Here is a 72,089-nt window from a genome sequence, read left to right on the forward strand (position 1 = left end):
AAGTTCGAACATGGGTCATCTTGGATGAAAAACTAGGTCACCGCGCCCAAATATGGAAAAACCTTGTTAACATTTTAGTGGTCACATTTTCGACTCAATTATCATCAAACTTGGTCAGGATGCTTGTCTAGGTAATTGCTCGGATGAGTTCGAAATCGCATGTGAAACTACGTCACCGGAGCTAAAAATAGTAAAATCTTGTTAACACTCTAGTTGCTACTGTTTTGATCCAAGTATCCTGGAAATTGTTCTGAAAGTTTGTTTTGATGATTTCTAGGTGAAGTTTGAATATTGGTCACCTGGGTAAAAAACTAGATCACACTGCTCAAATATGGATAATCCTTGTTAACACTGTAGTGGTCACATTTTTGACTCACCTGTCTTGAGACTTGGTCAGAATGCTTGTCTCGTTAATTGTTTGGATGAGTTTGATGGGTCAGGTGAGCGATCTAGGGCCATCATGGCCCTCTTGTTTGATTACGTCTGGTGGTCTTTATGGACAGTTCTTCAAGCCATTTGGGGCTGAATTGTCTTAATGCTCGTCTTCTGCCTTGCTTTGTCTAACTCTATTAGGTGATTTTCTTGCTTCCTTTACGACAAAGAGTACTTTGGTTATGGTCATTGGGTTTAATTTTATATGCATCTACACGATCATTTCTGTGTTTCAATTGTTCACCTTTTGTAACTATAGCAACTGTTAGGATTTAACTTGGCAGGGATTAATTTTTACACTTGTCTCGCTTAAAAAGAACATGTTGAGACTAAGAGTGAAATTTGGTGTACTATTAACCTGTTTAAATTCCCTAGCACTGTTTAGGATCCTAACCGTACGGTATTCCATAAACGACAGCCTACTGTTTACTGTCAATTACCTACTGTCGACTGCTTACTGCCTACTGTCAACTGCTTACTTTCAACTGCTTAATGCTTACAGCGACTGTTTATTGCTTATACTGTTCATTGATAAATGCCAACTGTTACACCTGTCAAATACCCGAGTAATTGCCTGAAAGTAAATGTTGGCTTTTATGTTCTTCTTACAATGTGTTAATATGTTACAATGAAGCCGTTTGAAACAGTATTGGTCAAGGAATTACGCTGTAACATTTATGAAGACTTTGACTGAAACCTTGGAACTCGTTACATTTATACATGTGCATGTATAATTCTCGTTTAACTAAGCAGAAAATTAAATATATATCTTTGCAGGCATCTGGAACTTTTCCTAATCATAGACCTGTAACTTTTATAAAAATGTTATCAAACCAAATATTACAAGTTTTTTCTGTCATAAAATCTTGTTCGTTAATTTAGAGCTACCAAATATAACTGCTTGCTTAATTATTTATACATGTTTATCCCTGTTCAAGCTTGTAAAAGACAGTCATTTAGATACGTCTACCATATAACATGTATATTAGGGGCGTCCGTGGCCGAGTGGTTAAGGTCGTTGACTTCAAACCACTAGCCCCTCACCGCTTTGGGTTCGAATTCCGACAGGGACTATGGATTCTTTCATGTCAGGAAGCTATCCAGCTAGCTTACGTAACGTCGGTGGTTCTACTCAGGTGCCCGTTCGTGCCTGAAATAATTCACGGAAGGACACCTGAGGTCTTCCTTTACCAGTATAGCTGGAACGTCGCGATATGACCTGTACTCTGTCGATGTGACGTAAAACCCAAAAACAAACTAACATGTAAATTACAATATTTGTTCATTAAATGATATTGACCCTACCCTATAACTATAGAGCTTAATGCTATTTTTTAAACGGAGGCCTTGTAATGTCATGAATGTCGTTGTTTTTACATTTAAATTACCACGGTCGGTGTTTTATGTTCGCATTTTGAAAATAATGCTATAATGTTTTGTTAAAAAATGATCTAGACAATGGTGCCCAAAACATAGATCTATAGAATTACAGACAAAATATACTAGTCACGTCTCGGAAATCCAGTAGTTTATTCTGATGAATCTTATATGTACTGTAAGAGTATACACACATGATAGTCCAAATCATACATGGAACCGTTTAGTTCGATCTAAAAGGTTAATACTTGTTCTGGTGATTGTAGAATGTACATTTATACCATAATTCCTAAAAGCCTTATAGATTTCACTCAAGAAAATGTTACTTTAGTTGATGTTAAAAAATATTCGACAGAAGCGTGTTGACTAATTTGTCAATAATTGTGTTATAATTGGACAGTGGATGCATTACGTGGGCAATATTTTTTAATATAAAGGAATGTTAGAATTTGTTTAAAGATATAATGAACTGCGATATCCTAAATTTGAGTCAATGTAATGCCTTCCGCATGTAATTTCTTAGATTTTGCAGTAACTTATGATAAAGGCATTAAAACCACAGGATAGAAAACAGATTAATCAATATATTGCTGTACTGACGTCTTTTTATTTCATTGTCTTAAGAAAACAGTGTTTAGGTTAACTTGCAAAGCTGTTTTGAAGAAAAATATTCTGTAAACTTGCAAGATATTGGAGCTATAGATGTATTTCTTATAGAACTAATAATATAACGTAATCTTCATCTTCCTAATACATACTTGTGGCGATCCTATGCTTTTAAAATTGATGGACTAAGACACTATTTAAATGTGGACAATGTTGAATATTGTTTTTTTCCAACTTGGTCATGTTACAACATTCAGCAAACCAACATTTCTTTATGGTTAACATATTTATAACCAATTTCAATTCATTTTGGCATAATTTTGTTTTTCCGGGAAGCTAAACACAAACAAAATTACAAGAAAATTATGATATTTTATTTTTAAAAAACTTTTTTATTTACAATTAAAACAAAAACAAAACACTTATTGATTATAACACCACATTAAAAGTATGTTTATTTCTCAATAATGAGACCAGTAAGCTAATTTTTTCTTGTATACACCGTTATTTAAAAAATAAAAATTATGACACGCTTGTAAAAAATCAACATCTATATAGAATACTTGTAAAATTTCGGGGAAAGTAATTAGTATAAAAGCAGAATTATAATTAAAAGTTCTGTTATGAATTGTATTTAATTTATTGTTATGAGATTATATTAATGTAAAATTAATATGTTTTGCAATATACAGTGATATACAAGTTGTAAGAAAGGTAACTTAAAACTGCTTCATAATATACCGTAGAAGCTCTACACTATCACGATGTAACCTTAGTTGTCAAACCTCTAGAACCCAGATAGAAATAGTAATGACTTTCATTAGATGATTCTGGCAAATACGAAGGCAGATTTGCTCATTGGTTTTGCTTGCGGTAATTGCAAAAAGAAATTGAAAAAATAACCAACCTTAAAGTTCACTTTTAAGTGTGTTTGTTAACAAGATAATTACAAAATTATATAAAAGATGGATTTTTAACAAAAACATCAAAAATATATTGTAACATTAACATGATCATTTTGTTTATCAGAAATTTTAAAGTAAATTTAAATAGTTAAGAATCAACTATTTTTCAATAGTTTTTCAATAGCACAACTGAATTTTAACAAGAGAATAACAATGGCTTTTCATAAAAGTAAATTAAGCTGATCCAAATTGTAATTTATCACTTCATGTTTGCACTCTTTATGTCATTGAAAATTGAACGTTTGTCTTTGTTTATGCTTTCAGAAGGAACCCGAGTTAAACTCGTCTATAAGAACCAATACATTTATGTAGTCCTTTTCTTCTTCCATTGTAATTTCAATATTTTCATACAGCTGTATTGGTTGTGTTACTTGTCTGTTAAGTCAATGAAAGTATAGGCTGTACCTCCATTGAAATGTTTCTGTCAGATTCATCATCCTCTGTACTAGGATAAAATTGATTCTTTAATTAACCTTCAAAGCACATATCTTTGCAACATAAACTATCAAGAGTGCAATCAACTTATCAAAAATGCATTACATAACATCTAATAAGGAATAGTATTACACATTTATAAGCTATTACTAACAGCCAATGAAAACTGAACCAAAATGATCTCGTAAATGAACTCACACATTTTATGAGAAAATGTTTAGCCTAAATTTCACCAGTATATTACAGATATTCTTCTAGAAATGTATTAATAAACTATGAAATTAAATAAAATAAGGGAGTGTTGACATAATGGTCCAGATCTCCGCCTCTCAACCGAGGAATAGTGGGCTCAAGCCCGTCAATGTTGATTGTTGAATACTTTATTATTAAGTTGATTTACCCTAAAATGAGTCCTATATTTGACAATTTATCAATCACCTGTGCAAGAGGCACATGGAACCATTTCATAACAGAATCAAAGCAGTGTGCAATGGTGAGACGTACACAAGTCATTGTAATGAATTTCTAAATTCAAATTATTACGCTTAATTATAAAATAATCTTTTTTAATTTACTTACCATTGTTTTCCGCAAATTTTACTTCAGCATATTTTTTTCAACAAAACGGCGGGCGCACATGTGTGTACATTCGGATTACTTCTATTCGATCCATACATAAATTTAGACTTAAATAAGCAGTTAGCCGTAGGCAGTGAGCAGCAGGCTGTCCAGTTAGCTGTAGGCAGTGAGCAGTAGGCTGTCGTTTATGGAATTCCGTATTACTGTTCCAATACAGCGCCCCTCCTTAAGATGTATGTCTTGTTTGTTGGTTCATACTTTTATCATGGTGATCTCTGGTGTAATGGTTATTTTCCTGATTGAGCATTTATAATCATTACAGAAACGTCGTCGCCGTTCATAACATGTATGCCTGTTGCACGTGCTTTGAGACAGATTCTTTTTACGCGTCACTTCGCATTACATGCATGACAAAAGGCATTCGTTAAACGGCATTACAAATGAAATGACATACAGATGAACGTTTACTGGACAATCTGAAATCAACTTATAAAACTTATAAATGAAAATTTAAATGTTCTTGATAACGAAACATTTTAACAATATTGTAAAACAAGCAAACATATTGATAATAAGTAACAAATAAATTAATTAATTAATTAATTAATTAATTAATGTAATAAATCTGGAGAAAGTGAATGTCAGTAACATTTATAATTGCGTGTTTAAACAGGATTGTTCAAATCCTGGAGAAATAAATAGAGTCTTTTCGTAAAGCATACTGTTATTTCATATCTTTTGATAAGCGATGAAATCAATGTTACTGAGACACAAACTATGCACATACATCTATACTTAAAACATGGAAGTTATACCTAAATTCAGAAATAAACTACACTCTGACACAACAACTCATGGATGTTATTCACTCGTTCTGGATTCGTTATTTTTTCTGTTAATCTCTTGCACTCAAGGATTTCATTTGTTAAGTGCCGGGAAAATGTAAATGATTTTTATATTTATCAAAATTACTGATCATGAGACAAATATATTTATGAATGGTAGTACAATTTCAACATTTTGTAAAGTTTTAACCATATTTTCAGGTTGTTATTTATCTTTCAACAAAATGGGTACATCCAGAAGTAAGCATATGCCGCAAGCTTTGAAAGACATCGACGAATTTGACCAAAAAACAGCTGCTGAGTACGAAGAAGCTTTTAAAAGTGGCGGAATGTCACAATTAAATAAAAAAATTGATGCAGATATTGACAAGTGGAGGAATATACCTGTAAACATTGCTGTCACAGGAAATTCAGGGGTTGGTAAGTCGTCGTTTATAAACAGTTTTAGAGGACTGAAAGCAATGTCTAAAGACGCAGCTGCGGTAGGCGTAAATGAAACGACTTTGGAACCAACTAAATACATGCACCCAAACAATAACAATATTGCACTTTGGGATCTTCCGGGGATAGGTACAGAGAAATTTCCGAAAGAAACATATTTAGAAAAAGTCGATTTTGAGAAGTATGATTGTTTTCTAATAATAACAGCGAACCGTTTTACCGAAAACGATATTTGGTTAGCAAAAGAAGTCCAAAATCTTAAGAAAAAATTCTTTTTTATCCGAACAAAAATGAATACAGAGGTAGAGAATAACCAAAACGATTACGGAAAAAGTAAATCTGAAACAGTTAAAGAAATACAAGAAGATATGACACAACAAGTTACAGAGAAACGTTTTGAAAATGTCAAGGTTTACCTTATCGACAACCGCTCAGATCAGGATTATGATTTTCCAAAACTCATAGAAGACATGATTAAAGAAGCGCCAAAATGGAAACAGGAAGCAATGGCATTAACAATGACAACTCTCACAGAAGATCTTATAAATCGAAAAAGACGTGCACTTAGAAAAAGAATACTGATAGTAGCACTAGGTTCAGCAGCTGGCGGAACCGTCCCTATGCCAGGAGCGAGTCTTGCTGTAGATACAGCAATTATTATGAAAGAAGTCGATATTTACAAACAACAGTTTGGTATTAATGATGAATCATTGAAGAAAACGGCAAGCTCACTTAAACAAGCTTTCGACAATGTAAAAGGAGGTTTGAGAACAGGAGGCGCGACTGTAGCAATGATTTCTCATTTTGCGACAACACTTGCTGCTTCAGAATGTGCAGAGAAAGTTACAGCTTTTGTTCTTCCTGTACTTGGAAGTATTATTGCGGCAGGGATATCTTACGGTAGCACTGTTTCCATTTTAAGGTCCCTATTAGACGAATGCGTTTCCGATGCAAGAGATATCAACAAACAGCTGAAGATAAAGATGTCTGAATCAAATCCTTCATAACCGAGTTTCATTGTTAGGTTCAGAAAATATCTTTAATACAACAGACAAATACATTTGAATGTATGATGTTTGACATTCTTTTGCGTGTTGTTGTCTGCAATACTTCATATCATCTTATGTTATTTATAAACGCTGTCTTTTTGCTATTATTACAAGTTGTAATCTTCAATTCGCTGGCTTGCTGTTATGTTAAATATTATAACTGGTAATATCTACGTAGTACAGAAGCTGAACGTTAGAACTTTGGTGTAATTAATATAATATAGTTATTTATGTCCTGGTAGACTACGACATTGCATCTTCTGTAAGTTGACACACTATATTGATATGATCATCTTGACATGAATTACCACGCCCAGATGTAAAATATGCGTATAACAAAAAATCAATGTTTATGTTATCAAGTGATTGTAATTTATAACAACAGAGACAAATGTTATAACTAGGTGACGCAGGATACATCGCATTAACCAGATGAATATCATCACGATATGGCTTTATGGTCGTTAATCTGCCACATACATCTAAAAGATTGCCATCCCATTAAACCTGTGACACCAGCAATGTAATTGCCAATGAGCGAATCGTTATGTTAATCAAAGCACTGAAAGTGATGTATACGTTGAGCCGGAGATAATTCTAAAGCTTATATTTAGGAAGTTGTTGAGGAAATGAAAACTGTTCAATGAATTCATAAATATTTAAGAAGTTTGTTTTAGAAAGTAGTTCGTAAATGTAGATAGAACATGTGATAATCAACATGTATATACATAAATTTAAATATGAAAGTGTGCTGGTTTTACTAATTGGGAAAAGGATAATAAATGATTTACAAAATGTTCCAAGTTTTAAAGTTTTTATTAGACATTGTCTCTTAAAGAGAGATTCTTTTTGAAATACCCTGATGCAAACTAATAAAATGTACCATACAAAGATGAAAATGAAATGACCATACGATTTAACCGATGTAATCATATTGAACATAGAAAGAATATAAAAATGGACTAACAAAAGGAAGGTATAAAACATGACATAATAGAAATACATAAGAAATAAATATATACTCGTACAAAACAATTAGAGATGCACCACAACCTATTGATTTAAGAAAGTCGCCTTTGATGATTGTTTACCGTAATAAAAATTTTCAAAAATAAAAAATCTATTATTGCTAAACTTCTTAGAATATTAAATTATGAAACAATCAATATCAAAAATTGTAACCAGTGTCCTAACTGACAGCAGAAAACAAACAGAGAGAAATCGCATGAAAGCTGTGTTGGTGTGAGACCAAGACAAAAGAAAGCCACCGCCGCCCAAGGCAACACTCGAAATTTTACTTTGTCTAAAAGCAGACATTCAATTATTTTACAAATCATTAAAAAAGAATAAATAAATAAATAAATGAGAAGGAAATTGTCACGATTTCGAGAATAAACTTGCCGTGGTTCATATAGCTAACAGGTAAATTGGCATAACAATCTTGTCAATTAAAGATTGACACTATTATTTTAAGTTAATTTATTAAAAATAACTTCAAACATATTTTTTCTTAAAAAAAACAAACAAACAATTTAACTCCCGTGGATAACGGTTTTTGGATACTTTTTCTAATGCCTATGTAAAAACCTGTTTAATTGCATGCCTAAAAAAAGTTTTCGCGAGATATCCGAATTATCAAGAAGGCGAAACATCTGAACTTTAGTCAGATTGGGCCACATCAGTGTTATTTGTGCCGTGTGGCGGCTGTAAAAGGTCTCCCCGTAAATTTAATCAAAGATGGTATATTTTCGATCCTTGAAGATTGTTCAGTACGACATAATCGTTGTGTTTACATGTTATGTGGTATTTTAAAATAACAAGAATAAAGATCAACAAGGTAAAGGCAACGTTCACAGGACGCTGCCCCCAGACAAATCCAAGTAGGACACCAAGAAGGCACTTTAAGTTTCTTCTATTTGGCCTTTTTAAACTTGGGTGGTTCCAGTTATTCTACTTTGAAACTGTATAATTACCCTTAGGATATGCTGTAAGCTTTTTAACTTTGTCTTTTGACGTCTTTGATCTGTGATATGTAGGCTTCATAACCTCAGATCCCTTTCAAAGTTCCATTTTATTTAGTTCCACCCATTATCTTCTCGTTTAGGGCACACACATTCTTTTACTTTGTGACCATACGCCGCTTTTCATAAAATGGCACTACTGTGTCACATTGAAGGTTCCATAATAACCGACGTTTGAACATATCTGCGGATTTTCTAAATTCAAATTTCAACATTTTTGTGTCAAAATGTTGAATTCTGCTTAAGCTGGTGCTTAGGGGCTTAGACGGTAACAACTTGCACTTTCTAGTACCGTTTATGAACAGGCTCAATCAAACAGAGGCTGCAATATTTTCAATTTTGCTATTTTGGACTTTCTAAAGGGACTTTAGGTATTCTGTTTTTCTCTAATTTTTAATGTTTTAATTTTTCCTTTTGTATATTATCAAGATTTTCTGATGATCTATGATATAACTCTTTAAAAAGACTGATCCATTTAGTGATATCACATTTATTTCACAAATTGCCGATAATTTGTCGTCATTTAATTCACATTCTCTTTCAATAATCTTCTTAATGTAATTCATGCAAATTTCCTAATAATGACCAATTGCTCAATTTCACATTTCTATCAGAGGTATGTACTATCTAATGAGAATTTAATTATCTTGAACTTGATACTAGCACACTTCTCATGAAAAACTTTATTTGCTAGAAAGAGCGACGATGCCTAATGATAATGTCGTATAGTGGTTTAAGTCAATTAATAACACAAAAGAAAGTTTCCTAAGTCTTTAATATTTATGTTACAATTGTAGTACTTCGCGTTTACGTATTTATCTAAACAATGTTACAATGTTCGAAAGTCGAAAGCTTTAATTACAGTGAGAAGTGTACTGATCGAAATAAAGAGTCGGACTGCCGTTGCAGGCTTGTGACATCATATATATACGTATCGAAAATGAACACGGGGAGTTTGGATCTCTTCCCTTACAAAAGCTTCAATCAATTATTATAAGAAATGATTTAAAAAGATGAGGAACCAGTCTGTCACGTGGGCGAGTCAAAGTTGCATGACTATGATGAGCCTTCACTTTTGAAGTTTTGCCAAAACTTGACCGGCCAGAATTTTTAATTACTAAGACATAAAATTTGGACAATTGAAGATAAGAACTCAAAATGGGTTTGTAAGAGCTTGACCTAGTCACTAATTATGGGATGGTAACTTTGATTAGTTCCATTAGACAGACATATCATTGTACTATGTCCTAATGAGGTGACCTGTCTGTGTTCACTCTAGCTTGCAAAATAATAAACATGTTACTATATGATGACCTTGATATTGTGACATACCCCTCATACTAACTGGAAATTATCTATGAAAACCAAGTTTGAATATAATTTCCTACAATAAAAGCACTTCGCCGTTTGAAATCACCTAAGCATTATGAAACAAGTAATTACATAATAAATATCATACAGGTGAAACTTAACAATTAATCATATACTAGTAAAAGTGAAACAAAGTAATGAATTTGAAAACTTCATTAATGAAATATTTACTTTCAGTAATGAACATCTTAATTAATACATAATTATCTACATTTATGAAGTAAGAGTCACTTTTTATTATAATCTTATCTTTAAAATAGTCAATGTCACTATTTAATAATGATCCATCGATAATGTTAAAAATATATTAGTGTCCATCACTCGCGGTCTTCATCTGTAACGAACGCCTATCCATAGAATGAGTGTTGACCTGTCCCTTCCAGGCCTGACGAGTTATGACCAGGCTGGCCTGAGGAGTTATGACCAGATAAAGCCTAAGTTTCACGATAACGATAAATCATCTGGAGGTCCACATATCCATCTAAACAAACATATCATAATTTTAGTTTACTCGAAGTTCCTTTATTTTAAGGTTTTTGAGTGATTAGCAAAGAAATTATACTAACATCACTGGGTATCAATTCAGAAAGTTCATAACGTAACATAATTTCAGCTGGTATCGTAAGTTTAAGTGAAATACATGAATAATTTACAAAGTAGTTGTTATATCGCCTTTTTTATTACAGTAACTGAAGCTTCTTTTTCACAATGGAATTGTTTTTGTTCGGCACAAGGTATACTGGATACACCTTTTTACTATTGTTATTGTTATTATTGTTCATCGATGAGTAATTGTCTTTCATTACGATGACATTATTGATTGGATTTGGTATGTTCTGATTGTTTTCGGATTTTCTCGACATTATTTCCTTTACGCTTCAAATGTTCTACTGTTTTGAATCTAACACGTTGAACTTCTTCTTTATGACGTTTGAAACAGATGGTATCGTAGGACTGATTTCGTTCGCTGGAACAAAATACGTAGTTGTTTCTGGTTCGTTTCCTTTTACAGAGTTCATTGTCATTGGTAATGCCTGTATGCTTTCTCTCGTTTTAGGCTTTTCATTAGAAATGTAGAGAATTTTTTGTATAAATTTTAATTGAAATCTGTTATAACAACACAACAAGACAACTAATGCAAACAGTGATGAGACTATCACAATTACTCAAGTCAGTGTCTTATTATGATTGATGTCTATGGGTTCTAAATTGTCTCTACTACCTAAATCATTAACGAGATTGTTCAATGGAAAATCTTCTAGATTCGACAGTTTCTTTGGAATTTTGATTGAATTATTATTCGATATAATAACCCCATTTATATCGTCCCAAACTCGAATGTCAGTAAAGTTATAGTCTTTTAACATTAATGCTGCCGGATTGTCAATTGTTTTTTCCGTTTTATTTTCAAAATAACCAATTAAAGTAAAGTCGTTTGAAGTCGCTTGACATGACCTTCTCAATGTTATAAAACTGAAAGGTGGATCAACTGAAATTCGACTACTTTGTCTCTGATCCTTGCAAGTCAAGTGAAACATAGTTGGCTGATTAGTAATTACTAAATAGACGTCATTTGACAAGTAATAAGCAGTAGGTAAGCGCGTCTGATGAATCCATACATCGCATACCTTGTTAACTTTTTCTTTATCCTGATTGAAATTGCTAATTAAACAATTGTGACCAACGTTCACATTCCTAATTGGGTTTCGGATATTGCATATTTTTAAACCTGCTTCATTACATTCGCTTACTTGCGATCTACTTAAGAGAATGTATTTTGACCTGTCGGAATTAATTGCGACAAATTCACTCTCTAATTTATAATAAGCTAACAGATCTTTGTTATTATTCTCAACTTCCTGTCTATTAACCAATGGAACTGGAAGTGAATATGCTTGAAAAATATCGAACTGATAAGAATATTCGACTAATGGGATAAAGGTTAAAAGATTGTGACATTTTTTAGAAATTTATAATATTCAAATAGATGTGTCCTTAGATCGTGAGGAAGACCTACAGTTTTTGGGTAATTCTTCGCGTATACTCAGTAAAACATTTCTCATATTCATTGCTAGAATAGTATTTGATGATATCTTTTGCATCGCTATTGCTTGAACTTGTATTTGAAAATGCGTATAGAAATACATAGATCTTGTGAGCGCGTTCTTAATTTCTTCAAGGACCATGTTTACTTTCGCGAATAACATGATAAGTGTTCTTACGTCACGAATTTCTTGTTCTAGATGATTTGCGATATTAATGATCGAGTCTTCTACATTCGATACTGTATCAATTAACTTATTTATTTGTTGACGATTTTCCGAAATTTCTAATCGACTTACATTGAGTACTGATATTGATTCTTGTACAACATGTGCTAATGCGTTTTGATTTCTAGATAAAATCTTTACATTCTTTTGAATCTTCGATAAATCAGCATCAGTCAGCGTTCCAAATAAGCTGTATATTATATCACCTATAAAACCAAAGACTGCATGTTTATTTCGGCGGTATCCATGAGATTCACGCAGAAGTTTATAATCATAAAACTAACAACAACATCTTTGTGCATACTACGGATAACTCCTATTATGTTCTTTAATCCCTTGAAAATACCTTCATAAGAAACGTAAGGCGAAGTATCAATGGGTACTCCATATTTTATAATTATCAAGTTGGTAAGATTTTCAGCATTATTTATATCAAAAGAAAGTTTATCTAAGAAGTTTTCATATGTGTTTAGATCAATCACAAAAGAAACTAACCATTTTGATCTCGACATTGAAAAATCTCCTATTTTATGAAAGAATACGTTTTCATGCATAAGCGGCTCTGCATTGTCTAATAAGAAAGCTAAACGAATGCATTTTGCCAATATCATCTCTATCTTACGTCTTAACTACCTGAAATTATAATTAACTTTACCTCATTTCTCTAGATAAAAACAAATAATGAAACTTTTACCTCAATACACTAGGTTACGTACTATTATATACAATATGATAGGTTAACTAAGGCTACCACTACACTGGTAATTACATTAGTCAAGTAATGCTATCTTTCGACCTTAACTACCTATTCAACACATGATTAACTTTTATGGTATGTCTCTGTCCAGCCACCATAAAATAACACCGATCAACATATCATTAAAAACATGACCTCCATACAAGTGAATGTCATATACCATTCAACATCCGACAACAGCGGTGCTTGCAATTATTGCAACTTGTAAAGTCATAAAAACATGAAACATGACCTCTTCAATAAGCAGATTACAACAGAATCTGACGTAAACAACCGTTACGCTTGTGTTAAGCACAACTTATAAGTCATAACTTCTAGTAAAGAATCGAGATTTTCAATGGGTCTGATAAAACAAATCAGTAAGTAAAAACTATTACACCAGATACACGATCTGCCCATTATCTCCTTTACTATCTTTTAAATCTACTCATCAACTTTAATTTCAATTTGTTAACACTGTAACATAATTATCAAACATTAAATGACACCTTGTTCGCCAAGCAAGGTGAACACAATAAACACAATATTAATATGTACAACTATATACACAAAGAACATAAACTTCTCGCCACCAGTTCATATCCTTTGTTGAAGCCTTAACTATGTACCTACATAGTTTATATTTACTCATCCAATAAACTTGAGAGAGCATTAAAGGGACTCCACTGAAGTTTTTTGACATGATGGGACTGAAAATATTTTTTTCCAGATAAATGTACCATTTGATGTAGGTTTAGACCACTAATCTTTGTGCAAAATTTCAGGTCATTCGTGCACTTCGTTTTTCAAGAATAATTATTCAAATTGTTAAAACATGACACAAAATGAAAAGCGTTTAAACGCTTTTCACTCAAATCAGGCTAAGAAAATCATAAAAATACAATTTTCAATTTATTTCAAAGTATATTTCTTAACTATCTTTGCATATACTTCTGTTTGAAGTGCCCCAGGTCATTTATGTAAGAAATTTAAAGGTTATGTTTTTAGGCTTTATGTTTTGTTGCCTTTGCCTTGTTGATCTTTATTCTTGTTGTTTCAAACCTCAGTGGAGTCCCTTTAAGAAAACTCTTAACTTTATGACCTTTCCTTTTTATGAGGGTTTTTCGTCTTACATGCACTATCTCCATACGTTCATGATTTCCCGGATTCAAACAAATTTTTTGAGAAGGAAGAGATGTAATTTTCTGTGTCAGAATTAGAACTACTCCTAACATTACTTTTCCTTTTACCTTCATTATTATCAACAATCATAGATGCTTCTTACTCACTATCTGTTTCTGAACTACTAGAACTTATCGAAGTTGAACTAAACTTAGTGCTATCTGAACTGCTATCTGAACTACTTTTGTCGTTAGCCTGTTTATCATCACTACGTTTCTTAGCCTTTAAACGTTTTTTCAATTCTAAGAGAGGAATGTCATCTTCGCTTGAGGAACCAGATCGATGACCTTTGTTTTTATTTATTAGATGTTTTAATGGATTTTTTGAAGATTTTGTATTTAATTCTGATTCTGAGTCGCTACTATCAGGAGATATTATTAATCTTGCTTTTCTTTTTTGTCTCTCATAATCTTTCTTTGTAGGATGCCATTCATCAACGTTAGCTAACCTAATATGTCTAGCATGGGTTTCTCTGATTGTTCCATCTAACTGATTTCTTATAACATATGTAAGTGGGCTTTTCTGTTCAATTATTCTCCAGAATGGTACCCATTTCCTATCTAACTTTGATTTGCGAACGTGTTGTTTTAAAAATACTGGATCCCCTACTTTAAATTCTATATTTTGTGCATTTGAGTCATGGTATTTTGCAGTGCGTTTTCTAGATGCTTTTATATTCTTATGTACTAACATAAATGATTCATGCATTTTCTCTAATGCTAATTTATGAGAGTCTTCACCTTTGTAAGGTTCTCGAACTGATAATATTGAGTCGATTGGGAGAATTGGATCTCTTTTGTATAATACAAAGAATGGAGAGAATTTAGTAGATTCGTGCACAGAGAAATTAACTGCTGCACAGCTTTGTTGAACATATAAGTCCCAAATTTCTGGTGACCCATTTATTTTTTTAGAAAGAACATTTAATAGTACCTGATGTGACCTTTCACAAACACCATTACTATTTGGAGAATAAAATGAAGTAGTGATGTGTTTTATATTTAAAGCTGCTAGGGTTTCCTTCATTTTTGTACTAGTAAATTCCTTGCCATTGTCACTAAGTAATACAAGAGGACAGCTATGATGACCAATGACGTCATCAATTAAGATCGAGCATATCGTATCAGAACTTTTGTCAGGAATAGGGAAACACATTATCCATCCACTATATAAATCTACAAATGAGAGTAGGAAGCGATTATTACTTAAAGTAACCGGAAATGGTCCCTGAATATCACATGCAACTTTTTGAAAAGGGAATCTTGGAATATCCATTTCACCCATAGGTGGTTTGATAGCTTTTAAATTTCGTTCTTGACATGTAATGCATTTTGAAACAAAATCATAGACACGTTTGTACATGTTTGGAAAGTAATAACGTCTTTTCATATTTTCATAAGTTTTATCTATACCAAGATGACCAAAATTGTGATGACCTGTTACAAGTGTGTCCACTTAATGTTCTAGGAGCCATAAGCGAAGCTTTGGAGAACCATCAACATCGAAAATATAATATAAGATGCCATTTGTAACAATTAATGATTTTTCATGCGTCTTATTCAAGGTTTCTTTTTTCACGAGTAAAGATATTTTTGTGCCCCCACTTTAGTGGCGGGCATTTAGATTTACCCTTGTCTGTCCGTCCGTCTTTCCTCCCTTCCGTCCGTCCGTCCTTCCGTCTGTCCGTCCGTCCGTTCTATTTTGTGTCGCACGTAACTCAAAAATTATTTTACCTAGAGTCATGAAACTTTACAGGAATGTTCATCAGCATGTTTAGTTGTGCACCTGGGTATTTTGTGTGGATAGTTTTAGTATTTTTAGAGTTATTGCCCTTGACTTAGTAAAATTTTGCAATTTTCAACTTGTGTCGCATGTAACTCAAAAAGGATTTGACCTAGAGTCATGAAACTTTACATGAATGTTGATCGGGCTGTGTAGTTGTGCACCTGGGTATTTTTGTGTGGATATTCGTAGTATTTTTAGAGTTATTGCCCTTGACTTAGTAAAATTTTGCAATTTTCAACTTGTGTCGCATGTAACTCAAAAAGTATTTGACCTAGAGTCATGAAACTTTACAGGAATGTTGATCGGGCTGTGAAGTTGTGCACCTGGGTATTTTTGTGTGGATATTTGTAGTATTTTTAGAGTTATTGCACTTGACTTAGTAAAATTTTGCAATTTTAAACTTGTGTAGCATGTAACTCAAAACGTATTTCACCTAGAGTCATGAAACTTTACAGAAATGTTGATAAGCATGTGTAGTTGTGCACTTGGGTTTTTTTGTGTGGATATTTTTAGTATTTTTAGAGTTATTGCCCTTGACTTAGTAAAATTTTGCAATTTTCAACTTGTGTCGCATGTAACTCAAAAAGTATTTGACCTAGAGTCATGAAACTTTTTCAGGAATTTTGATCGGGCTGGGTAGTTGTGCACCTGGGTATTTTTGTGTGGATATTTTTAGTACTTTTAGAGTAATTGCCCTTGACTTAGTAAAATTTTGCAATTTACAACTTGTGTCGCATGTAACTCAAAACGTATTTGACCTAGAGTCATGAACTTGCAAAAATGTTTATCAGCATAAGTAGTTGTGTACCTGGTTATTTTCGTCTGGATTTATTTAGCATTTTTAGAGTTATTGCCTTTGACTTAGTAATATTTTGCAATGTTTAACTTGTGTCGCATGTAACTCAAAAAGTATTTGACCTAGAGTCATGAAACTTTTTCAGGAAAGTTGATCGGGCTGTGTAGTTGTGCACCTGGGTATTTTTGTGTAGATATTTTTAGTACTTTTAGAGTTATTGCCCTTGATTTAGTAAAATTTTGTAATTTTCAACTTGTGTCGCATGTGACTTAAAAATGATTTGACCTAGAGTCATGAAACTTTACAGGAATGTTGATCGGGCTGTGAAGTTGTGCACCTGGGTATTTTTGTGTGGATATTTGTAGTATTTTTAGAGTTATTGCCCTTGACTTAGTAAAATTTTGTAATTTTCAACTTGTGTCGCATGTGACTTAAAAAGGATTTGACCTAGGGTCATGAAACTTTACAGGAATGTTGTTCAGCATATGTAGTTGTGCATCTGGGTATTTTCGTCTGGATTTATTTAGCATTTTTAGAGTTATTGCCTTTGACTTAGTAATATTTTGCAATTTTCAACTTGTGTCGCATGTAACTCACAAAGGATTTGACATAGAGTCATGACACTTTACAGGGATATTGATCACCATATGTAGTTTAACACCTCGGTATTTTCGTCTGGATTTATTTTGTATGTTTAGAGTTATTGCCCCTGACTTAGTAAATTTTGCAATTTTAAACTTGTGTCGCATGTAATTCAAACAGTATTTGACCTAGAGTCATGAAACTTTTCAGAAATGTTGATCAGCATGTGTAGTGGGGCACCTGTTTTTTTTGTCTGGATATTTTAAGTATTTTTAGAGTGATTGCCCTTGACTAAGTAAAATTTTGCAATTTTCAACTTGTGTCGCATGTAACTCAACAAGGATTTGACCTAGAGTCATGAAACTTTACAGGAATGTTGATCGGGCTGTGAAGTTGTGCACCTGGGTATTTTTGTGTGGATATTTTTAGAACTTTTAGAGTTATTGGCCTTGACTTAGTAAAATTTTGCAATTTTAAACTTGTGTCGCATGTAACTCAAAACGTATTTGACCTAGAGTCATGAAACCTTGCAGAAATGTTTATCAGCATATGTTGTTGTGTACCTGGGTATTTTCGTCTGGATATCTTTAGTATTTTAAGAGTTGTTGCCCTTGACTTAGTAAAATTTTGCAATTTTCAACTTGTGTCGCATGTGACTTAAAAAGGATTTGACTTAGGGTCATGAAACTTTACAGGAATGTTGATCAGCATATGTAGTTGTGCACCTGGGTATTTTCGTCTGGATTTATTTAGCATTTTTATAGTTATTGCCCTTGAGTTAGTGAAATTTTGCAATTTTCAACTTGTGTCGCATGTAACTCAAAAAGGATTTGACATAGAGTCATGAAACTTTACAGGAATATTGATCAGCATGTGTAGTTTTACACCTGGGTATTTTCGTCTGGATTTATTTTGTATGTTTAAAGTAATTGCCCTTGACTTAGAAAATTTTGCAATTTTCAACTTGTGTCGCATGTTACTCAAAAAGGATTTGACATAGAATCATTAAAGGGAAAGACAAGGTTAGAATAAAAACTTGATTTCAGAAAAAGAATACTATAAATAATAAATCTGCAAATTTTCTGCCGCCAAATAATAATATTAAACGAATGATAACAAAATTTAAATCGCTAAATCACCGATTTCTACAAATCAGTAAGCGCAGCCATGTTTGTGTATTGGCCGTATAAAAACAGGTGCGCGTGATGTCATTTCCCAACAATTTTAGATTCGTGATAAATCTAGTTGAATCGTAAGGAAATATTGATATAATAAAGTATTGACCAGACAATTTAATTTTCACAAGAGGTGTAGAGGAGATTTTCTATGGTTCAAAATACGTAACAATAAAAAAAAAAAAATAAAGAAACGTTCGGCTAGCCAAAAGTTCTAGCCGTACTTGAGTCACTTCGACTAGCCAGGACGCACTGTATTGTCTAGCCGTACGGCACTTTTCAAAATTATTATTATTTTATTTGTATGAAAGATGAATTATTAATTCATTTTTGTTAATTTTAAGCACATGGATCGAATAAAAAATGATCGGAGTGGAATAAATAAATAAAAAGAACATTGAAAAAAAACGGTGAAATGCAAAAACACAGATATACATACACTATTCAACTCCATGGCAAAAATAATTATATAATTTTCAAAAAAGTAGATAAATATCGAACATATAAGCACAGTCAATCAATTAATTAGCCTTAATTAAAACCTATCCAGGGACTGACAATATAATTTTAGAATGCCTTTCACGGAACATGCAATCGTTCCTTGATGGACAAACTTCTATACAGTAACGTCGGTAATTGTCGCAATTATCAAGAGCCTAACAACAATCATTTTCAGTGTTTGTTGTTGTTTTTTTTTTCATATTAAAGGTGTCGAAAATTAAACTTAATGAAACAAAAAAGGATTATGATCAAAATTTTGTAAACTATTTCAATTGGTGTAAATGCAACCAAAGGCTATTTTTTCTCGACATCTTGCGATGACAAAGATCGATATATATAGCGATCAAGGCGATGAATCTCTAAAAAGTTAACATCCGAAGACAATTAATGCTGTTTCTTGGTTAAAATCCTCGCTTAAAGTCATAAAATAACATATGCATTTTCGACTTCCATAAAATTTTGAAAAGTGCCGTACGGCTAGCCAATACAGTGTGTCCTTGCTAGTCGTACGTGACTCACGTACGGCTAAAACTTTTGGCTAGCCGTACGGGCCCGTACGCTAGCCACTTCCATTATAAAAACCCTACTAAAACGTGTTCTTAATAGTACATATAATTAAATTTTTGCAGTTCGATTCTGACTTTCAAATTTAAAGGTGTGAACATATGTTATAATTGATGTACACATTTCAAAAATATAAGCAACTCTTTTGAAAAGTAAATTGTTAACATGCCTGTCAACATATGATGCTGCGCATCGTAATCGTAGCCTAATATTAACTGCAGGCAAAACATTTTTATTGGTTGCTCAAAATCTAATTTGCATAATTTATTCACACAATTGCTGGTTCTAACTACTTATGTCTAATACTGCGCATTGTCCATTTTAATTGTTCCTAATTTGCACCAAATGTTCCTGTCACACTGTTTACTGACGATTTTTATTGCTCCTTGTATGCATCTGTGCCGACAGACCTTTTGATCATGCACAATGTTGCCCCGATTGGTTAATCACCCTTGTCAAATATTCTAATGACGAAATAGACATCTATTTTTTTACGCTTCATCAGTGAACTGAATGACCTTAGGGGGAATTAGGTTCCACACTTGTCATTTTATACTGTAAATTACAGCACGTCATAAAATAGCAACACTTTTTTTTCAGTTACCAATAATCATTTTAAATATTAAGTAGATTTATGATTTTTTGTTTTCTTGGATTAAATTTACGGTAGTAGAAATGCGTTTCTGTCGGGGAAAGGAATTTGGTAAGTAGATAACGTGGAAAAAAGCTTTAGGGAACTGGATAAACCCGAGAATATGCGTTATTATAGGGGAATTGGCAACCTGTTGCTGTTGGTACCAGTTTTGACTGGGTGCCTAAATAACCTAGCGGACAGTTTTGTTTTCATACTGCCGATTTTCCTGCGCCATTCTCATTTTTAGCGTCAATGGCGGAAAATCGCGTCCTCAGCAGATCTCTGCATATTGGATTTAGTTAATATTTTACCTGAAAAAAAGATACATGACCGGCGATGTCTAGCGAAAATTAAGTACAAAATAAAAAGATTTATCGTCAATTTGAAGAAGTTTCTCATAGTACCCAAATTAAATTTATGGTTTATCTTTGAAAATTAAGCAGTCATTGCTTAAATCATGTGGTGGGATCATCAGCAAGCTTGAATATCGGACAAATGATAATTAATGTCGCGGCGTCTTCAATTAATTAATTAAAGCAATTCAGTTCCATATGATGTTTTCATAAATAATATATAATGTACGCAATAAAATTAATAAGTTCTTCATCAAGATATATTTCAGTTGTACCAGCGTGTACACCTATACCGGAAGTGGGTGTAACACGTCACAATCTCGGTCTCGTCTGTCTCGCGAGAATGACAGAACGCCAAAATGGCGGCGCCCATGAACTTATTTCTCAAGTAAAAAATAGTGTCTTAAAACACGAATTTCTCTCTTATAGGGATGATGTCAATAGGAAAACTGTCATGGTTCCTCTTTTTAAATGATGAATATTTATATTAGACAGACATCAATCCATCCATTCCTATTCCTTTAAACCTTACGGGAAGGTTGCTCAGTATATTTAGTTTTGCACCTGGGGTTTCGCTTGTGGCTTTATCCAGTATTTGTAGAGTTATTTCCCTTGACTTAGTTAAAACGTTTCATTTTGTTGTTATTTGTTTCTTGAGTGCTTGAGTTAGAATCAACAAACTTTACAGGAATAATTTTTAACATCATTAAATTACAGGAATAATGATTCACATCACAGTGAAACTATGCACCTAGGAGTTTGCATATGGATTTTTTTCAGTTTTGTTAGAGTTATTGCCCTTGACTTACAGTAATATAAATTTGCAATTTTCAACTTGTTTATGCATAGCTCAAAAAGTATTTCACTTGTAGACCTGAAAGTTTACAAGAATGTTGGTCAGCATGTGTACTTATGCACCTTGGGGTTTGCTTGTGGATTAAATCAGTATTTGTAAAGTTCTTGCCCTTTACTTAGTAAAGGATTTTTAGTTTTTAAAAAATATTTGACCTAGAGTCATAAGATTGACATAACAGTGGCGCGGTGGGGGCAGCCGTGTCCTATGTACACATTTCTAGTTTCATCTCGCGATTGCTCTTGTTTTGTGTCAAGCTCAGTTAAGGTAGGTTTTTCTTCAAGATCAACTAAAGGAAGTTCACAATTGAATTTGAAAAAGCTTTTAAAAGTGGGGGAATGTCATGTTTTCAAAAAAAAGTTGAGGCAGACATTGGCAAGTGGAGAAAAGTTCCTGAAACATTGCTGTCACAGGAAATTCAGGGGCTGGTAAGTCGTCGTTTATAAAAAGTTATAGAGGTTTTAAAGCAATGTCTGAAGGCGCAGCTGCGGTTGACGTAAATGAAACGACTGAAGAACCAACTAAATGCATGCATAAAAAAACAATGTTGCACATTGGGATCTTCCTGGAATGGGTACATTTTTCAATATGTTCAATATACCTGATTTATTCCTTCATCACATGTCACGTGATCAAGTGAGAAAGTCGATAAAAAATCTGGTTTGAAAACAATGGATTTATTTGCATTAAATTATTATAAAGTTCTTATTTGATCTGGAATTTATAAAGTGTTGAACTTGTGAATTTGTGATAAAAAAATTTCATGGGGTATAAAAAACGGAATTAGACTGAAAAGGTAAAATAGAAACGTGACATATTTACAATGTGCGTATTTATATTGCAGTGATGATGTACTATGTACAAATCCAAAATAAAATTATGTTCTTTTCTGTTCTATATCCTTTATCCGATTTACCTGTGATGCAAACAGAAACAAATTATGTCACATAAATTGATTTTAATTTTTTTTTTTCAAAATCTTGAGAAGTTAAGATGGGTTGTTTGGAAGAGATATAACACACATTTTATCCGCTTCTTCGTAATACATGATATTTTAATAATGCACGTCACACAATTTTTCTCTTCTCAAAATCCATTAACATTGGTCGGTATATTTAAAAGTTACATAAATTACCATTTAATAAGCATAACTGATTAACTATATCATGGTATTTAAAAGTCCCGGTAGAATGAACAACCGTTCGCGTGCCAATCTGTTTGACACTTGCCGCCTGACCAATCCATGTATTCAAAGGACAATACAAATTATGTAATATTATGTAATACGGGGGTAATAAAGTTTTATCTATAACACCCTGCTGTTTTAATTTAAATTACTGATGGAAAAGTTGTCTAATGATACTTTAATCAAACGACATGCGTGTTCCCTTCTTGACCATTGAATTATTAGTCCCGCACATTTTCATAGATCTGTTAAAAAATAATTTCACGTTTTCGGTTTCAGTTCTTACCGCCTTTAGTCATCCCAAAATTAATGGGTTTTTTTATGACATAACATAAAATCGCATCCATTAAAGCCTTAAAGTATGATAGACTGTAGACATCGTTATTGCGTTTTGCCCTACGCAGAATGCGCATGCGCGAAATGCAACATTCGCTATGGAAAATCGTATTGTAAAAAGGTCTATTTAGAAAAAGTCAATTTTAAGAAGTATGATTTTTTTTCTTATAATTACAGCGTATCGTTTTACCGAAAACGATATTTGGTTAGCAAAGGAAGTCCAAACACTTCAGAAAAAGTTTTTTCTTTATTCATACTAAAATGAATTTAGACGTAGTGGATGACTAAGATGATTACCCGGAACTAGTAAATCTGACACAGTTAATAAAGTACGGGAGGAAATGACACAACAAATCGCCGAAGAACATTTTAAAAACGTCAAGATTTACCTTATCGACAACCGCTTTATTCAGGATTACGATTTTCCAATCCTCGTAGAAACAATGATTAATGGTGCACCACATTGGAAACAACAGGAAGCAATGGCATTAACAATTAATATTCTCACTGAAAATATTATTAATCAGAAGTGCACTTAAAAAAAGAATAATGGTAGTAGCACTAGGTTCAGCAGCTGGTGGGGCAGTCCCTTTGCCAGGAGCGAGTCTTGCTGTAGATACTGCAATTGTAATGTGAGAAGTCGAATTTAGCCTTGATGATAAAACTTCGAAGGAAAATGTACGCTCACTAGAAATAGCTGTCAAATATCTTAAAGGAAATTTGAGTTAGCAGTCGCGTCCACACGTTTGATTGTTATTGTTGTGAGCAAAATGGCTTTATCAGAAGTTGCTGAGAAAGTAATGGCTTTTGTTCTCCCTGTACTTGGAAATATTATTGCGGCAGGGATATCTAATGGTACCACTGTTTCCGTATTAAGGTCCATATTGGACGGATGCGTTGCTGATGCGCGAATCATAAACGAACAACTAGTGAAAAAATGTCTGAATAGATAAGTTTGATTGTTAGGGACAAAGACCATCCCAAATAACAATCAAATACTGTTTGAATGTATGATGATGACAATTCTATTGCGTGTTGTTGTCTGAAATTCTACTTCATATCACCTTATGATATTTTCGTATCGCTGCCTTCGATTTTGATACAAGCTCTCATCTTCAATTCGCTGACTTGCTGTTTTGTTATAAATCATTACATGATGATATCTTAGTAGTACGGAGGCTTTAAGGCCGGTGAGAATATAATATGTATGCAGTTATTTTTGTGTGGTTGCATGCCAAAATGTTCTGGTATACCAAGAAATTACGCCACCTTTAAGTTAACAGTTCTACATTAACATGATCACCTTGATCTAAATTACCATGCCCAAATTCGTTTAATCTTAAGACATGTAATGATGCGAGGTGAATGGCGGCACACATAAGCAAACTAATACCAATTCATCTTTTTCAAGCTATTTCTTTTATTCTCTTGTTTCACAAAACGAATTGAAACAGTCCAAATCGCACTGCGTTACAATGATTCAATCTCAGAAAGAGGTAATTTGTTTAAAAATTAGTAGCGCGGTTTTAGAGCGATGCAAAAGTTCAAGTAAAAATAGCGATTTGATGTGAAGCATTCTAACACTGCACTTTGGGGTCAAACGCATTTTGGGGTCCGACCCGAAAGTGCGGTAAACTTCACAGCACTCTTTGGGGTCAAACTGACTTTGGTGTCAAAATCGAGAAATAAACCTTAAGTTCGTTAAAATGCTACATATCAACATACTTTGGGTTCCAAAGTTCTGAAGGTACGAATTGAATTCTGCTTACATACTGTGTACTGACTTATTTTAGATCTGCAACCTTGAAATATTTAAGGTGAACGTCGATACATCACTAATCAATTGAATAATCTTATTTAGTGCCATTTAGATTCTAAAGTAGCAGCCATTCCGAGAAAAAATATTTTATGAATTTTACAACTTGAAATATAACATTACATGTATATATTATTATATTGTGACTTTATTACTAATTATTCATATTGTGAATGTATTCTTTAAACAACATATGTTTCGAAAAGCATTCTTTTGTGTCAGCTACTTAATAAGTTTTTGTGCTTTATTAACCTTTAATTGTGTATGTTGGATGGGATATAATAAAGTGTAGTAAATATAATTTCTTTCCAACAATTTTCAATTCATTCAAATCAGTTTTACTGACTTGTAACTAACATCTATCAAAAATTGCATGAGGCCTATTTCACAATGTCCGATATTCCTAAATATTTGGACCACAATTCATCGCTAATGAAAACGTATATGATAAATATATAATGTCGAAAATAATTCAAATTTTAGAAAAAAGAAAATAGTTTGTAAAACAATTTACTTCTTCAAGGGTCACCCGATCGGTTATTGCCTTTAAATTAATGTACTTTTGGTTGTTGTAAAAGGCTGCCGTGCTGACATCTAAATGATTTTTACGTTTAACAGGTAAAGTAACACCTGCTACTTGTATTTTTAAAGTATTTTTAAATTTACATTAATATGTCCGCTCAGCAAAAATTCTTACCGTTTAAACGGCGACTTAATAAGCAGTTTAAAAGTCTAAACGACCACACTAATATTATTCTTAGATTCAAATAATTAACTTTTTATATAATTATTACATTTTTTTTTTGTATTTTGTTTTTTCTCGAAAACAATTATAAAACAAATCTGATTATGGAGAAACTGTCATCCATTAGGATCGTATCGTGCAGTATACAAGATAACATGCAATTGGAAAATACATTTGAAATGCAAACAAAATGTCATACCTTCCAATTAAGAAAACGAAATAATGTAAAAAAACAATTTAAAATGTCTTCGTCTGTTGGTCTTATACTAACCTCGATGTATGATTATTTAATTTTCTAACCGATTTCTGGTAAAAAAACGTGACCGAACCCGTTTAAACTGATAAACTTGACACCCCTTTGTATGCAATGACTAACTTTAGATTTGTAGCCATTTTGGACGCCATCTTGAGACTAAAATGAAATGACACGAGTGAAATTTAATGAAAACGTTCATTTACAACATAAGACGGACGTTTTATATTCTGATTTAATGGAATCTTATATGTTATTTAGGAATCATTGTTAAATGTATCTGTTTTATCTTTAATGACTTCCATATCAGATTGAACATGAATTTCGCAATTAATAAATATATCTTATAAAGGGTAAATGGAGGAATTTCGTATAAGTATGCACTTACAATCGTTATCAGTATGAATTCTTATAATTTCATAGTTTGGTATAAATCTTAGAAACCATCTTAAATGTTTCATTTTCAAAGTTGTGACAGGATGGCACCACTGAATTGTTTTCAATGCATCTCTTTTCCCTACATGATTATACAGAGATTGAACTATAATTATAAATTTATATAGAAAAATAACCTCCCTTGAATATAACTACAAATAAGGAAAATCTAGATTTTTATGGGTCGTTAACAGATCCTTTTGTATAAAGATTTGGATTTTAATCAATTATGTATATCACACAACTACTGCAGTTTTCGGCTTCAGGGGCAGGTTTAAGGGTTAACGGCATTTAAGTCATTTAAAGCTTGCGATTAGTCTTTCAATTGGTGTGTTAGACATGCTTTTTCTAGCAGTGGTGTACACAGAAGTTTATCCTCTCTGATATGTGAAAAATGTATTATTACACATCAAACATATTCATATATCTTACATTAAGACCACTATTCTATGAGACACATAATCGAATATGAAAATAATAATGAATTTCAAAATTGCCACCCCAACATATAACAAATAAAATAAACTATCCGCTGCTTTTATTATTTGACTCGATACATTTCGCCTTTTTAGTTTACTGCAAGATAATACTTGAAATATATATAAAAACCATTTTCATTGATTCAATTTAACGATCTAAAAGTGCGGTCGTTTGTCTGATGTTAAAAATTACACATGTACCTTGTTACGCACTTTTGAGACTAAACCTGACCAAAGTGCGTAACGCACTATGGGGTTGGACCCCAGAGTCCTCTTCAAATGTAAATCATAATTGGATCCAATCGTATCAATTTAGTCTCGTTTCCGTCATCTTGTCTTGTTTTATTTTCCGTTTCAAAACATCTATATTAAATTTACATTTTACTCAGCTAGCCTCATTATCATTTTTCCATGGACAAAATACAGAGTGTCATTTTTGACATTGTTTTTGAAATAACAAAATTCAAAATAATAAAGGACTGGTGATGTGAAATAAAGGTGCCATTATACATTGTCAACTACAATAGTAAACTGCAAAATTTGAGTTGACTCGTGCAATATAAGTTTTAGAGCTGCGTACATGTCTAAAACAATTATATATTGTACTCAACGATTATAACATTAAAGAATGTTATATAAAACAAAATAAGTATTTTGCATTTAGATATAAGATCAAATTATACAGATGTATCCTAAAACATTGGCGATGGTAATACTGAATTTTACACCTGGAAACCCTCAGCTAATATAGGATTTTACATCTGTATACGAGCCTTAAGGAATCGGTACTGTATACAACACTACATAATGACCTCTTTAATTCACACCATCACTCTTTGACATTTTGACAGAACTTGTTATTCGTAGTACAATAGGGACTAGATGTGAATATTTGGACTTTTGAAATAAAGACAAGACAAATTATTTAGGTTTGTAATTAAAAAACGAGGCCATGTGGAAAACAACATTTATTTCTAACGAACCTGTGTGACCTCGGTAAAGGAAACGAGGCTTAATTGATAATGATAATATTGAACCCAAAAGTGAAGCATATTTAGCGATCACTAGGTGCAATATTATTGAAAGAGTTTGTGAATGCAGGAGATCATACGAGTGCGGAACAGGAGCGTAAGGCCTTAAATATTTTCCCTCCCACTACCTGCTCTAAAAATAATTAATTGCCAAAGAAAACAAAAATTACTTTACACTGCAGTAGAGTCCGTCCATAAGAATCACATTTCTGTATCTTTAGTCTAACTGGACAATTGTTTGAGCAATATCTGACTTCTGTTGCTTTTTGGTAACTGATAAAGTTACACCATTTATCATTTGATTTTGAAGTCAATGTAATACTTTATTTACATTTTGTTAGTTTTACGACAATGTTCTAAAACTAATGTTTATGCGTTTAAAAACTCATGGATGCCCTATCTTAATAAGAATATGTTTCTGTAGCGTGTGTCTCTAATAGTACTATGTACGTACTTACTCAAACACAAAATTTTGTGCATATTACTCATTTAATGTACTTTCATGGACAAGTATTTTTACAATTAATACCAATTATTGCTCGGATCCCACAGGCGCGGAGCTATTTGTGTTAACTTTTTTTTTGTCCATGGACTCGATTTTTATCAATTAATCCCTTCGATTTACAGTTAAAAATAAATTCGGAAGCACGATTTCCTTTCGATTTCTATTATGTAAAGTCATATATTGGTCTCCCCTTCGGTGATTCGCAGCATGTCATATTAATGAATGAGAACGTGATCATATGACCTTAACATTGCGAAAGTCCGTAAATCTATTTATAGAAGTAGTTCAATTAATCGTTATGGTAATTTGAACGAAATTTAGAGTTTTGCAGAATGAAATGCAAACATATCTAACCATAAATTGCACCTTTTATAACTTATCGAAAAAAAAATCGACCCTAGTGTTAGTAGGTGATTCCATTTTGTTTGAAGGCAATTGGTTTTATGGTGGTTTGAGTGGAATGTTGATTTGTCGAATACTGCGACATGTATTTAACAACAGAAACGTCCTTCGAGGTGTTATGGGTTTATTGATAGGAATGTAAACACATTTGTTGGTCAGACAAGGATTTTGAAGCAATTCAACAAAATAGTAGATTCATCTACCTATAAATCAATTAGCAATAGCTCTTTATTTATAACCTATGTCAGTAGCTTTTATATCTTTGACTCGCATGAACATGATGTTAGTGAATTTCCTCATACCCTACGATACCCGTCTCAAATACCGGTAACAGTCTTCCATTGATAAATAATGTTTCAATATATCAACATGCCATGACAATTTATTCATGATTTTAAATGTACCATTATTTTTGTTAACGCGTATTACAAAAAATCCTGAATTTGGTCTTTTAGAAATTCATCCCAAATTTTTCATTCCTAGGTGTGTTTTTCTTTCAGTTTTTATATGAGAGTTAAAATATAGCTACTTTATCTTAATTCCAAGGCATTAAAAGAAACCATTTTTCTTAATTTGATAGAAAAAATGCCTGTTATATTACAACTATTTATATATGCTGTTTGTATATTTCTTACATTAATGATAAAACAGACTTTGTTCAATTTGACTACTGTTTTGTTTGTTTCAATGAAAAATCATATAATATTTTTATTTTTAGCAAGCCGACCAAAGATCATGATGAACAATGTCTTTCGTTATAATATGCATGTACAATTCTGGTAAAAAAACAAGAATAAAGAACAACAAGGTAAAGGCAACGTTCAAAGGACGCAGCCCCCGACACACCCAAGAAGGGCACCAGAAGAAACCCAACACAAACACCTGGATATAAGGGCGATGACTCCAGAGGGAATGTAATGTGTGAAATAATATAAACTAAAACGGGCCCATATCGGAATTAATGGTATAAGGGCTGGAAAGATGAAAAGAGGAGGGGGTTAAAAATTAGAGGGGGGGGGGGGGGTGAGAAAATACCTACCGTAAACGACAGTCCAACAAGACAGACATCACAAAACATGTAAACATTTAAAAACAAGTAACAATACAGACATGAAAAACACGTGAAGGAAAACAGAGGGGTACCGCCTTGGAATGGTCAGTGGTGGTTAAACAACTTGGGAGTTAAAACTGGTTTTAGGCGCGCCAATCCTCGCTCTTAGCACCAATATGTTCCTGAGTGACACGAAAGTGTAAATAAAATTAATCCCCTTCAAGTGAAATTCTAAAAATGTTCATGGTTACATTAGACGAAATAAATAAAACACATAAAAGATTGTGTAAATATGCAAAAAAGGTACAGCCTTATAACCATTACCAGTACTCGAAGCCTTAAAGGAAGGCATATCAACTAGACAATCACCTACCAGGGCCCGACGAAGCAATACGGAGAAGATGGTAAAGTCCAATTAACCATTAAAAATTCTAAAAGAATATCTGGTGTCTACTATTTCATCGTCACTTGCTGCATTTCTTGCTTGGACGCCATTCGATGCTTTGCATCAACGCCTTTCTTGATTAACATGATATACCATGATATACATGTAACGGACATTTACATGAGGTTTGGTATTTCCTAATTTTCTACAATGATTAGTTGTCGATATTTGTAGAAAGTGAGTAGCATTATAGGTGAAAAAGAAAATGTACATTCTTTGATATTTTTTAATGCCAAAACTCGAACATTTTGTGTCTGCACTTAATATCTATACTTTTCAAATAACTTTTTAAACACGAATTTAATGTTTTCTTTCCAAATTTAAATTATATTGAACTGCATAATACCATGTTTCATACAGATCAGGTTGGGGTATTGGTAACTCTTGTGGCAGTCGTAATTATAATGTAGACATCCTTATAAAAATGATACTAAGTTTTAATTTGTTTCATAATGCCTTTTGTACATTTTCTTACAATATGGTTCTGTCTACCCAAATTGTGCGATGAACACCTATAAGTTATGGATGCATTTTTCCAATTTTCTTTGTATTTTGTAAAACAATATTAGTTTGGTCGAGAAAAATAGGCACGTTCGTTGAGTACAGTTCATTTTTAAATAGCTGCCGGTTTCTTTTTGCCGCGCCAGTTTTTGGCAAATTTAACCCCTATTTTTACGCGCTTTAAAAAGATGAAAACTATCTTAAATTGTCATATTTACTAAAAGGTTTAAAAGTTAATATGTTTTGTTTTTCTATCTTTAATATTTTTTTGTAAAAATGCATTGAAAGTTTGCATTTGCCATGGCAATGTGTGTTTTGCCATGGCATTTCGGAATTTTGCCATGGCAAATTAGAATTGCCATGACAAGATTTTTCCTACTTTTGCCATGGAAAATTTGCCATGGCAATTATTTTTTTAAAACATCACAAAACATTCTAAAACTTATCCTATGACATGTTATTGGTGCTATTGTTATGTTTTTATTGCAATCTCTAATTTTTTTCATTTTGCCATGGCAAATTTTTGCCATAGAAATACCATGGCAATAACATAAAAGTTTGCCATGGCAAAATATTATCAATAAAAAAAAACATCTTTTCTTTGAATTTTTTTTTTTATAAATTTATACATGGCAAATGACATATTAAGGAATATAATATTTAAAATTTTAAAGTTTACGCAAGGAATATCTTTTCAACCACGGGTCCTATTAATTAGAATACATTGTATATGACATTTTAAAATGACAATAATTATGAGATCAAGGATCAAATATAATCATTTATGCTAAATAATAATAATAAAGCTTGAGTGGTAGTTATATAACAGAGAAAAATAAGAATCCCTAGAGAAAGCCCAACACTGCAATTTGAGCCTGTTCATGGACGGTACTGGTAGTCCAGTGGTAGGACGCGCGCTTAGGGGTCGAGAGTCCTGAGTTCGAATCCCACCAGGGGCACTGCTAATTTCCTTGAGCAAGAAAAATACCTGCGATCGCTTCACTTCACCCAGGTGTAAATGGGTACCTGCGAGGGTGGTTTAATTACGTTGCGCCAAGGTGTCGGCTGTACTAAGCGGAGTTAAAAGACTCCCTAAGGAGATTGATAGATAGATACCAGTAGCCCGATGACCAGGGGTAATAGCTGTAAAGTCGTTGAACGTGCGAAAGCATGAAACTTAGACTATAAAATGCAATTACTTTTATTTTACTGGTAAGTGCAAATTACCGTCAACGTCCCCTAGCACCGGCTTAAGCAGTATATAACATTTTAACATGAACTGGTAAAATTTAGAATTTTGAAACATCCGCATATGTGTTCATATGGTGGTTATCATGGAACCTTTAATGTGACACGTTAGTACCATTCCATGAAAAGCGGCATATTACAATATACTTATAATAACATAAATAACAGACTTTACTTGTTAACTATATATAACTTTTAAACACCATATTTATGTATAAATATGTGCAATTACATTTTTAGTTTCCGGTTTCTTCTAGTATTATGCAGTCTGCGTGATAAAGGACTGCTAAGGAAAGACCTTGCAATCCTCACAAGGAAATGATGGGAGATGCATTGGTACAAATGTTATGGAGGGCACCCTTATAATCTTGTTATTTGTAAAATATTCCGTTAACGCAACAAGATCACCCGCCCCTAACCAAATCGGCCCTTAACAACTGCTGGTCCCAAAAATGCGTAAAATCTTGGTATAATGAGTAATGTGTGTATTAATTTGCTATCCAAAGGAAAATATAGTCAATTTTTGTATAATGTTTTAGTATCATTTAAAAAGTGGTCTGTGGAATGTTTTAATTTTCAATTTTATTCTGATAGTACTATATTTACCAGGATTGGCAGGAGTGTAAGAATTAAGTGGCCCATCATTAAATCATACGGAATCAATCCTGCGCGAAATTATCATTCGTTTAGGATAGTAACCTCAATTTAAGAAGGAAATGTTCTAGTTGAAGCAAAAATAGAAAAGTTACCGCCCCTTAAAGAGTACTCATCATTTGCATTAAATCAAAACACATATTTCCCGTCGATAATTTGTATAAACTTTTACTGTAAAATATGATAAACAAGACAAACAAGGAAAGGAATTAATTGTCTTAATAGTATAACTTTATTTAGTTTATTCTTGCACTCAAGTTGAATTATACTCATTTATTTAGCCATCCTGGATACCCTGCTCCAAATTGAGATATACATTGTTGCAGAGTCTATATGAAAAAAAGTTATCACAACCTTTAGATGGCACAACTTTAATTTTTACACATAGATTACAAAAACAGATTCGACAAATATATTATAGACAGTTCTTAAAATCAAGTAATCACTCAAGTTTACTTTTGAAAAGTTTTATATTGGAAATTCTGATAAATCAATTTATATACAAAGGATGTCTTACCATTTCTGTCAGCATTACTATAATAAACCTAACTTGTAATGATTGACTTTTATTTAAAACATCTGAAGAAGGACACTCTTCAGAAGCATAACTTCAAAATGCAGGTACAAAGGCAGTTATCAGTTATAACGATATCTGACAGTTAGCGGTAACATGAACGCTTGTTTTACAAATAGTTGTTTGTAGGAATAACACTTTAAATATGAGATTTATAGTTTATTAGTTTATTTCAGTCTTTTTTATATGCTCACATATATACATAGGACATATTTAAATTGATATAAATGTACATATTACCATTCTACAATAGCATTATAAGAGACTATATACTGGTAGTATCATTATACGTATATAATCGATAGTTAGGTCCTACTGATAAAAATAACGCAACATTACAAGAATACTTTACATTATAAAAGTAAGATTTTGCCCACTGACCTTCCATTAAAAATAATAATACAATATCTTGACAATAAAGCACCGAGTGTTGTAAATTGTGGCACTAATGCGCAAATTAATAATTATCTTAAAGAAAATATATCACCCGTGGTCAGACCATGGATGAACTGATCAGTCGTGATATTCTATATGTTCATGTAGACAAAATAACATATGGAATATCATTCTCCTAGAAGAAAAAAACACGTTTTAAGGTTAACACTCTAATGTAAGTTATGATTTTTGTCCATTTCTCATAACACAAGTCTTTTGGTAAATCAGACGAGTTACGTGACATTTAGACATATACCAATTTGACTAAAGTTCAGATCTACTTATATCTTCCATGTAAGTCTGATGGCCACCGTATATGCTTCTCTTTCTTTATAATTCGGAGTTCCCGAGAAAGCTTTTTTAGCCATGCAATCAAACCGGCATTTAAAGAATTATCAAAATACAGTCTCCCGTTAGAGTTAAAAGATGATTTTTGTAACAAAAGATGTAAATTTTAAAAAATGAATTTGAAATAAAGATTTTAATGGGCAAAATTGTTTTGCCAGTTTACCTGTCCGCGATATGGACAAAGCCATGTTTGTTCTCGAAATTGTGAAAATAACCTTCTCAGTATTAATTTTCCAAAGGTTAATTTAGAAACCGCATCGCTTTCAAAATAATGAAAGCTCGCCAATGATTGGTTGTTTTATATACCACGAGAAGGTGGTAGACTACCTATGGGTGAATGTCAGGTCCTAATGCGTAGCGTTTTTTAGGAGTTGTTTTTAGATAGATTGAGACGTATACACTCAAGATCTGAGTCGAGGAATCGCATTTTTTAAAAACATTTCTGTCTGTTTTTAAGACTCTAACCTAGAACTATGTCCACTTACATCTCAATATTTTTTTCTAAAAGGTGAGCCCATGAGAAGCAGTTTATACAATACAAGTAAAATAGAATTGTGAACTTTTTTCACAGTTTTTTTTAAACTTAAAATTGAGACTGTTTGTGAGTGAATGAGCCGTGCGTCCAATCTTTGTTATTTTTCGTATTCGTAATTAATATGCGGGGAAAAATGTAATGTAAAACCGCAAAAGAGCAATAAGTTCTCGGCCCGGTATACTTCAAGCCACTACACTGACATTTACACACGATACGTCGATACCAATATCTTAATGAAAATTACGGACCGAGTTACAGCGGCTTTACACAGATTAAGTAAACACAATGTGATTAGTAGAGAGGTGTGTCATTTACACCAAGTAGAGAAATTGAAATCAGAGCCGTCATTAACTACCTTTGAAAGAAAGGGATGTCCCCCAGGGAAATCCATGAAGACTTCATGGATAAACTTAGGAAGGAGTCCCCTTCCTATAGCACTGTGAAAACATTGGCTGCTAAATTAAAGAGGGGCAGGGAGAGCGACAGAAGGCGAGACCTGTGAAGCATTGCTAGGGAAGTGGGCATAAACTTGGTTCAATTAAAGCAATTCTGACTGATGTCTATTGCATGCCAAACATTTCCGCTAGATGGGTCCCCAGACAGATGACTGACGACCAAAAACGGACTAGGCTTGACATTTCAAGATATATTTTGTCTTGCAACGAGGATTAACCTGATTTTATCTACAGGGTCGTATAGGATCGATCAATGTCTTCAATGTGTTGGGATAGTAAGAGGATAATCATTATTGTCTATCTTGAGCAAGGTCGGTACGTACTGTGCAGACAAATTGAGAAGTCTGCGTCAAGAAATTGCGCGTAAAAGGAGGGGCAAACTGACTCAAAACGTGCTGCTCCTGCCGGGCATGCGCCAGTTCAGCCATCCCAAGCTGCGATGGCTGCTGCAACTGACTGCGGCCTATAAATCCTTCCCCTTCCCCAATTTTCTCCGGACATGACCCACTCTGACTTTTATTGTTTCCGAAACTGATAACCAAGCTTCGTGGTAGACGTTTTGGAAGCAATGAAGGTGTCATGGAGGCGGTCAATGATTTCTTTGTAGACCAAAATAAAGAGTTATATTTTGAAGGGTTAAACAAGTTGGAGCACAGTTGGGCGAAGTGCATTGATATAGAGGGCGATTATATTGAAAAGTAAGACTATTAGTTGGGTTCTCTGACTACCGGAAGTACATCGGGCCAAATACTTTTTGATCTATCCTTGTAGCTTTTGACGTCAATGATTTTTCTCTTTTCCCTTTATTTTCTTTTTTACAAAACGCATAAATTTGTTAGTTATATATATAGTTGTACAAATATTAAAAGGTTAAGATATCTTTATCAAAATATGTTCTTTGGCTTTATTACAAAGTGCAAAAAACCCAAATAATTCAATTCAAACAGTTGTTAGACAAGCACTAAAATACGAATATGATAGATAAAGACACGAATCTTGAGGAATGACAGAGTGACAACTAATTGTTCCAATTGTTTTTGAAGATGTGATTATAGAATTTCTATACAAAGCAGTTGATTCTCGAATTAAGATTGTTGGAGTTATTCCTCACTTTAGTAATGTTCATATGTATGCTTGTACTGTCATGATTTTGACAGTTGTGTGACCTAAACAATTACTTTTATTAAGCGAAATTAGCCAAGGAGATCAAAAAAAGAAAGGACTCAATAACGCACTGATGAGCAAAGGAAAATCGTAAGCTTGTGGAAAGTGACTGTCGATTAGAAACACTTTGACAAATGCAAAACCTCCATTTTCAACATGTGTAGTCATTGCTCTTCGTATTTTAGAGACGGTCTCAGCTTTGCATATTTCAGGATTTTCATGATTGTCATTTCTTACATCGATATCAATTTTTGTTCGTATGAAAAAGAATTTTTTCTTGAGCCTTTTCACTTCATTTGCTAACCACAAATCATTTTCTGTGAATCTAGTGGCTGTAATGATAAGAAAAAGGTCAAACTTTTCAAACCCAACGTCTTTTAAATATGTACTTTTAGGAAATTTCTGTGTACCTACTCCAGGCAGATCCCACAAAACAATGTTATCGTTATAAGGATGTGTATATTTCATTGGCACTTCGGTCGTTTCATTAACACCAACTGCAGCCGCTTCTTCGCATTTTGCTTTTAGACCTCTTAAGCTGTTTACGAGTGACGACTTGCCTACCCCAGAATTACCCGTTATTGCAATGTTGAATTCTGGATGTGATGGCTTACTTGAAGATGTCCCCATTATGTTGGTGTATTGTTTCAACCTATAAAAAACAATTAACAACTGAATTAAGACATAAATATCAATAAATAGTCAACACTGTACATGTATGGATAATGAAGTTTAACCTTATATCAAGTAAATAAAACAAAATATTTAGTGTTTAGTCAATGTCATTTTACATAATAAAGCCCAAGTTTGTAAATTGGTATGGTTATACATGGTCATTTTTATCAATGCAAATATCTCCATTAAATATATCTGTGATCTCGAAGTGTGAACTTATAACGTGGTATTCAGTAGTGCTTTAGAATAAATCGTTCAACTTGTTAAATGTTCATGTTGGGATCATGAACAGATTTCACTTGAGTGATGCTACAGTGTCTGGTGAGCAATTTAAAAAGGTTATACTTTAATCACTTTCTTCTCTTCTGATACACAAAATATGAAAATAAGAATGTAGCCTTCGTAGTATTATAAGTGAGCAAACTCTAGTTTAACTCAAACACAATTGTTCATTAATATATACGACTCAACTGAGCGAAAATAATGATGTGATCACGGGATAAATAATGCTTCTAAATAATATACAATTAGTCATAAATACAAAATTTAGGATAAAACTGAAAGTTTTAACATAGTTGTTTTATCAGTTGTAATCTGACTTTCTATTATTATCAAATAAAATGATATTAAATGAAAAGGCGTTTATACGAATAGAGGCGTTATTAGAAAAAACCAAAAAAGAATTATGACTCCATTTAAATACTAAATAATTGCTAATCACATGGCTAAGTAACGCAAGAAAGGAAGAGCAATATTGATCTGAATTACTCAAGATACACCTGGGTAATATTTCAATTAACTAACGCCTAAGGCCACAGTCATGTTTTTAAAATCTTGGTAGGAGATTATATCTCCAATTTGAGCTATCTATAAGATATTGACCTAATGTAAATAGTATTTTACATTAAAAGAAGATTAGTTCTCCTTATTATAACTAAACCACTATTACCCTTTCAGCGTTATCATCATATAATCATGAAATACTTTCACTCTGATGACTCTAACCTGTAACACTATAAAGAGACACAATCACGTAATAAGGAGCTACTATCAGATTATAAGGAAAATACATCAGGTTATAATGACATTACCCATTACTAAGATGACGATAGTTTAGTTAAGCGTACGCGATTGTTTTGGCCACAGTATCTGCAATACGCTATAAAAAAGGTGAAAGTATCTTCAAAAAAGTAATAGTAAATCCCTTATTGAATGAAATTATGGCCATACAAGTGATACAAAATATAATTATTTATATAAATTAATTTAATTATATTACTGTTATTATATTATATACTGTGGCATTAGGAAATATATGTAGATAATTTGAAATATGACGCACATATATCGCAATTAATTCAGATCACTATTTTCCTTTCTCACGTTACAAGGCCATTTAATATGCTATTAAATTGGCGTTATTATGATTTATACGCATTATGAAATTTGATTCCAGAAAGCTCATTCTGGAATTATTCATGCTAGACTTTATTGTCACACATGTTGTTGATGATAATAAGTAACATACATTTGTAGTTTGAAGTGCATACCTTAAGAAATGAAAAAGTAATAGTAAAAATAATATTTTAAACATAGATCTTAAGTTCAAGGGGGAATCATTCTAAAAAGAAATTGTGCTTAAGTTAACAACCTTGTAACACTTCATTTGGGTAATGATAAGGAACATTTAATTGGAGTTCGAAGTAATAATAGTTAAATATTAATATTATAAAGAAAAATATATAAAAAGATAATTCTAAGAATGTGTGTTCTTGAGTCAAAAACAATAACACGTAAGATGCGGTTCATGATAAGGAACATGTATTTTGATATTAACCTTTTCCCTCATATAAGCGTATTTCGACGGCTTTCCCCCCCCCCCCCTCTTTTCTAGGCCTCAAACAGTGAAAAAATGCCCTATTTAGGCCCCAAACACTGGTTTTCGTTTGAGAAATGTTGTTAAAAAAGTGACCACTTTTTCGGCGCCGTCCCCCATCCAAATGTTGCATCAGGGGGTTGCCAGAAGGGGGATGTGGCTCTTCTGTTTGGGGGGTTTGAAGGGGGGCTGAGTCCCTCTCATCGCCAAGAAAATTTTGGACATGTGACAAACTAAAAATGGCCTCAGGTCGATCTTGAGTTAACTAGTAACCGACGCTGAAAAGCCTTTTACTCTATCTCAATTCATTGAGAAGTTGCAGAACTTTGAAATCAGTTTTGATGGAAAAAAACATTGCATAATAGTGATTTTTGGCAATTTTGAGAGGTCCCCCCGTTGACATGGTAACAGGAAATTTTCGATTGAGCATGCTGTTACAGAGGCTATGGTGTAGTCAACATTTGTGCCAAGTTTCATCAGTATTGAAGCATTTTTCATAGTTACATAGCAGTTTGAACTTGTTACAGGAGGCTTTTCAATGAAAACGGCCATTTTTGGCAATATGCTCATGGGGTAAAAGGTTAAAGGTGATTCATTAAGAAAAAAAGAAGTAAGAGTAAAAAAATAACATTTTAAAGCCAAACTCCAAGTTAGGGGAGAAAATTGGTTCCTAAGTTATAAAAAAGAGAAAAATAAGAATCCCTAAAGAAAGCCCAACACGGCAAAATTGAAAATGTTGCAGACTCAAGGAACATTAGACTCAAACTTCAATGAAAATATATGAATATATAATGAAATATAGATTGTTTAAGGACAAGCAGGAAATCAAATAAAAAGTAAAAAATCAAGACACAGTGACATATATAGAAAGTACATCACTCTGATCCGTCCATTCTATCAAAAAATAAAATGTCCAACTCATTTACATTTAGTAACGAACAGCTGTATTATTTAATCTCTCTACCCATCAGTTCAGTAAACATTACAGGACTCAACCACAAGGACGTTTATACTCGGTAAAGAAATAATAAAAGAGACAGAATCATACATTCATTTTGGTCTTTCATGTGACAAATGATTATCAACAAAGAGACCCCAAACCGAAGCATGTAATAAATTAAGAGGGACCATTTTATCAATAGCTAATAGTGACATTCACACTCCTAATCCGATACAATTCCGAACTATTTATTCCTCAATTGTGATACCAAAAGCCTTGTTTTGCTGCGAATAATAAACCAAATCGGTCTGTTTCAAGAAATAACCTTAAAAATTGGATATGACTGTTCTTTCTTATGGAGACAATAGGATATTTTTATCCATCTTTTGTTGTCAAATGCAGTGTAAGTGTAAATAATGTTATGATAATCCGCATAATGTGTTTTGTGAGGTGAATGAAAATAGTATGTTGTAGTGGAATAGAAGCATGTATAGCCTTACTTGCTTTACGACCTTTATATCAGTGTGGATGTATTATTCAGCTTGCTTTAGAAAATGACGATCAAATGTTGAAAAATTATTCAGTTTCAAAGTGCTTGTTTTAGGTGATGAAAAAACATAAACGTATTTTGATCTGATTAAAGTCAAACTATTTAAGCACTGAATGCGATAAAATTGCAACGTTAAGTTAAGTTCTACATTCATCGTCACAATTGATATCAATTAATATATTGTCATTTATATTTCCTTAATATTCTTGGCTATGGATGAGTGCTCGTCATATAGTTACCTTTAATTGTCTTTGTTAACTCGTAGGAATCTTGATATTTCGATTTTGAGTTAATGTTTCTGTATAGAAATTCATTTTAAATGCAATGAATATTGCAATGTTGGATAAATGAAAATGTTTCACCATTTTTCAATGTTATATAAAATTTTGCTCCAGCGAGTTACAGAGTAAAAACAGTAAGAACATTGTTTAAAAAATCAAGGTACAAAATAGTACTGCATTTCAATTATAAAATTGTATGGGATATGAAATAAACTTTAATTTTAGACACTAATATAATTGCAGCAAACTAACGGCAGTAAGGACAAAATTCATTTTGTAATATTTTGCTACTAATCTTTATTTTAAAATCAGAGATCCCTTTTTTTATAACAACCCATGATGCTATGTCAATAATAAATATCAACAAATAAGCAACAGGGAGGTTAAAATTGTGTATAAAAATCTGTGAGGAAAATAAGCTCAATCACGATAAAGGAATTATTTTGTTTATCTTTTAGGGTTTTTTTCTTGTTTTCATAGACATTTATATCATAATTTAATTGTTTGTTTTATTAACTCAATCCTTAAAAAAGTCATTACTGTAATTATAAGATGTACCATGTAAAGGCAATGAATATTTGAATAACAGTGAAATAAGGCAGACACAAATGGTTCCCTACTTTAAGTTGATAGAGTAGTCACTTCAAAATAAAATTTTACGTAGATATAAGCGCTATCATGTATTCTTTAATGAGATAGAAAATACTAAATAACATTACAGTAAAATCTCTACTGACTTGCTTCCCTTAACGTCTGATTACCGGTAGATGAAAATATATATCTTGAAACATCTGTTATCTTTAATTGTTAATAAAACGTCTCCGTCACCAATTTTAACTATATTTTTACTTCTTTACAAACAAATGATAGACAACCTAATTTCCGGAATGACCGCCCATATTTCAAATCCAGTGGTCTGCTTTCGACCTACTAAAAAGTTAGTGTCGCGGTCTGATCCAGGTTACAATAAAATAAGTGTTACATGAATAAAGAAACAATAACAAACAATCTTACAATCTTACATTCTAAATGTGCCAAATTGTTTTAAGCATCCAGGAATTGATGAAATGAATATGTCAAGACCTTATAATCAATGTACTATTTAAATATCCAATTATTAATTCAACATTTATATGCTTTTTATAGCAAATGAGCATTTTTAACATTTGACTACACTTTCTTGCAATATGTTTTCTTTATGTCTATATACAATTTTGATAATCATAAATAAGCTTACTTTTCAAGTGTTTTGTAACACTACAACATTTTTAAGGGAGAGCATATCGTCGCCACCATGTCCGTCCGTCCGGCTGGCCTTCTGTCCGTCCGTTGTCTTGTCCGGAGCATAACTTGAAAACCCTTGGAGATAATTTATTTAAATTTCACACAGTGGTAGAGGACGTCAAGGTTGAGTGCAATGTACAAGAACCATAACTCTATTTTGCTTCGTTTTTGAATAATCTTCCCTTTTAGAAAACTCTTGTGTGGGATATAACTCTAAATCTACAAGTGATATCAACATGAACTATGTAGGTTGATAGATCTCAATGGGTAGCTGTGCAGTGTTCAAGAACCGTAACTCTTCCATATCTAATTTTGAAGTTATTACCCTTTGTTTATTTTTACACTTTGAACTTTGCCGGAAGATAATTCTAAAAATATAAGAGATATTAACATGGAACTTTGTAGGTAGATAGATCTCATTGGGTGGAAGTGCACTGATCTCATTGGGTGGAAGTGCACTGATAGGGAGATGTGCAGTACACAAAAAACGTTACTCTGTCTTGCCTCATTTTGGAGTTATTGCCCTTTGTTCATTTTTTACATTTTAAACTTTGTCAGGGATATAACTCAAAAACTTTAACAGGTATCAATAAGAAACACTTTGTAGATAGATAGATCTCTTTTATTAGAAGTTCAGTGCAAAGAACAGTTACTCTGTCTTGTTAGGAATTCTTGATTACTCTCTATTTGCACGAAGTGTTCGAACTGAATCCATTCGTTCACAATATTTTGATCATTACAAGAATGATTGATGCTTTTGAGTGAATGTCAAAATTGTAAGATCTGATGTGAGGAAGTTTTCATATTTTCAGTAATGTCTGAAGAAAAATCTATTTTTGAAAAGTGTCATAAAAGTGTTTCACACCTTTTTAAATGTAACCAATAAAATGGTAGCATTTGCACCACTTTATTCAATGTAAATCATTATTGGACCTAACAATATCAATTCAGCTACTTGTTTATTTAAGGGGATTCATCTGAACTTGTATTTAAGATTTATTAAGCTATTAAGGATTACTATCTATTTATTTATATGATTTTAATAAATTTTAAGTTTGTTTTTAGTGTAAATATTTATAACAGTTTTAGCTTTTTTGTGCTTGGGAGTTTTTGTTCCTTTTATAGACGTGGGATAACTCATATTTCTATTATGTCACATAATCGACTATAGGATATGATTAGCCGAATAGAAAGAAGTTCATTAAATTTTGCCCTCAGACAGAGAAGATATTTCCTCAAGTAAAACAGTTAATTGTTACTGTTCTAAGATATTTTCCTTTGAAAATGACCTGAAAGATAAAAAAGGGAAGTAGGATGGTGAGCCTCATTTTTTCAATTTGTTTAAATCATGAATCTCTTTCATCATGCTATGTTTAAGAAAATTCTCTGCGCCTGTAAACATTTGCCTCCTTTGACTTTCTAAAACTACTAACCCGTTTAACTAGGGACATTCTAGCTTTATAATATCGAGAGTCATGAATTTCCAAATTTTAGCATTTTTCTAGCACTCGTATTCTTAAAACAAAATGTTTACTAGCATACTTAATTTCGAAGATAAAAGATTTTCGCTTTTTTAATGCTTAAATCATGAAGCAAATAATTTAAATATCTAAAGTCATCATCTAAGCGTCATTATCGTACTACCATGATCCTCAATAACAGACATTTAATTACAGCATTTGTCTTTGTTGCTAGAAATTACAATCACTTGATAACATAATAATCGATTTCTTTACATTTTGGTGTCGTAATTTAGGTCAGGGTGATCATACATTGTATTAATGTAGAGTTTGTGAACTAAAAGAAGGCGAAATGTCTTGGTATGCCAGGACAAGTTGACAAGCAACAACACAAAAACAATTATATGTTATCCACACCAAAAACCGGACCTAAAACCTCTGTACTTCATAGATATCAACAAGTAATAATATTAAACATAACAGCAAGTCAGCGAATTGTAACAAAACGGGAGGCAGGGACACGTAAAGAAAATAAAGTTATATGAAATAGAATTGAAGACAACAGCTGACAAGAAGTACAAACATCATAGATTCAAAAAGTATTTGTCTGTTGTATTTTGGATGCTCTATGTCCCTAAGAATCAAACTTATTTATGGCAGTCTGATTCAGACATCTTTTGCATGAGTTGTTTGTTTATAATTTGTGCATCGGAAACACATTCGTCTAATATGGACATTAATACGGAAACAGTGCTACCATAAGATATCCCTGCTGCAATAACACTTCCAAGTACAGGGAGAACGAAAGCTGTAACTTTCTCAGCAACTTCTGATAAAGCCATTTTGCTCACAACAGTAGCAATCAAACGTGTGGACGCGACTGCTAACTGTCTTGTTATGTTCAAACGTTCTTTAAGATTTTCTACATCTATTTCTAGTGAGCGTGCATTTTCATGCAACGATTTATCATTAAGGCCAAACTGTTGTTTGTAAAATTCGACTTCTCCCATTACAATTGCTGCATCTACAGCAAGACTCGTTCCTGGCAAAGGGACTGCTCCACCAGCTGCTGAACCTAGTGCTACTACCAGTATTCTCTTTCTTAGTGCACTTCTCTTTTGATTTATTATATTTTCAGTGAGAATTGTCAATGTTAATGCCATTGCTTCCTGTTTTAATGTTGGCGCTTCTTTAATCATTGTTTCTACGAGGTTTGGAAAATCATAATCTAGAACAAAGTGGTTGTCGATTAGGTAAACCTTGGTGTTTTCAAAATGTTCTTTTGATACGTGTTGTTTCATTTCCTCCCGTACTTTATTAACTGTGTCAGATTTACTAGTTCCAGGGTAATCATGTGCGTCATTCTCTACGTCCATATTCATTTTTGTGCGTATAAAAAAGAACTTTTTCTGAAGTTTTTGGACTTCATTTGCCAACCAAATATCGTTTTCTGTAAAACGAGTCGCTGTTATTATAATAAAATAATCATACGTTTGAAAATGGACTTTTTCTAAATACGTTTCTTTCGGAAATTCCTTTGTACCCATTCCCGGGAGATCCCAAAGTGCAACACTGTTATTGTTTGGATGCATGTATTTAGTTGGTTCCATAGTCGTTTCATTTACGCCAACCGCAGCTGCGCCCTCAGACTTTGCTTTAAGTCCTCTATAACTGTTTATAAACGACGACTTACCAACCCCTGAATTTCCTGTTACAGCAATATTTACTGGTACATTTCTCCATTTGCCTATGTCTTCCTCAATTTTTTTACTTAATTTTGACATTCCGCCACTTTTAAAAGCTTCTTCGTATTCAACAGCTGATTTTCGGTCAAAGTCGTCAAGGTCTTGGAAAATTTTTGGCACATGCTTACTTGCTGATGCACCCATTTTGTTGATAGTTTAATAGCAACCTGAAATAATGTTTTACAAAGTATAGAAATTACACTACCATTCCTTTGTATATTTGTCACATGATCAATAAGTTTGATCAATATAACAAATGATACACATTTTTCCTGGTATTGAACAATTAAATTCTCGAGGGTAAGTGATTAACAGAAACAAAATAATGAATCCGTACTGAATAGATTATATAGATGTGTTTTGGCTTTTATGCTTTCAGAGTGTAGTGAATTTCTGAATTAAGGTATGACCTCTACGTTGTAAGTATGGATGCATGAGCATATGTGGTGTCTCAATAACATCAATGTTTTCACGATTTTGAGTGTATGGTTATCTATATGAAAATAATTGTTACAATTTATTTTACTATGGATAAATTTCAGCATGCCTGTGAGATCCATCCAAGTATTTTAGAGACTTTATGATTTATTCGCTTATTGTAAGTTGTAAAATTGTGCTTACGGGATTTTCTTTTTATTTCTCCCGCATTTGAATAATTTGAGTTTATACGCGAAATTAAAATGTTGCTGACATACAGACTTTCTCCATATTTTTTATCATTTAATAAATTTGTTTGTTACCTTTTTCATTTATTTTTATTCTGAACTGAATCGGTACATGTAATGTCGAATGACTTTTTTAAAACGGAAAATGTAACATAAAAAATGAACAAATATTCTATTGGACTTCCACGTTCATAGGTTTTGTTTACTTTCATATTAGTTCTATAAGCAGTTACAAGGGTGTTCAGAAGATCAACGTTAGACAATGATCCAAAGTCCTGTCAGTGGTATGACTTTCCCGCAACCTCAGCAGTTAATGAATATGAGAGCGATATATTCTATGGAGGTATGGCGTAAATAATCGTATCATTGGTGAAATAGCCTTAAATGTCGAGGAAACCAACGTCATTCTACAAGATGATGAAAAACGTTTTGACAGATATATTACAAATACCTTGAGACAAGGTAGAAAGCATTATGCCTGATCGTGTACAGAGAATATGTGAAAACTCTCCTGGTAAATATAAGAAAGGAATTTCTTGCTGTTTTCAATATTAACAACATCAACAAAGACTTTGTTATATTTTCACAGGCAATATCGTTAAAAACACAAGTTATCAAATGCACAACCAGTATCCACTGGAAATATTCGCATATAGACGTAAGCTAGTACCTATAATGAAAAAAGCAAGAGAGGACAACAAAGCAGCTTATATAAAGTATAACCGCTTCGTAGTTAAAGGACAAGGTTATGGAAAGACTCCTGAATTATAGGAAATAGGGGAATTTTCTACGGACTTGAATCACAGTGTGACAGAAACAGCGACTTAGATTTAAATCAATATTTCTACGTTAAATTTTACAGAATATACATATTATCAGCTCAATAAAACTAAACGTTTTTTTTGTCGATGTTTTGCCCTATTCAGGAAAAAAACTTTTTATTATACAAAATATAAAAATAGAAAGGGTAGACATAATAGGGGGGACAGAATTGTATTACAGAAAAGCATTATAGGATGGAAATGAAATAGATGCAATTCGGAACTCAGCTAATCCATAGGTACAAAAAAGACTTTTACATTTACAGTTTCGGGGTGCACTACCCGTCAAAATAAATAAGTCAACCTGTTGTATCTAGTTTGTTTGTATCTACGAATTTGCTGGTGGAAGAATATTCCTCATTTCGGAGCGGAACAATAGTATGGATAAAACTTGACAAATCGTCCTTTGCATTCGAAGGAGAAATATTCATATAGGAAAATATGTTCTACGTGAAGATTGTCTTCTGTACGATGTGACTTATTATAATTTTTTCAAAACACTAGAAAATGATGTTAAAGATTTTTCACCACAAGGTTTAGTTTACGTACCTGGGACATGAATAGTAGGATAGTTGTTAGGCCAAACTATATTGCATATGATGCAAAAAGTACTTTCATAGATTAAAACAATAATGTTCCAGATTTGCCAATAAACCACTTATCAATTGATTAAGCGGTTTACACAAAAGGACTTGATTTACTTGATATGTGCAAGTCAACTGATCATGAATTGAGAGTATGTAAAGAATAGGTCATGCACCAATTGCTGCCACAAAGTTTCAAGCGCGATTGATTACTCACTATCGAGAGAATGAGACTTTTCATGCGTAAGTAATAGTGAGATCATGAGTTTCAACGATTTGACTGATCATTCTCCGTTATCATTTACAATGCGTTCTCAAGAGATTAATGATTTAGACATTAATGCAAATACTGAATACACATGTGTGAAATGTGATGATCAGAATAAATGTTAGTAAAGACGAAGATTTGCAATTGCAAAATTGTCAGATATTCATTCGATGTTCCAAAATCTAGACCACTTCGATGACAACAGTTAATTTCGTAGAATTTTTTCTCAAACTAATAAATGAACAAGCATTGTGGCTCTTAAGCAAGAAAAGAAATATTTTAAGCGATTAGATAGAGGACATTTGTTTGTTTTGCATGTAAGATTGAAATATAATTTCACTGAGTGAACACCAGATGCAATATTTTCACGAGTGTCGTAGCCACGAGTGAAAATATAATAGCTGGTGTTCACGAATGAAATATATTTCAATCTTATATGTAAAACAAATAAATTTTCTTTTATTTCATGCTTTTTAAGTGATTTTAAGTATTTTTTACTGATTTTGCCGTGTAACGTCGCGAATTCTCCTTCGTGACGTCATCACATCATGACGTCACATTATCAATTTTGAAATATAGTTCTGTTAAATTTCTCTAATTTTGCTTCATTTCTAACATGATGTATGGTGACATCGACTTTCTTTTCCTAAAGAAGCAAAATTTACCTTTGACGGCACTTATTTCAGTCTGTTATTCCATTTAGTTTAATTTTCTTTTCATCCACATTCAGATATAGTCCGGCTACAATGAAAATTAAAATAGTTTATAAATTTCACTAGTGGTTTATCAGAATATAATCATCTGATACATTACAATAAAACACTGGAAAGCATGAAATAATCTATTTTAACAGTAAATCTTTATCAAAGAAAAGTGATGGATTTGATCAGATTTGTGATGTGAACAAAATGAGCATTATCATTTATAAGTTAGTCATACCATAAAATAAAAACGCGACGCCTGAATAGTTTATTCAAAATTAATCTATGCTTAATAATAAACATGGAATGTAGCTTTTAGAAAACAGTAGATATTTTATTTTATTCCAATAGGCTTTAAAGCCCATGAAGGCACAAAACATGTAAAAAATACAGTGTATGACATCAACATATTTACAAAATATCAACAATTATCAAATGTTTAGAGATGATCAATTTTTATTAATAAAGAAACTCAAATTAAGGTACAAAATGAACATTTTCAATATCAAAATAAATATATAACTTACAAGTCTCTTATTATGTACATTACACACAACACTATGTCTCTTGAGAACAAAAACTCTTAAGTATCACAATTTTGACTGATATGAATTACACACAGCTTAAGAATTTTGACTTTTTGTAATAACAATCTTAATACTTTCAAAAAAAGCATTTACATATTCACATGTATTCTGTATCGGTTATCCTAATACTTACAAAATAACTTTACATATACACAACTATTCTGTATCATATTGAAAGAGTTTTTTTCATAAACTAACTTGCTTCTTTGAGTCAAAATTTTATATATACACATACTTTACAATACTTTTTCGCATACTTGTAATTATAAATTGACTTTAAAACATTAACAAAATTGGCATATGTTTATACCCACATCGTAAAAATGGAAGGTCCCTTCATATTAACTGCGGATTTCATAACTAAAATAAAACTTAATCATTGTAAGAATAATTGGATTATCTCTGAAAATTCGAAAGTCCAATTTCAAAACTGAGTTGACTATCCATATAAAATTAAGTTGCAAGAAGACCTTCGGGCTGACTTAATTGTCAATCCTAATCATAATATAATCCAACAGAAGTCATGATATATATAATTATGTTCAATAACATATCAATTTACTGCATAGTTAAAACTGTCTTACTGAAACGAAAGATTAAGAGATATCGTATGGATATTATATCAACATGAAAATTAGAACAGGACATAGTTGCATTATCAATCATACAGTACCTTATATTTAATGATAGATACTTTGTAAATATATAAGGTCTACAAATTTGTACATGCTAGGCCGTATCCAGTATTTTCTGGTAATATATTTTTTCTCAATATCAATGTACCTTACATATACATGTACAATAACAAAATGATATTCATCTTATTACATGTTATACATTTCTATCACTAATAGGTGTTTGGTACATTAATTAGCTTCAATTTTTAATCTATGAGATGATACGATTAAATAAATGATCGGCAAGATTTATGAATAATGAGACATTCCAAATATGTTTGAAATCTAAGTTGTAAAATAAGGCTCTACTTGATTGGCTAAGTCTTGCATTTCAGTTCTGTATAAATTTATCGTTTTATGTTTGTTGAACAACAAGGAGAAAGATTTCGGTATCACACTCGCCTTGAAAAAAACACGCATCAACAAAAGCAAGAGAACATGGTAAATCTTTTAATAGGGAACACTAATTTGTTTAATTTGCATACAATTTTCATCCCTTTTGAATAAGTTACAAACAATAACTCTTAATTATTTTCAAAAGAACAAATCCATAAAAGTTCAAAAAGGGAATTAAGCATATCGAACAATTCTAACTTATGTTTTTGATGTGAACTTATGCAAGAATTTATTTAAAGTAACCATAGCTTTTTGTGCTTGCTTTGAGCAGTAAAAAGCGAATCTGCTGTAGTAAATGCCACACCTATGTAACAAAACTTCCTAGCAATTTCTGTTGGATCATTAGTATTATGAAATATTGTGTCACCAGGAATAGTAGCACTTTTTTCTAAGTTTTTGATCATTTACTTTAAGCTTCAATTTAATACAATATTCATATAAAATATGTATTCTACATTGCAGTGTCTCGGATGAGGGCGCGCGGCGAAGTTTTATTTATTTAATACCCCCGCCAACCGCTAATTATCCTGTTTTCGTCCCGCGACCCCGTCGTTTTTTTTTTCTTAAATCTCGCTCCGCGCTCCCGCGCGGCGAAATTTTATTTATTAAATTTCGCCTCGCGCTTTCGCTAATAAGCGTGTTTTCGCTGCGCGCCCCCGCCATTTAACATGTTAATAATCGACTTTTCGCTTGGCGGGGTCGAGGGGCGAAAAGACCCTAATAAGCGGAAGCGCGCGGCGAAGTGTTATTTATTAAACTTCGCCCCGCACCCTCGCTAATTAGCGTGTTTTTGCTATGTTTTGTTAATCATGATTAAAATGTTTTCTGATACAGAAGAAAATTATGAGCTATCATATTATTAAAATACATTAAGTTGTCATTATTAAAACAACTTTTCTAATAATTTAATTAGACTAACTACTGAATAATGACCAAATCGGCCATCCGATTTAATTCTTTTAACATAGCTTTTTATGTAAATATTCAATAAAGAGCAAAAACCTAGCATTTTCAATAATAAGCAATTCACTATTCATTTCCAGTGCCGGCTACAGGCTTTATTAGTGATTTTTAGTTGAAATTTCTTTTCATTTGATTATATCTATATTGTTCATAGAAATTTCAATTAATAAGATTGTTTTATGTCGTTAAAAATTGTTGAATCTTCATAATAGTTTGCATTTTCATTCAAAAACTAATTATCAACAAGGCTTTAATAACATCAACTTTCATTTTAAAGTCCTTTGCTGATTATAAAAGTGCCTTTTCTTTTCATTTATCATTAATATGATTATGATTATTATTTTTTAATTTTTTTATTTTTATTATTTGTAATTTACGTTTTATTTTGGGTAACGAACAACTTGCCTTTACAGCATGTATAGGCCGGCTCTAACAATTGGCTAGAAGTATGTATCTGTAAGGCTAGAGACTTAGAAAAACAATAATTATACCTCATCGTTATATAAATGTTAACCTTTAAAATGTCATTGTACTAGAAGCGGCGCCTGTTACCCTTTTTAGTAAGCCTGATCTTATCTAGTTGTAAAGTTGCAAAAAAATAAATTGGGCGAATCATTATTGGTTTAGTATTTGATCACTCAACTACTTCATGAACAAGTGCCGCATTGATTTTGTTTATGCCAAAGACCATGATCATAAGAAACCTAAAACTTGATAATGCTTCTCAAAATTCAGACAAGACATAATGACACAAACCGCAGCTTTTTTTACAATTTGCGTCAATTAAAGCCATTCTATTACCTCCATACTTTTCAACAATCATGGTGAAATGACAATCATTTACTGTCCGCTATTATTCCGTAGCATATTAAGGAGCGTAAGATTGTATTCATAAGATTTATTTTCTTTGTAGGTGGGCATTTTTCATTGTTTAAAAAAACTTTTTAAAACCGATATATACGAAAGCCTAATAGTGTCAAATGAAATAAAAAATAAAAATGCAAAGGCGTTATAACGCGAATAAAGGCGTAATTACGCGAATCAAAAGGCGTAATTACGCAAATCAAAAGGCGTAATAACGCGAAAAAAGGCGTAGCAACGCAAATAAATGCGAAGTAACGCGAATAAAGGCGTTATAACGCGAATCAAAAGGCGTATTAACGCGAATCAAAAGGCGTATTAACGCGAATCAAGGCGTTATAACGCGAATTAAAAGGCGTAATAACGCCTTTATTTGCGTTATAACGCGAAACAAAAGGCGTTATAACGCAAAACAAAAGGCGTAGTAACGCGAATAAAGGCGTAGTAACGCGAACCAAAAGGCGTAATAACGCAAATCAAAAGGCGTAGTAACGCGAATAAAGGCGTAGTAACGCGAAGCAAAAGGCGTAATAACGCGAATCAAAAGGCGTAGTAACGCGAATAAAGGCGTAGTAACGCGAACCAAAAGGCGTAATAACGCAAATTCAAACGCATTATAATGCCAATTTTATACCATATTTATACTTATCAAATGGCCTAGTAACGTGAGAAAGGAAAAACAATATTGATCTGAATTTATTGCTCAAGATATAAACTCGTATAGAATAATATAATATACATTTACAATAACTATCATTCCATTTGCGCAGTAATATTGCAAACCATTTGTAATAATCTAATAAAGACTCTTTGATATTTGTCAATATCAGGTGACTTAGAGACTTAAAGGTCCATTGGGTTATATGTCAATACAGTTACTCTGAATTCACATCATTGATTTTACACATGTCACTTTAGTAAATGAATTTCTATTTTTTCTTATATCTTATCTTATTTTATATGTGCGTCATATGTTCAATTATATACGGATATGTCCTGTATAATTACTTAATTTATAATAACCTGTAGTATCTTTTAATTATGTGAATGTCGTTCCTAAATACGCTATAGGTAATTGGGTATAGGTAACAAGATTTGGAAAAACGTAAGGCATACGTAAGGCACATTCGGGTGAAAGTATCTCTAATTATTGATAAGTATGCTTAGAGGGGTAAAAGTGTTTCTGTTAAGTTACAATTATAGGAGACATTGTCTTCTTTGTCTTTATCGAAGAGTATCTATAGTTGGGTGATAGTAACCTCTAATCTCACGAAAGCATTTCCTGATAAAAGATTTAAAAAATCAGACTGTGGCCTTAGGACGTATCCGTACATAATTGAAAATAAAAAGTACATCTTGATCAATTCATTTCAATCAACATTGTTCTTCCTATCTTACATCATAAGGCCACGGTTTGGAATTTATATGGTATTAAATTAGCGTTATAACGCCTTTCGTTTCGCGTTATTATGCCTTTTGGTTCGCGTTATTACGCCTTTATGTTCGCGTTATAACGCCTTTTGATTCGCGTTATTACGCCTTTTGATTCGCGTTACTACGCCTTTATTCGCGTTACTACGCCTTTTGATTTGCGTTATTACGCCTTTTGGTTCGCGTTATAACGCGAATCAAAAGGCGTAATAACGCGAATAAAGGCGTTATAACGCGAATCAAAAGGCGTAGTAACGCCTTTATTCGCGTTATAACGCGAAACAAAAGGCGTAGTAACGCCTTTATTCGCGTAATAACGCGAATCAAAAGGCGTAATAACGCGAATAAAGGCGTTATAACGCGAATCAAAAGGCGTAATAACGCGAATAAAGGCGTTATAACGCGAATCAAAAGGCGTACTAACGCGAATAAAGGCGTTATAACGCGAATCAAAAGGCGTAGTAACGCCTTTATTCGCGTTATAACGCGAAACAAAAGGCGTAGTAACGCCTTTATTCGCATTTTAACGCGAATCAAAAGGCGTAATTACGCGAAAAAAGGCGTTATAACGCGAATCAATAGGCGTTCTAACGCGAATAAAGGCGTTATAACGCGAATCAAAATGCGTACTAACGCCTTTATTCGCGTTATAACGCGAAAAAAAAGGCGTAGTAACGCCTTTATTCGCGTTATAACGCGAATCAAAAGGCGTAATACCGCGAATAAAGACGTTATAACGCGAATCAAAAGGCGTACTAACGCCTTTATTTGCGTTATAACGCGAATCAAATGCGTACTTACGCGAATAAAGGCGTTATAACGCGAATCAAAAGGCGTAGTAACGCCTTTATTCGCGTTATAACGCGAAACAAAAGGCGTAGTTACGCCTTTATTCGCGTAATATCGCGAATCAAAAGGCGTACTTACGCGAATAAAGGCGTTATAACGCGAATCAAAAGGCGTAGTAACGCCTTTATTCGCGTTATAACGCGAAGCAAAAGGCGTAGTTACGCCTTTATTCGCGTAATATCGCGAATCAAAAGGCGTAATAACGCGAATAAAGGCGTTATAACGCGAAACAAAAGGCGTAGTTACGCCTTTATTCACGTTATAACGCGAATCAAAAGGCGTTATAACACGAATTAAGGCGTTATAACGCGAATCAAAAGGCGTACTAACGCGAATAAAGGCGTTATAACGCGATTCAAAAGGCGTAGTAACGCCTTTATTCGCGTTATAACGCGAAACAAAAGGCGTAGTTACGCCTTTATTCGCATTTTAACGCCAATCAAAAGGCGTAATTACGCGAATAAAGGCGTTGTAACGCGAATCAAAAGGCGTAATAATGCGAATAAAGGCGTAGCAACGCGAATCAAAAGGCGTAATAACGTGAATAAAGGCGTTATAACGCGAATCAAAAGGCGTAATAACGCGAATCAAAAGGCATAATAACGCAAAACAAAAGGCGTTATAACGCTTAATTAATACCATATAAATTCCAAACAGTGGCCTAGTAATGTAAGATAGGAAGAACAATTTGATCTAAATAAATCGATCAATGCGAACGTTTTATTTTCAATTCTGCACGGATACGTCTTAAGGCCACAGTCTGATTTTTTAAATCTTTTATTAGGAAATGCTTTCGTCAGATTAGAGGTTAAATATCACCCAACTATAGATACTTTTCTACATAGACAAAGAAGGCAATGTCTCCTATTATTGTGACTTAACTAAAACACAATCCCCCATTTAAACATACTTATCAATAATCACCCTAATGTGACTAACTTATACCTTACGTTTTCCCAAATCTTGTTACCTATAGCCTATTAATTACCTATAGCTTAATTAGGAATGGCATTCACATAATTAGAAGATACTAGATTTTATAAGGTAAACAAATAGGATATATCCGAAGATAATTGAACATATGACGCACATATAAGATAAGATAAGATATAAGATAAGATAAGATAAGATAAGATAAGATAAGATAAGATAAGATAAGAAAAGAAATTCATTTACTATAGTGACATGTGTAAAATCAATATGTGATACATGTGAATTCAGATTAACTGTATTAACGTCCAGTCCAATGGACCTATAAGGCACCAAGACACCTTAAATTGGCAAATATAAAAGAGTCTTCATTAGTTTATGACAAATAGTTTGCATTATTACTGCGCAAAATCGGAATGTTAGATATTGTAAATGTGTATTATATTATTCTTTACGAGTTTATATCTTGAGCAATAAATTCAGATCAATATTGGTCTTGCTTTCTCACGTTACTAGGCCATTTGATTAGTATAAATATGGTATTAAATTGGCATTATAATGCGTTTTAATTTGCGTTAGTACGCCTTTTGGTTCGCGTTACAACGCCTTTATTCGCGTTACTACGCCTTTTGATTTGCGTTATTACGCCTTTTATTTCGCGTTATAACGCCTTTATTCGCGTTATTACGCCTTTTGATTCGCGTTATTACGCCTTTATTCGCGTTATTACGCCTTTTGATTCGCGTTATTACGCCTTTTGATTCGCGTTATAACGCCTTTATTCGCGTTACTTCGCCTTTATTTGCGTTGCTACGCCTTTTTTCGCGTTATTACGCCTTTTGATTTGCGTAATTACGCCTTTTGATTCGCGTTATAACGCCTTTATTCGCGTTATTACGCCTTTTGATTCGCGTAATAACGCCTTTATTCGCGTTATAACGCCTTTGTATTTTTATTTTTTATTTCATTTGACACTATTAGGCTTTCGTAAGTATATTATTACTTTCTTAAGTTATTTTGTTTACAAGAATGCACGAAAGTCAGTCGTTTGTTTTATATATGTCTGATAGTTTATATTATTTAATACATTTGATCAAAGAAACACACACACACGCGCATGCACAGATTGATTGTTATTTTCATTGACATGTCATGTTTGTCCAGGTATTAATAATTTCCATATACATGTACTTATTACAAAGTTTTAGCGTCATTATCGCAAAAAACAGTGAAAATTCAATGACTACACCTTCAATGTCAAGGTCATAGTTATTTGATTTCCATAAATGTCTTGTACTAAAGACTATTGTGTCTAAATATAAAGACAAACCATGTTTAAAACAAATGTCTAAGCAGTTAAAAAAAGCAAAATACAATAATTGGAACTTTAGGCTTAAGGTCATTTATTACTCAAGGTCAAGGTCAGTCTAGTAATCTTGAAGGAAAATTGTTAAGGATTGTCGTTTCCAAGTATGAAGACAACTCATTGATTAACACTAAAGCAATAGTCACTTTGGTACATTTTTCATATTCTCTAAGTTAATAAAAAGGGGCATAATTCTTTCAAACTAACTATCAGAGTTATAAAACTTTATATTGTGACTGAAGAGATAGAGATTCGGGGATAAAATGATAAATCAGCGAGTTTGAAAAACGCCATTTTAATGCATTTGCGATGATTTTACTTACTGGTTCTCCGCGTTACATCGTATAGAGAAGAACCATTGTCTAACTGTAACGGATTACATAAACCGTTTTTAAGGCTTGAATGTATTCAAGTGTATACATGTGTATTTCATACACGGGTATATATACCCTAGGCAGAGTATGAAAATCAGTTCTAGCGATATTTCTCTTACGAGATCACCAGCATTCAAATTCAATATTTATAATGTTATTAGCTTATGTTAAAGACATAATTAAGCAAATTGTTTTATAAGGAAAAAAATACAATGTTAATGAAAGATTTATTGAATGCATATGTTTATTTCAAGTTTGAATATGTGGAACAGAACTTGTATTTTGATAAAGGAAATTATATTGATATGTATATATTCGATATGTATGTTAGCATGTCTGAGCACGGTCCGTTGTTCAATATTCCGAGGAATAGTCTGAGGAGGATCAATCTTGAGTTTCCTCCGTGCATGCCCACGGATTCTACGGTTCCTCTTACATTTAAAAAAAGATAAAAGGGGTTTTACGCCGGCGGCCAGTATTTCTGAGACGAATATACGATCGAACCTGTTAAGATTTGTTAAATTTACATTTTATCATGAAATGTCTTGGACATAGTACACATTTTATCATGAAATGTCTTGGACATAGTACACCAGTTTTGATCGTGATATGCTTTATACATATGTATTTCTCATTGTGATATATCCTCCTGTTATAACGATCTCGTAATAAAATAACCTCGCTACAATGCACAACATAGTTGTTTACTTATTGAAAATTAGAGTAAGACTAGTTCGTGTTAAATGTTGAATTCAACTTGAGCCAGTGCTCATGGCGTGATCAGTAGCTTGCAAATACCACTACCGTCCATGAAAAGACTCAATCAAATCGAGCCCTAAACAATTTTATTTCGCCGTTTTGGGCTTTCGTTAGGGATTCTGTTTTTTTCTATTTCATTAGAATTTGAAAAAGTCTTCTTCATTCTTTTATTTGATTTTTTTGTTTTTTAACACATTGTTTTGTCCGTATCTCGGCTGACTTTCCTGGATAAGTAACCTGTAATCCGACATATTTTTATTAATCAATGGTGAGAGACAAATTACAATATGATATTGTCCATGATCAATTTTCACAGAGAAATTTCGTCTCTCCCGACGATACAATCTGGATCACTAATCTTACTTATCCAATGCTCTTCTTATTGGGCTAAGCGGGCGGACGTACATGTTAAAGGCACATCATGTCTCAGAAAAGCATATTTTGTGTTTTTTGTCTTGTAAATGTTTACCATAAAATGCGTAGATCAATACATTTTATTTATTTCATCAAAGGTTTTATAAGATAGAATTTATTTTACTACTTCTATTTAAAAGACAATGATTTTATCTCATTCAAAATTTAACCTGTATTATTGTGTATTTATATCTAAATAAACATCTATATGCATACGCAGAGTAAGATATCGGCAATTAATAATGAGTAATCTTATGATCAATAATAAATCCATACTAAACTATTTTAAAAATCGCATGCTTTGATTAGTTAACATAAGGTGCTTCATTGCTTCATACATTCAATAATTGGGTTGTTCAAACTGGTTACAAATTAAACTTATTTGTTCATGTTTTGAGCCATGTCAAATTAATAACGTTTTATCCTTTAAAACAAGCACTTACAATCGAAGAATATCCCAGTTACACTGGACATGCGACCCAAGTGCGTTTCCAGGGTGAAACGTAGCTGTTAATGTGCGCATGCTATCTTAAAACCAAAACGCTCGTTTCCTTTTTTTGAATTCTTTTGTAGAATTACTTCATTTCGTAAGTTAATATTTTCTGTTAAATCAGGGTATCATACTTGCTCTTTGTATATTTTTAGATAAGCAAAACATTATTTTAACCTCTAAGGAGGTTAGCGCCGAGCCATACAGATTTAAATTCATTAGTGCTGACTAACAAACACCAACCTATAGTTAACAAAGACAAAAGAACAGAAGGAGCATACAATATTGTCTGATGAGTCTTAACGTGAGAAAAATCTAGATTGTGTTTATTCTTGAAAACTTAATCATTTGCAATAGAGCGCAAGAATCTAATACTATTGCAATTAAACTTGAATTTATTAGCCACTTAAAGTTTCAGGTTATTGTTATTTGATTTGCTTAAATATGAAAAAAGTCTTCAATACAAGTTTCACTAAAAATATAAGTTTTCAATACTTACCAAATATAATGCGTCTGTTAATTAAATCGATATTCCTTTAACTTAAATGAAGCTCCAATACACAACACTGCCAATATACCCGGAGTAGCACAATACATTTATATACCTGTCTTTACAGCCCATAATTCTACAGTGCAGCTTTATTGTCATGGGCGTAGCTAGTCTTTTTTTTCAGAATGTCACAAGGTGTATCTAAGACCCGCTTGGAAGGAATAGAATTGAAAGAAGTATTGCATATCAGCGCTTTGTTGGTCTTCTGAAATACCAACTCTTTACTTCTAATCAACAGGGAATTTTTAATCAACAAATAAATCCCTCCTAGACATTATGTTCAATTTTCTTTTCGAATAGGGTCCCTTCAAGGAAGGTAGATATCGTTTTCATGAGCGTCATTTAGGTAGGCAAACTGCTGTATCACTCTGGAATCCGGGATTTTTTTATTCAGCTCAGACTTGTTCACTCTCCATCTCTTAATGTGATGCAAAGTGTTATATTTCATTCTTAATTATTCATTGAATATTAACGTAACGACTACGCTGCTTGTATATCTATTGCATTGTGATTTTGTACAAAACTAAAATAAGATTATGTTCTGTTCCGATTCATTAATATAGGCGCTTTCATAATATAAGGGCTGGATTATCAAGCGGGGCCTTATAGTTTATACAAGTTAAATGTTGATGCTGCATATCAAAGCCGCCGCCAAATGATGTGAACATATACAGGTAATGTACAAAATCAGAATTGAAAATCGTTCTCTATTACAGTTGAATATGCGAAGCACAAATCAATTTTCTCTCCATGCTCTTGTTATGTGTCTGAAAGTCTGAAATGTTTGTCTTTGAAACGTCTGGTCGAAGCAAAATAAATTGGATAACAAAAAAATTGAATGATTGGTAATGATTGTCCATTAAAATATTGGTGCGAATTCCATAATGTTCGTTCGAATGAATTTGAGGACAAACTGTCTCTTATTTTACAAATAGCAAAAATATGTCTGTAATATCAAATAATAGTTATGAATAAATTGATATGTATATTATCAATTCTTAGTTACGTATTGTTTTCGTATTTATAAAAGATATAACTACTAGATTAAACTAAAGATTGCATATTCGCCTAGACTCTAGGTATAGGACCACTAAATGTAGTAAAAAATCAAGGTGAAAGAAAACAATCGTCAGTCACAGAATCCTTCAAAATAACCTATCGCAAATGTTTGTGATACATTTTAAAATAAACGTACTTTTTTCAATCAGTTAATCTGTTTTATAACTTACATGGTAATTATTTTCATGAATAACATGTCGTGCACGCGCCGTCTTATAAAGAATAGCGGTTAAAAAGAGGATAAAAAATGTTCAAAATGAAATTGATAACAATTTAGTTAGAACTGGATAAAGTGTACTATCAAATATAAAAATCTTCTTGTATATCAGACACGGTTATCTATTGTTTACACCAGTGCTACTAAAATCTGTCTAACACCCCACATGCAAAACCTGTCGCGTGCTTTAAATGATGTCCTTTGTGCACCTTTCTATGACTGAATTGCGTTTTTAGGATCACGTTTTTTTCCGTATTGAATGTAATTGTAAATTCATACGCTCATATGAGAAAATATTATCGTAATTTATTTCCGAAATATTATTAATATTTAATATTCAAGAAAAAGGAATCAAACACCGGCTGTCGTCACGGAATGAACCTCATTACGTCAACTTGTAAGCAAACGCTCATCCCTTTTCCCATTTAAAGGCGTTCGGGAAAACGGACGATAGGATGGACGGTCGAACTTAAACTTGGTACTAAGATGGCTATCCCATTGTATTCTTATGGTTATTTAAGCCGCAAAATGTTATCTCTTTACTCAATGAATTGCATCAAAGTATTGTGTTGAAAATCTAGGGGGCGTGAGGGATGTTGCACGTTATCATTAATCCTCATGTACAGACTCGATCAAACCGGGTCTGCAATTTTAATCTAATTTTGTTGTGATAAATGCTTCCAATGGATCACTCTTTCAGATATTTTATGTAATATTGAAGAACAGTTCGAATTTGTCCATCATAATTGAAACAAGGACTGTTACACCTAGGGCGACAATTATTATCAAACAATACAAATATATTACTATTTGAAACATTTGAATACATTTTTTATTATAAAAAAACACCTTCTAGTGTTTTTTATCTAACTTATTATTATAACATTTTTTTGCTTATTTAAAAGTAGATATTTTGAATATTTACAAATAAGATAAGAAAAATCATATTGAATTTATTATAACTTGAAATTTTTAAACAATGCATACAAATTGTTTGTAACAGATATCTTACTCTAACAGCGACCTTTTCCTAAATAGAAATTAGCGATCATAAATAAATAGAAATTAGCGATCATTAATAAAGAAGTTTCACAATATAACGGTTTTATGTTGTGAATTACATATTGAAATTAGCAGATCCAATCAGTATGTTTTCACTTCTTCTCATTATATTCTACGCCTCAAGGCCTAAAACTAAGTTTCGACCTATGTGTTATTACTCAAAAGTGACGAAGCGTTTTAGCATGTCATTTGCCAATAGGAAAATATCGGATAAATTTGTAAGCAAATAACACTTCATAATTTGTAATCATTATAACAAAGTGATATTTGTTCAATACAAGTAAAAAGACTAAAATACTTTAAAAAAGGAATATGTCCTTCATTATATTTAGAAAAATGCGTGAATAAGATAATGAAAGAAACCAGTAAGATTAAATTCGTTTTGTATATGTCGTTTTGCCAAATTTGTATTCAAATTTGAAAGTATTAAAAAATATATAGGACTGATTATTAAAATAAACAAATAAGAAAATTTTATAATAATAAGTTAGATAAAAAACACTAGAAGGTGTTTTTTTTATAATAAAAAATGTATTCAAATGTTTCAAATAGTAATATATTTGTATTGTTTGATAATAATTGTCGCCCTAGGTGTAACAGTCCTTGTTTCAATTATGATGGACAAATTCGAACTGATCTTCAATATTACATAAAATATCTGAAAGATATCAGCGCGATATTAATGTCTCGTCCTTGCATTGTACTTTCGCGACCTCGATTCGTGTTATCGTGATTTTGTTTTGCTATGAATCTGCTTTCGATAAATGTCAAGCACTGTCGGTCGATTTTGTTTCTGTGTAAACAGCAATTCCGCATTTATGAAAAACAACATTTCTCATTTTAGCTTGCATAATACAATAACAGCAATGTGCTGTAAGTATGCATTTGTCTTGAGCATATAATGTAATACGCCTTTCAAAAACCTAAGAGCGTCATCGAAGCAAAAACAAACAAACAACAATTTTGTGAAAAACGCATACACAGACATATGTTCGTTGAACCTTAGAAACACCTGGTTTTATGTTGCTCTATACGTGTTTAGTATTATTCTGGTAATGCGTTACCTTCAATGTCATGTCATCTAGACTACTCTGAGGTTCTGATTATCGTATTTTAAATTATTGATAAATATTGAAAATAATGAAATATATTGTGCGGCCTCTTACTAGTCGATTCATCGGTAGAAAGGTATAGGGAACACATTCTTGCAATATTTGCCATTAAGTAGAAGCGTTGGAAATTTTGAACAATAATGTTTCATATACTCGAAAGTATTGGCATAAATAAAAAAAACATTATTAAAGGCTTTGAATGCTCTCGTCTAGCATTAGCTGCATCATGTAAGCGGTCCGCAAGTCTGCCATGCTTCAATGCACGGGACCGGTTGCACCCGGTGGCGACAGTGGTTAAAATTCAGACTAACAATTAATAAAAATATGGATAGTAACATAAATTTTAAAGATAGAATATGCGTAAATGATATATGGATATGATATAAAACATGTCATCTTAAAACACTTTTTAAGAGCGATCATCTTTAATGTATTATCCTTAAAGTAATTTTGAAAAGGCTTATATTTCAATTATCTTCCCTACAGAAAGACGCATCCTTCAAGCACCACACCACATTCTTGTATTTAATGAGTTACTTTTGTGAATATTTAATAGCTTCAATTGGCAAAACTGACAATTAGATTTGAAATTTGAAACTAACATCAATCGGTTTGTACTTCGAGACTAAACCGTTATTTTAAAACCATTTTGCCACTTCAAATGCCACCTTTTTACGTTATCTGGGTACGGACTTATGGAAGGTAAGTCATTCTCGCACCCGCATCGGTCCGGTTGCGAAAAAATGCACCTGTGCTTGCACACAACCCCCTTTTACGATAGAACAGTCAACTGCATAAGAAACGTGTCTAGGCCCCATCCATCTGTCTATTAACATTTATTATTTCAAAAGCAATTTGAAATTGACACTTAGATTTTTTGACACGCAAAATGAAAAAAAAAGCTAAACAGATTACGATATAGGTTTGATATGCATGTTTTGACTAAATAAAAACAAGTCTCGATGGAGTGCAATTTTAAATTTGCTATGGATGTTTTTACTCTGAAACTAAGATAAAGTCAAGATAGAGTGCAATATAAATTTGATATGGATGTTTTTATTTACTCTGAAAAATAAAAACAAATCTAGATGGAGAACAATATTAATTTGATATTGTTTAAAAATTGATAAATTGATAAGATTAGGTCCAATTATGACTAATATAGGGAGATCACTCACAAACGCTTCTTATTTATTGGATCATTTAGCAAGGTTTAAAACACAAACTTTTAAGACACTTTTTAATAATTAAGTTTATTGTGCACAATCGAAAATGTAAAAGTTGCTTCATACCAAATCTAGATTTCGAGCTCCACTAAAATCATAAACCATACTTGTATCGATCAGCTAGTGTTGTGAGCATAACTTCAGATCAAAACGTTGCATGCAAGTCTTGTTCAAGTATATGTACCCTACCTCCAAAATCAAAGAAAATAAATGTTGGGAGAGGAGCGACTTTGCAATAACGTGACATAAATCATGAATGCTCTACACAAAATCACCATTTTCAATGCTTTAAAACTGCGGAACTTATATTCAAACATATTATGTCTTACTGAGATGGAAACCATGGTAACGGGGATAGAGAAAATTGTGCGCTTTGCACTTCTTCAATTTGTTTTTAAATTGGTTTGAAATAAGAGAAGAAGGGAACTAGCTTGGAAATTATGAAAATATTATCTGTTGCTAAAATGTTCCGTCTTGCAACTATATATCATTTCTTATATCACTGGTCATGTTGAATGACCACCCTGGAGAAGCATGTGCATATTTGCAATCATCAAGTCGTGTCGTGATAATACTTATCTGGAGTAAAATAACTTGTCATGTGACATTCAATTACAACATTTTTTTTGTTGTTATGAATAACAATCACCTAATTTTGATTGGTAATTAATTTGTTGACAATATTACTTAGTATTCACATTTCTAACAATTGGGCGTAACAATTTAGTTCAAGATATTTATATAAATGTAAAGTTGGTTAACTTAAAGAATGTGTAATATCTTGGTTTACCAGCACGTGATGACATGTAACAACACAAAAACAACTATTATTATCAAACCAAAGTCTGAACTTAACTTTCCGTACTGCATGGATATCAACACGTTATAATATTAAAAAATAAAAGCAAGTCTGCGGCCGAGGACAACGATACGTAAGTAACATGTCCGAAGATTATATTAAGTATACTTGCAAACAACAGTACAAACAACTGCACGCAGTAGAATTACAAACATCATAATTAACAAATAAAACATGGCCTTGAGGGCAATATGAAAGTTTACGGACTGGTTGGTCAGACTGAGGAAAGTATATGGCTGCGCTTCGGGCCATATACCTTCCTCAGTCTGACCAACCAGTCCGTTAACTTGCATTTTGCCCGAAAGGTCATGTTTTATTTGTTATAACATATTATTCATATTATAATATTATTATACCGAATCTAAATCCTTTCATCCCTTTTGTTGCTGTCATTTTTTTTATAATTTGCTTTCGAATAATAATTTATTTGTTCAGTCTGTGAAATATCTCAAACACTAGTCGGATTTTTTGTTATTAGTTACAAGCGATACAGCAAAAATAAAACCATGTTCTTCTTTTGTTATTCAATTTTTGTTATTCAAATTAAACAGGCAAAAAACACGAACTTTAATATTTTCACAAACTGTATAAATAAAATTTATAATCAATTTAAAGACAAATCATGACTTTTGATCAACATGTAACACATTTATGTGAAACAAAACAATAAATTCAGTAGAATAAATCATTTAACAACAAAATAAAATATCAAACCTCATTTGCATCCGCCCTTCTATATTGAATATGACGTCATCCAGTCCATATAAGAATTATGGACCGGCCCCGGTCTGTATGCGGTTTATGGACCGGATGACGACATATTAAATATAGAAGGGCTTATGCAAATGAGGTATAATATATGCAAATAATATTTGTTTGTCTTTTTTATTTGAGATGCTCTATGTCTCAAACAGACTCAGACATCTTTTGCATCAGTTGTTTATTTATAATAAGTGAATCGGAAACGCATTCGTCTAATAGGGACATTAATGCAGAAACAGTGCTACTGTAATATATCCCCGCGGCAATAATACTTCCAAGTACAGGTACAACAAAAGTTGTAACTTTCTCGGCAACTTCTGATAAAGCCAGGGTGCCCACAAAAGTAGCAATCGAACGTACAGACGACAGTGCTATTTTCCTGGTTATGTTCAAATACTCTTTAAGATTTTCGACACTTATTTCTAGTAAGCGTGCATTTTCCTGCAACGATTTATCATCAAGGCCGAATTGTTGTTTGTAAAATTTGACTTCTCCAATGATGATTGCTGTATCTATAACAGCACTCACTCCTGGCAAAGGAACTGCTGCACCAACTGCTGAATTTAGTGCTACAACCATTATTCTTTTTCTAAGTGCACTCCTTTTTCGATTTATAAGATCTTCTGTGAAAATTGTCATAGTTAATGCCATTGTTTTCTGTTTTAATGTTGGCGCTTCACTAATCATAGTTTCTATGAGGATTGGAAAATCATAGTCTAGAACCAAACGGTTGTCGATAAGGTAAACATTTACGTTTTCAAAAGATTCATTCGCGACTTGTTGTGTCATTTCTTTCCTTATTTTATCAACTGTGTCAGATTTAATAGTCCCGAAATCGTTTTTGTTATTCTCTACATCTTCATGCATTTTTGTACGAATAAAAAAGGAACTTTTTCTTAAGTTAAGAACTTCCTTTGCTAACCAAATATCGTTTTCAGTAAAACGTTTCGCTGTTATTATAAGAAAAAAAAATCATACTTTTCGAAATCGACTTTTTCTAATACGTTTCTCTCGAAAATTTCTTTGTACCGATTCCCGGAAGATCCAAAGTGCAATATTGTTATTGTTTTGATGCTTGTATGGAATTGGTTCCATAGTCGTTTCATTTACGCCAACCGCAGCTGCACCTTCAGAATTTGCTTAAAGTCCTCTATAACTATTTATAAATGAGGACTTACCAACCCCTGAATTTCCTGTGACAGCAATATTTACGGGCACCTCCCTCCATTTGTCAATGTCTGCATCAACTTTTTCTTTTAATTTTGACATTCCGCCACTTTTAAAAGCTTCTTCATTTTCGGTCAAAGTCGTCAAGCTCTTGGAATTCTTGTGGCTTATGCTTGCTTGCAGATGCACCCATTTTGTTGATAGTTAAAGGTAAATAAAAACCTGAAATGATAACAAAATGTTGAAATTGCACTTCTATTTATTCATATATTTGTCACATGATAAGTAGTTTTGATCAATATTACAAATCATTTACATTTGTCCTGGCATTTTACAAATGAAATCCTAGAGAACAAATGATTAAAAGAAGTAAAATATTGATTCCATAACGAATTGAATTATTTATTATTATTGTCCTTTTGTGTGCTTTCAGAGTGTAGTGTATTTCTGAATTTAGGTATGACCTCTACGTATGGATGCATGTGCATCTGTGGTGTCTCAGTAATATCGATTTTTCTTTTGGTTATATACATGAAAATAAATGTTACAGTACAATTTTCTGTTGGTAAATCTACGCATATCTATAAAAAATATATGTGTGTTCAATTCAGTATTTTAGAGACTTTATTATTTCATCGCTTATTGTAAATAATGAAATTGTGATTTTCGGTAATTTTCTATTTATATCTCCCTGATTTGAATAATGGGTACATTTTATACGCGCAATTAAAATGTTACTGACATTCACACTTTTTAATTTATTTATATATTTGTTTGATTCTTAATATCATTTTTTTTGCTTGAATAACAATGTCTGTTAATTGCTTTGTTATCAAGGACCTTTTCAGTTTGTACATATTTACATAACTCGTAAAAGTTTTTTTTAGTTGATCTTGTAAGCATTCATTTCCATTACAGTGGCGGTTTTTTTTCTTCAGGCCCTGCTCACAGGGCTACAGCCCTAAGCTCAGCCCAAAGATAATTATGTTTACTCGCTGAGCCGGAATATTTTCATGACAGCTTTGTGCTTTATTGGAAGTAGTGTACTTCCTCAGCAAAACTTTCAATCAATGTCATCCGGCCTGGGGCTCGTAATAGATATTTATCAGTTAACATGCTTGATTGACTACGAAAACTCTTATTAAAATTAATTGAAAAGTGTGATTTAAAGGAATTAAAAAGGGTGGCAAGTTTTTTTAAGAATCTGAGGAAGTAATTTAAGAATACAAATGTGACTGTCTCCTCATTTTCCAAGTATCTTTATATTGTTAACATGCCAAAATTCAAGCAACTTATTTACTTAGTTCCCTCAACGTTTGTACGTTAAAAATGTCCGAGACAGTTTAAAACATTTGTTTAGGTTTATGAATAAATATATTGTATAAACTAAACTCAAACATATTAACAGACAGATTAGAAAATAAAAATATTAATTCGTGTTTGATTACCGCCATAGAAACGCCTCGGCGTTTGATTACAAGATCGTGTAAAATGTTGAATTCAGCTTAAGCCGCTGCTAAGAGACATGGGCGGTAGCTTGCGATTACCACTACCGTCAATGAACATATTCAATCAAACCGAGTCTGTAACATTTTTGGTTTATCCGTGTTGAGGTTTCTTTAGGGATTCTGTTTTTCTCTATTTTATTAGGAATGAAAAACGTCAACTTTATTCTTTAACTTGGTTATATTGTTTTCTAACGAATTGTTTTGTCCGTATCTCGGCGGTCGATCCACCTTGTCGACTTTTTTGGATAACTAACCTGTAATCCGACATATTTTTTTAATCAATGGTGAGAGACAAATGACAACATGATATTGTCCGAGATCAATTTTCACAGAGAAATTTCGCCTCTCCCGAGGATAGAACCTGTATAGCATGTGCTATTGGGCTAAGCGGACGGATTTACATGTTAAATGCACATTTTGTTTCAAAACAACATATTTTGTAAGCGTGCTTTTTTGGTATCGTGAATGCTTAGCTCAAATAGAGGATATTGAATGAGTATAAGTTCAATACTAAATTTATTGCACTAGTTGAATAAAAATATATTATGCGAGTCTTTGGCGAGCATAATATTATTTTATTCAACGAGTTCAATAAATTCAGTAATGAACTTACACAAATGTAATATTCTATTTATCACATATCAAAAAATAAAGACCGTTTAAAGTGAAAAGAGTCATTTTTCATTGACGTGCCTATGGTACAACGCTAACATTTAGCATTTATGTTTGTATATCGCTAATGCGTCACGTCAAAATATATGCACGGCCGTGCAATACCATTTTTACGGAGTTGCAAAATCGGCACGGGTGTGTGATAAAACTTTTTATTTATTTTATCAAGGTACTCGTATGTTATATATAATATTTTATATATAATTAATTGCACTTTTTTTATTTGACCCTGATTTTATGTTATTTTAAATTTGACCTGTATTATTGTGTATTTTAAATCTGAATAAAATCGATATGCCTACACAGAGTAAGGTATCTTTCATTATCTCACGATCAATATTAAATCCAGATTTAAATATGTTAAAATCGCAAGCTTCGATAAGTTAACATAGAGTCCTTTATACATTCAATAATTGGGTTGGTTTAAACTTGTTACAAATTTAACTTAATTTGTTCATGTTTTGCGTCAATGTAAATTTGATTACGTTTTATTGTGATAAAAATGCTAACAAACGAGAAATATGCCAGTCACAATGGCCTTGCGCATGCTCATTTACAACACGACAATGCAACAAAACGGAAAATGTAACAATAGGAGGATTATACGACAATGCAATGCAACGCAATTATGCGAAAGTGCAAACATGTGAAAAACTAAAACACAAAATTGCGCTTTAACATGTCATATTGAGAGTTCTTTGAGTACCGCCATATGAACGTTCCTCAAATTTTCTAAATTAAGATCTAACCGTATAATATTAAATTATCATTTTTGTTTATAACAGAGAAAAGATGGAATTCCTAAGGAACACCCATAACAGCTTCTTGAGGGCATGGACGCCAGTTTGCACTTACCATTATCGCTCAGAGAACAGGTCCAATCAATCCGAACCTGCAACATCTTTATCTATCTATTGCACAAAGTTTATTAACCTTTCTAATTTTGAGTGGTAAACCCCTCTTTATCACGGCGTTTGTAGTTTAATTTTCTAAATCACATATTGATTTTCTCCTTTCTTACAATATGTTATTTACACATTTATACATAACATGTCGTATTTTTATGATTTTTCTCAATATTTTGGTGTAAATCGGCGATGTTGCTTAAGTCTGATACAAATGGAATTATTCCTTGGTAAATATTCTTATTTTCATTTCTAAAAAAATTTCTGTCTTTATGAGAAACCTATTTATCCACCTTGTCTTCGATCGTCTGCTTTTAAGCTGTTATCCAAAAAGTGATCTTTGTTTATAATACTTTTGTCACTAACACACTTTTTTCCAGGAGGATCCAAAGACCATGTGGTATTGATGGCTTTGTATTTATAGTGTGGTCGGAATCTATATGCAGATATATGTATTTGTCTGTTCATTTGTTATTCAGGTCAGTTTCAATGTTCCAAAAGTTAGAATTACCAAAACATCTAAAAACTCGATTTTTTGTGCCTTAGCTTTATGTTTATTAACTACACATTCCTTGATAAAGATGGGTTCAAAGCATTGAGGGTTGATAAGTTTTGTGCAAAAGATGGTTGTTCTATAATTGTTTCAAGAGTGGTTTTGCAAACTCTTTGCCGTTTTTTTTGTGTGTTCAAGTTTCACATGTGTTCAATTAACATTGCAAAAGCGGAATTTTAGCTACAATCACAATATGACATAAGAATATATGTTCAATAATCATACATTGACATAAAACGGTGGAAGAAATATTTGAAGAAGAGTCTTTAAAGACTATACTATATGACATTTTACAGTGTCAGCAAATGAATATATATATATGTATTTAAGCAAAACATAATTTCAACCTCAAAGTAGGTTTGATCTGGACCAGACATTTTAACACTAACCTATACTTAATGAAGGGATATATAAATAACAGATCGAGCTTACAATATAAATTTGTTAGATACATTTTGTCTGATGAGTCTTACAGAGTTAATCTAGAATTTGTTTATTCTTAAAATCTTTGCAAATAGAGTACAAGAATCCGATACTAATGCTTTATTTACCATTTAGATTTTCAGGTTATTATTATTTAATTTGATTCAACAAGAAAAAACGTCATCATTACACATTTAACTAAAATGTAAAATGTAAGTTTTCAATACTTGCCAAATATAATGCGTATACTAATTAGACCGAGATTCCTTTAAGTAAAATAAAGTTCCTATACACCGAATTGCCAATATACCATGAGTAGCACGCTATATTTACATACCTGTCTTTACAGCCCATAATGCAGCAGTACAACATAAATTATCACATGGTGTTTCTAAGATCCGCCTCCGTGGAATAGAATTGAAAGAAGTAGTGCAATTAAATGCATTGTTGGTCTTTTGAAATGATTATTCTTTACTTAAAATGCAACAAATAAATCCCTCATCGACATTATGTTACATTTTTATTTCGGAGAGGGTTCTAACAAGGAAGGTAGAGAACGATTATATGAGCGTTAATCAGGCAGTTCTGTATCACGCTGTAATTCAGATTTTTTTCAGCTCTCTTGTTGTTCACTCTCAATCTCTAAATGATATGCAAATTTTTATAGTAAATTCTATTTTTGTTGTTAAATATTAACGTAACATCTACTTTGATTGCATATCTATTGCATTGTGATTATTAATAAAACCAAACCAAAATTATTTTCTGTTCCGATACATTCATAAGGCTCTTTCATCATAAAGGGCTAGACTATCAAGCGGTGACTAATAGTTAATAAAATGAAATTGACAACAATTGGTTAGAACTGCATAAAGTCTATTATCAAATATATAAAAACCCAGTTACTTCTTGTATACAGTCTGATTTTATTGACTTCAATTATTCAATTATGAATTCATTATAACACTTATTTAAATATTCGATCCCACTTCGGTTCTGTCTGTATAGTTTACGAGAATTAATATGAAGGCCAGTCAATTATAAACGCAATGTTATTTGCTCTGAGGAATTCTCAATGTCCTTAGCTGTATGACTAAATATTTGGTGATGCACTCCTTATAAATGCATTACCTTCACTATTATGATTTTTTAGATGGGCTACAGTTACTGTCAGGTTCAAACTCCAGTAGGGTCATTTTTTCTATTGTCTTTCTTTTTGACATTATTTTTGTGTTTGTCTTTTTATAATGTTTTTCTTTGTTGTCTGCACAAAGGCGTTTGAATAAGAGAAAATCGTTGGTATTAATTAAAACATGTAGGATTAAGAGGAAATATATTTATCATAATGAAGTCTATTTATGAATCAGTTAATTAAATCTAGAGTTAACTTTTCAATAAGTTATGTGATGAATACGCTTGCGCATTAAGCTTAAGACAGGGTGAATGTTTATCTCATTTTTTTTTATTTTCTATGTTTATTAACGATATTTATTCACAATAAAGCGGATGGAATTGGTATTAATATGTTTACAATATTCATGTTATTTTATGCTGACGACATTGTTATTTTTGCAAACTCAACTGAATCATTGCAACGTATTATAAATTTATTGTGTGATTACTGTATGCAATGGAAACTTAATGTAAATGTTACAAAAACTAAAGTAATGATGTTTAAGAAAGGTGGTTATAATTCTCGAAATACTGTATTTTATTTTAATCGTGAACCACTCGAGATTGTTAGAACATTTTGTTATTTAGGTATTGTGTTTACAACAGGAAGATCACTGGGTACTGCACAAAACCATTCTCTGGTCAAGCCCAGAAGGCTTTTTTAAATAACAAAAATATTAGTATAAGTTTACCTATACTTCAGTAAACCCCAAAACCATAGATTATAATTGTTTGATAAGCTCC

General features: G+C 32.5%; 3 protein-coding genes across 5 annotated transcripts in view; 1 reads left to right on the forward strand and 2 right to left on the reverse strand.

The window, feature by feature from the left end:
- Positions 1-7,528, forward strand: part of LOC132735305 (T-cell-specific guanine nucleotide triphosphate-binding protein 2-like) — an 18,911-nt gene extending 11,383 nt beyond the window's left edge. For both annotated transcript variants that reach the window (XM_060722245.1, XM_060722244.1), the window contains exon 2: positions 5,441-7,528. In XM_060722245.1, coding sequence (XP_060578228.1) covers positions 5,464-6,687 — 1,224 coding nt within the window. In that variant the 5' untranslated portion in view covers positions 5,441-5,463 and the 3' untranslated portion in view covers positions 6,688-7,528. The remainder of the gene's footprint in view (positions 1-5,440) is intronic.
- A 25,749-nt stretch (positions 7,529-33,277) lies between these two features.
- On the reverse strand, positions 33,278-58,861 carry LOC132735307 (T-cell-specific guanine nucleotide triphosphate-binding protein 2-like). Of its 2 annotated transcripts, none has more exons than XR_009626438.1 (2): positions 58,597-58,861; positions 33,278-36,802 (listed from the first exon to the last, which is right to left on the reverse strand). XR_009626438.1 is itself a non-coding variant. In XM_060722249.1 (2 exons), the coding sequence occupies exon 2, from the start codon at positions 45,103-45,105 to the stop codon at positions 43,864-43,866; it is 1,242 nt and encodes a 413-aa protein (XP_060578232.1). In that variant the 5' UTR covers positions 45,106-45,128; positions 58,597-58,795; the 3' UTR covers positions 42,424-43,863. The 2 variants fall into 2 exon arrangements, 1 of the variants encoding a protein (XP_060578232.1); XM_060722249.1 differs by lacking the exon at positions 33,278-36,802 and adding an exon at positions 42,424-45,128 and having other exon boundaries at positions 58,597-58,795.
- Positions 58,862-65,088: 6,227 nt separating this feature from the next.
- On the reverse strand, positions 65,089-65,811 carry LOC132735308 (interferon-inducible GTPase 5-like). The gene has a single exon (XM_060722250.1). The coding sequence runs from the start codon at positions 65,809-65,811 to the stop codon at positions 65,089-65,091; it is 723 nt and encodes a 240-aa protein (XP_060578233.1).
- Positions 65,812-72,089: the final 6,278 nt, after the last annotated feature.

This window comes from Ruditapes philippinarum, unplaced genomic scaffold (genome assembly GCF_026571515.1).
Source record: "Ruditapes philippinarum isolate M1 unplaced genomic scaffold, ASM2657151v2 ctg751_1_1_1_1, whole genome shotgun sequence".
NCBI lineage: Eukaryota > Metazoa > Mollusca > Bivalvia > Venerida > Veneridae > Ruditapes > Ruditapes philippinarum.

Bases quoted from the DNA above. Each gene is read 5' to 3' on its own strand.
- LOC132735307 (XM_060722249.1), bottom strand. From the start codon at position 45,105: ATGGGTGCATCAGCAAGTAAGCATGTGCCAAAAATTTTCCAAGACCTT.
- LOC132735308 (XM_060722250.1), bottom strand. From the start codon at position 65,811: ATGCATGAAGATGTAGAGAATAACAAAAACGATTTCGGGACTATTAAA.